Consider the following 65,203-nt stretch of genomic DNA (forward strand, 5'->3'; position numbering starts at 1 on the left):
AATAAATATAATAGTTTAAATTCTTATTAAAATTTAACCTTATTATTATTTATTATAAAAATAGTGAGAACGGTCGCGTTAACGTATTAAACCGACGACCGAATTATTAGGGAAAAGTTCCGCCCGAGATATAGACTATCTTAGCTTACGATTAAAACGGTAACCTTACGCCGTTATAATAATTAAATATTATAAATTCCGTATAATATAACGATAATTAAGTTTCTAAGTTTTAATAATTAAATTAGGCCTCGGATCTTACTAATTACGCTAAGGATCACCTCGAGAAACGAAATAACCTCGTTTTTTATTAAAATAAGATCTATATTTCTAAATAATACTGTAAAGATTTTATTAAAGAATTTTACGAGTATTTTATATACGGATATTAAAGAGTATTTAAGACTTAAAAACGAATTATTAAATAATTTAATTACGAGAATTTTAAGTTAATTATAATTAAGATTATTAACGAATATAACCTTTATAATAAGGCTAAAACTAATAAATACCGGCTATACGAAGAATTATAACTAATTTTACCACTAGATAAAGCGTAAAAAATAATCGTACTCGATTTTATAATTAAGCTACCCTTATCGAAAGAACCCTTAATTAAGGTTAGTTATAATAGTATCCTAATAATTACGGATAAATTCACGAAATATACCTATTTCCTATTATATAAGGAATCTAGCGATACTAGCGACCTAGCTTATACGTTCCTATAAATAATCGTTAATTAATATAAGCTGCCCGAAATAATCATCTTTAATCGAGACAAGCTATTTACCGCTAAGTTTTAAAAATCGCTTATAACGTAACTCGGCGTGAAATATAAGCTATTTACGGCTTATTACCTTTAAATAAATAAATAAACCGAACGAATAAATTAAACCTTAAAATAATATTTATATTATTATATTAATTATAAATAAAATAACTAAGTATAATTATTACTTATAATATAGTTCGTTTATAATAATATAAATAATAAAGTTATACGTATATTATTATTTTAAATAAATTATAAATATAACCTAAAGATTATTAAAACACCTTTAAAAAAATTAATATTTATCGCGACTATATAAACTAAAAAATTAAAAAAAACTTTAAATAATATTATAATAAAACCTCACCTTTTTTTAATAATAGATAAAAAAACGCGCCGATTAAACTAAGTTAAAAGAATTAATTTTAAAAGAGGGAAAAAAAGTTTACCTCTTATAACGAAATATTAAAACTAAACGACTAAATAAAAAAATAAACTTTAAAAAGACCGAATTATTTAAAATTATAAAAGTTATTTTAAAAATTAATTACTAATTATTATTATTTAAAATAATACGGATATACCTTATATTTTATATTTTATTATTCGAACTAGCTATTAAAAATATAAAAATCGAAATATAATTAAAAATTAAAACGGATTAATATAAATACGAAATTAAGGCGATTTTAAATAAAAAATAAATAAAAAAAGGATAAATATACTTCGTTAAATAAAAAGGTTACCTTATAAAAAATAATACTTAAAAACTTAAAAAACACTTAAAAAATACCGGTAAAGCTCTCTAGGTATTTAAGGCATAACCGTAAACGAATCGGGAAAATTCGGAAAGAAGGAGAAGTTTATAGTATTCTAGTCGACCACGCCGAAACCCCTACGCGATTATACGGCCATGATAGCCTCCGACTCCCGGCGCTCTTGCTCCTTTAACTCGTCTAAAGAGCGAAGGTTACGCTATATTAGCTTAATATTTTAAAAACGAGCTATCTCTTTTTATTTATATAAACGAATTAAGCGGGTAATAACCTCGTTTATTTTTTTTAATACCGTTTTTAAGGCTTAAAGAACCGCTCCTCGATTAAAACCTCTTTATAATTAAAACGACGGTACTTTCTTTAAATCCGTTTAAAAGAATAAAAAAGAACGCCTAGCCCGTTATAAACCGAGGCCGAACAAGTATACTCCTAATACTTCCCGACGCCTTTTATTATAATATATTTCTACCCCTTAAAAATATAACGAGAGTACGGCATAACTTGAAAACTAAACTCGTTAAAAGATAAAATAAAATAATAACGGCGAGCCGTAAAAGTTTTAAGCGAAAAACGACGTTTCTTAACACGATTAAATACTATAATAAATATATTATATAAAAAAGTAAAAAAAAAGTAAAAAAACTTATTAAACTTAATATAACGGTACGTATTAAATATTTATAATAACTATTTAAAAAATAAAATAAATAAAAGAAAAAAAATAGTATTATAAACGAGCCTAACTTATATAACTAGCCTTATTTTAAAAATAGCGTTAAAATAACCCGAGGCGCTTATTAATTTAACTAGTTATACTAATTATAAAAATTATTTTATAAGCTCTTTAGCTAATAAAGCTCGTTTATTAATAAAAGATTATTAAAACTATTAAAGTTTATTAATTATAATAATTAATATTATAATAATCGAAAGTAGTATAGTTATTTTAAACTAATATTTAAAGAATAATATAAAATAAATAATATTTAATTATATAAAAATACGAAATAAAAACGTTATATAATAGAGCCTTAACGATTTATTTAATAATACTTAATTAAATAATATTAAATAATATTAATTACGATTAAATAGCCGCGAAATAATATTTATATTAATAAAAAAAGGATTAAATATATAAATAATAAATATTCTTTATATATATTATATATATACTTTTTATTATAATAATTAATTTAAATATTAATTTAATTTATTAATAAAATAAATAACCTTAATAACCTTATTATAGATATTTTTAAATTTATATACTTTAATTACCTTTATATTTATAATTATTACACATTATATTAATAAAAGCGGACTTTTATTACACGTTTAAATACTCTTTCGTATTATTAAATATAAATCCTAGTACGTCTTACTAGGTTTTTTTTAAAACCTAGATAGCGTTCGTTATATTACGCTATCCTTCCGTATATTATCTTTACCGGGAAAACGCACCTCTCTTCCTAGTACGAAAATAACTTATTGCCGAAAGACTAGATGATCGTAGTTACTAAAAATAGCTGGACTACGAATAAAAGAGGCGAGGACTAGATTCGACACTTTAATTAATATACCAGGTCTCGTACAAAGGGTTATTATCGCCTCTTAGTCCTAGATAGCCACGAAAGCTACTACTCGATAACTTTCGAGCTCTATTATAAAAAGAACTCGATTATTATACTTTATATGCCTTCTTATTTATCGTATAAGCTTTAACCTCTTAATATCGGCTGTTTTTATATATTAAAAAGGGTATACGAGAAAGAAATTAAATATTTTATACGGGCGCATATTACTTATATTTTAAAGGAAGACTTTCTACTAACGTTTTTAAAAGCGTTCTAAGCGATTTTTACCGTTTCGAATATATAAGAAAGCTTTTAAAAAATAAGACTCGTTTCGTATAATCCGGAATATATTATTTTATAATTAGATATAAAGCTACGTACTTTAATACTTCCGGGGACGTTTTCCGGCCTATTATAACGAACGCTATCCGGGTTCTAAAAGAGACCTAGTAAGGCGTACTAAGGTTTATATTTAATAATACGAGAGAGTATTTAAACGTGCGATAAAAGTCCGCTTTTATCGATATAATGTGTAATAGTTATAAAAATAAGGTAATTAAAGTGCGTAGATTTAAAAGTATTTATAATAGAGTTATTAAGGTTATTTATTTTATTAATAAACTAAATTAATATTTAAATTAATTATTAAAATAAAGAGTATTTATATAAAATATATAAAGAACGTTTATTATTTATATATTTAATTTTTTTTATTAATATAAATACCGTTTCGTAATTATTTAATTGTAATTAATATTACTCGATATTATTTAATATTATTTAATTAAGTATTATTAAATAACTCGTTAAGACTTTATTACGCGACGTTTTTATCTCGTATTTTTACGTAACCGAGTATTATTTCGTTATAATTATCTTTTTTAAACTATTTATTTTATACTATTTTTTAAATACTAATTTAAAGTAGCTATACTACTTTTAATCGTCGTAATATTAATTATTATAGTTAATAAACTTTAATAGTTTTAATAGTTTTTTATTAATAAACGAGTTTTATTAGTCGAAGGGCTCGTAGGGTAGTTTTCGTAATTAATATAGCTAGTTAAGTTAATAAGCGCCTCGGGTTATCCTAGCGCCGTTTCTAGGGTAGGGCTAGTCGCATAAGTTAGGCCCGTTCGTAATACCTACTTATTCCTTAAAAATTAAAAACTTTAAACAACTCGATTAAGGCTTAATCTTAAACCGAATACGTTCGAAACGGTATTATATAATATTAAAATAGTTTTCCGACGTTTATTTTAATTAGCTTTAATTAAATCGTAAAGGCTATAACGTATATTATATACCGAGTTACTCTTTTAAAAGATAAGAATATAATACTTTAAAAAGTAAATAAAATACTTAGCCGGCCCCGCCGTACGAAAAAAAAAACGGCTATAAAATAAAGGATTATTTTATATATAAATTAGAGAAGACTAATAGTTTTAAAGAGATATTAATAGATAGTTATAAAACGAATTACGTTAAAAGAGTAATTATATAAAGATGTTTAAAACACGCTTATAACGCTATAAAATCTATAAAAAGCCCGGGTATAATACGTATACTTATTAAAATAATATAAAAGTATTTAGAGATAAAGATTTTAATTAATTTTAATATATTAAATGCGTTGTAGTAAAATTAACTTATATTTTATTAAAAGGGGTATAAAAGAATGAGACATTCGCTTATGTAAGACATTCGTTTATGAGATACGTTAGTAGCTATCAATAAGATAAGCTTATCTGAGCTACCCTTCTAGCCCACATTGATTATGGGCATATTATTGTCTCCCACCTAGAGCAAGATAAAAAGGAAGTGCTTGGGGGTAAAGAGAGGGGTAATCAATGGTAGCTGGGCAACACTCAGGATAACTCCATGTCCCGAGGTTTCCTTCAACTTGATACTGCATGTACTAGCTGCAAGTATGTGACCAGTGGCCATCATCATAGGTATGGTGGTTTCACGAACTGAATACGAATGATGGATGTCCTGGGAAGCTTCTTCTGCTTGTGGTATGATACGCTAGAACCCAAAGAACAGCTCGATACCACCCGAAAGCACTGGCCCTTTATACTGTTCCAAGCTTTGCAACAACTGGAATAGAAATTAGAGATCCTGATCAAGAATAATAATGGGAGATGCCCTTTATCTAGAGACCTGAGTGTCTCCTTGAAAGTGAAGCATAAGCATTGTCATGAAGTATGAGTGGTGGGAGACAGTTAGAATTGAAGAGGGTGGCGGGGCTTATTTGCAAATGTTTCTGCTCCAGTTAGAGTTCGTATGTGATGGTCCTCGGGTCTTCCACTTCATGCCCAATTCTTGGACTCTTTGAGTTTAGGTCTACCAATGTCTGCATACCTCTAGTGAGCTAGTCGAGGACTTATTCAAGCTGTCATCCATGCTTAGTTAGCTGCGAAGCTCCTCCTCTTAGCTTCTCGGACTTAAGAAAGAGTCACACCGGATGAGCAAGGCTGGCTGCTGCTTGGGGGAGGGGGAAATCGGTTAAAATTCACCCAGTAAATCGAGTGGCATCATTCCACATGTTCTCGTCAGACGAGTGGGTAAATCCGCCGTCAATATCAGACTTGAGACACCAGTCCAGGCCCCAACAGGCCGTGGCAGTACACTCCGTATTATTGCATTATTGCGGCGCACCAAATCAGCATTTGCTTAGAAATTCCACCGTGCGATAAGAGGTGATGAGTCTTCCCCGTCCAGTTTCAGGTCTCCCACAGATATTCTGTATGGGCACGTCAGTCATCCATAGAATAAGTTTGTATTCAGGACGATGACTCTAGTGGCGGCGTATGACAGCTATTATGACAGACAAGCCACTGGGATCACTCGGCCAGTGCCTTTTTCCAATGTATTCAATATAGGTAGGTAATTGAATAGAAGAGCGTGAGATAAGCAGTACGTAGACAATTCATGCCTAGCACCCAGTGGCAATTAGCAAATTAGGGCTTGGGTGAAGCTGTCCCATTAACAGAGCACCACCAACTTTCTCACACACCCGACCAGAGGTGGGGCCAGCTCCCCTCAGTTTTTTTTTCCTGCAGCCCCGCACTTTGACCAGTTTATTCGACTGCGACAGTTTCCTACCTCCCCCCTCCTCCTCTTCACATAACCACTGCAGGGAGCCTTCTGTTGGTGCTGCGTGCGACTTATAAACATCAACATCTTCTTTCGGTTTTCCTGTGTTCAATCTGTCTTGTCGATCGTCTTTGATCGACTTTTGCACAGAAGGGGTCTCTTTCTCGCCTCGCACAACCCCGCATCACCGGGTCCTTCAACACCACCACACATCGCAGGTTTTCTTCGGGTCTCGCCCGTAAAATACCGTCACGATGGTCAAGTAAGCTCACTGCCTATCCATCCTCGTCTTCAAAGACATTGGTCATCATTGCCATGGCGATTTTATGTCTTGCGTTGATCGCTCAATGTCCATCCGTGCCGCCCCAACGGGCCCGGCATCTTCAACACCAGACCCATTACGACAATGCTAACTATTATTTCTTCACAGCTTCACCGTAGATGAGGTGCGCAAGCTCATGTAAGCAAAGCCCTGATACCTTGTTTTCTGTTAATGCAGTTGCTAACATTACAATAGGGACAAGCCGTAAGTTTCCAGCACCACAACCGATATCGACGACTTGGGGACCAGAAAGCGGCTCCAACTCGCATGCCTGGGGATTGTTACTAACTGCATCAAAGGTCCAATGTGCGTAACATGTCCGTTATTGCTCATGTCGATCACGGCAAATCTACCCTGACCGATTCTCTCCTGGCCAAGTGCGGTATTATCTCGTCCGCCAAGGCTGGAGATGCCCGTGCCACCGACACACGTCAAGATGAACAGGACCGTGGTATCACTATCAAGTCGACAGCCATTTCCCTGTACGGCGAGCTTCCCCAAGAGGAAGACATTAAGGACATTCAGAACCAAAAGACGGACGGCAACGGCTTCTTGATCAACCTGATCGATTCGCCTGGTCACGTTGATTTCTCTTCCGAAGTCACTGCTGCCCTCCGAGTCACTGATGGTGCTCTGGTTGTCGTCGACACCGTTGAGGGTGTCTGTGTCCAGACCGAGACCGTTCTGCGGCAGGCTCTTTCTGAGCGCATCAAGCCCGTTGTCATCATCAACAAGGTCGATCGTGCTCTTCTCGAGCTCCAGGTCTCCAAGGAGGACTTGTACCAGTCTTTCTCCCGTACCATCGAGTCGGTGAACGTCGTCATCTCGACTTACCTCGACAAATCTCTCGGTGACCTCCAGGTCTACCCCTACAAGGGAACAGTCGCTTTCGGTTCCGGTCTGCACGGTTGGGCCTTCACTGTCCGTCAGTTCGCGACTCGTTACGCCAAGAAGTTCGGTGTCGACCGTAACAAGATGATGGAGCGTCTCTGGGGAGACAACTACTTCAACCCTCACACTAAGAAGTGGACCACCAAGAGCTCCCACGAGGGCAAGGAGTTGGAGCGTGCCTTCAACCAGTTCATCTTGGACCCCATCTTCAAGATCTTCTCTGCTGTCATGAACTTCAAGAAGGAGGAAGTTGCCACTCTTCTCAGCAAGCTTGACCTGAAGCTCGAGGCCGCCGACAAGGACAAGGAGGGCAAGCAGCTGCTCAAGGCTGTCATGCGTACTTTCCTGCCCGCCGCCGACTCCCTGATGGAGATGATGATTCTTCATCTGCCTTCCCCCGTCACGGCTCAGAAGTACCGTGTCGAGACTCTGTACGAGGGTCCTCAGGACGACGAGGCCGCCATTGCCATTCGTGACTGTGACCCCAAGGGTCCCCTCATGCTGTACGTCTCCAAGATGGTGCCGACCTCCGATAAGGGTCGATTCTACGCCTTCGGTCGTGTGTTCGCCGGTACCGTCCGATCCGGTCTGAAGGTCCGCATCCAGGGCCCCAACTACGTCCCTGGCAAGAAGGAGGATCTCTTCATCAAGGCTATCCAGCGTACTGTCCTCATGATGGGCGGCAAGGTCGACCCCATCGATGATATGCCCGCTGGTAACATTGTCGGTCTGGTCGGTATCGATCAGTTCTTGCTCAAGTCCGGTACCCTCACCACCAGCGACACTGCCCACAACATGAAGGTCATGAAGTTCTCCGTGTCCCCTGTCGTGCAGCGCTCCGTTCAAGTCAAGAACGCTCAGGATCTTCCCAAGCTTGTGGAAGGTCTCAAGCGTCTCTCCAAGTCCGACCCTTGTGTCCTGACCTCTTCCAACGAGTCTGGTGAGCATGTTGTCGCTGGTGCTGGTGAGCTTCATCTTGAGATTTGCTTGAACGACCTCGAGAACGACCACGCTGGTGTTCCTCTTATCATTTCCGACCCTGTCGTCGGATACCGTGAGTCGATTGCCGGCAAGTCCAGCATGACCGCTCTGTCCAAGTCACCGAACAAGCACAACCGTATTTACATGACGGCTGAGCCGATCGATGAGGAGCTTGCTTTGGCCATCGAGGCCGGCAAGATCTCCCCCCGCGAGGATTTCAAGACCCGTGCTCGCACCCTGGCTGACGACTTCGGCTGGGATGTCACCGATGCCCGAAAGATTTGGTGCTTCGGTCCCGATACCCAGGGCCCTAACCTGTTGGTCGACCAGACCAAGGCTGTGCAGTACCTGAACGAAATCAAGGACTCCGTCGTCTCTGGTTTCCAGTGGGCCACCCGTGGGGGTCCCGTTGCTGAGGAGCCCATGCGTGGTGTCCGATGGAACATCATGGATGTCACCCTCCACGCTGATGCCATTCACCGTGGTGCTGGTCAGATCATGCCCACCACTCGTCGTGTCCTGTACGCGTCTACTCTGCTTTCCGAGCCCGCTCTCCAGGAGCCCGTCTTCCTGGTCGAGATTCAAGTGCCCGAGCAGGCTATGGGTGGCGTCTACGGTGTCCTCACTCGCCGCAGAGGTCACGTCTTCGCTGAGGAGCAGCGTCCCGGTACGCCCCTCTTCACCATCAAGGCTTACCTGCCCGTCATGGAGTCTTTCGGCTTCAATGCCGATCTCCGACAGGGAACTGGTGGACAGGCCTTCCCCCAGATGGTGTTCGACCATTGGCAAGTCCTTCCCGGTGGTTCGCCCCTTGACAACACCTCCAAGGTCGGTGGCATCGTCCAGACGATCCGTAAGCGCAAGGGTCTTAAGATTGATGTGCCTGATGTCAGCAACGTAAGTCTACTTCCAACCCCCCAACTTGTTTTGAGACACTCACTAATGCCTTCGTCTAGTACTACGACAAGCTGTAAAAGGCTCATCAACAAATTGATACACTTGGGTCTCATGCCACACTTCACGACGATTATGAGACGAAATCTCGCATTTACGGGTTGGACCTGAAGGCGCCCGGGAGGAAATGCAACGCCTTGGGGGATAAGGAATGATGCGACCGTGGATACCGGAAAAGCTATACAAAGGCAAAAGGCGTGGATCCTATACTAGCTGTCGTCCATATGGTTTGCTCTGTAGTTATGAAGAATTGATTTTACGTTTAGACAACCTCGGGGTGTTTGTGCTTTTGTGACTGGTAGATCCAACTCCAGTAAATTGGTAGACCATTGAGCTGCACGCTTTATTGTTGCTAGGTAACCGTCGTGTCCAAATCTCGAGTCATTTTACACAATTAATCACTCAAAGTAGTTACCTACGCGGGTGTTTGCTATGCGGCAGTACGTTGAAGCGGGGTCTCCGGTTGAGGGAGTGAGCCGGGTAGGCAGGCTATGCCTGCGTCTTATTCCATATTCCCCATGAATCAGGTCTTTGGTATTCTGTTAATATACAACCTGTCAGTCACCCCACCCAATATTACAACCTCGTCACCATTACACGTGGTGCTGGCTTTAGGCGAATAGAATGGCACATCCGTTCCATATCCACCCTGGTACTAAACACTTCAAGTGGTCTCGAGATCTCCCGCCAGTGCTCACAGTGCTTTCCGGAGCCGAGATCTCATTCGATCTGCATGACGGGGGCAACAATCAGGTACTAGAATGATTAGTGTTTACTCTTGGTACTATAGCTTACCTAGTACGACCAGATCCGTTTGGACAATGCCGAAACGGCCCTCTCGAGCTTTGATTTCACCCAAGCAGATCCGGGCCATGGCACGGTCTTCATAGAAGGTGCAGACCCGGGCGACGTGCCGCGCGTCAAATTCCTCGAGCTGGAGACGGCCGACTACGGCTGGACCGCCATCTTTCCGGGCTTCGGCATCCTGGCCGACGAGTTCGCCGACCAGCTGCCGGCGCTCCGGATGTGGGACCTCCGCGGCGCCGCCGGGAGGGGCTACCTCGAGTTCCCGACCGAGAGCGAACACCTGCGGGGCCAGATCCGCGTCCCCTTCGCCCCCCTTCCTGGGCACGATCGGCATCGCGCCGGCCGAGGGGGGCGACCACCCCATGGTGCCGCCCATGCTGCTCACGGGCGGTAACCTCGACACGCGCCACATCACGCGCGGCAGCGCGCTCTACCTGCCCGTCCAGGTTGCCGGCGCCTTGCTGAGTGTCGGGGACGGGCACGCGGCGCAGGGCGACGGCGAGGTCTGCGGGACGGCCGTCGAGACGCCCATGCGCTGCCGGCTGCGCGTCACGGTCGAGAAGGGAGGGGGCGCCGGCGCGAAGAAGAGCTGGTGCACCCACGGGCCCGCTATCGTGATGGCGCCCCGGGAGACCCTCGGGGCTGTGGGGGGTGATGGGCGCGAGTTCATGGCCGTGGGTGTCGATGCGGATCTGCACGAGGCCACGCGGAAGGCGGTCCGCGGCGTGCTGGCCTGGCTCGGGGCCGAGAAGGGCATGGAGCGGGCGGAGGCGTATATGCTGGCCAGCATGGCGGGTAGCTTGAAGTTGACTGAGGTGGTGGATATGCCGAACTATGTGGTTGGGTTTGGCATACCGTTGGGGATCTTCGTGGATCAAGGAGACCATTCAGTTCGGGTTTGAGTGGTTTGTTCGTCGGAGTTGTCAATTGTTGTAGCAACCAACGTTGGCATAATGAGATCACATATATTTTCTTCTTACATTCACTGGCAGGTTTATGTATATTGTACTCGTTAGTCGATCCTGAGATCAACCAGCCCAGTACTTGTCCATGATCTCAGAAGAACGCGGTTTAGGCTGAATCTAGTGGGTCATACCACACATACAGGGGCTGACAGTTGCCAATCTCTTTCTTATACCTTTTCAGTGCGCATACTACCCGGGAAGTACGATTATATAGGCTATAATCAACTCGACGCCTTAGCCGTAGTATATTCAAGCTAAATTTATACCTCATGGTGTTTGGTTGATTACCCAAAGCAGAACCTCCAGGCCAGGATCCATCCAAAAAGGCTGGCTAAACTGTCCGAGGGAGTTAGTAGCGGTGCTGTTATCTTTGGCGAAATGAAAGCATGGATACGTGAATCACCGCCGGCACCTTTGGCGAAATGAAAGCATGGATACGTGAATCACCGCCGGCACCGTCATTCTTCTAAGTTGCTGGACTAGGGTGTGTTGGATCGGTGGCCCAATTCACCGGCTCTGACCCCAGGACATATTCCATGGACCCTCCGTTGGCAAATACATCGTCCCAGGTTACCCATGCCTTGACCCAGGTGTTCCCGCTGACCTTCAGGCTCTGTACATAGTACGCGTCCTCGCTGCCTCCAGCCGTAGTGATGTGCAGCTCCTTGCCACCGCCGAGGTGGATTGTCAAGTCGCTAAACCAGGGCGATCCGACCAAGAAGGTCGTCTGCCCGGTCATGGGATAGAGACCCAGCATAACCCAGAGCACCCAGGACTCCATCGCACCTGCATCCGAGTTGCCCGGCAGGCCACCAGGAGTGGGCTGGTAGTAGCTCTTGGCGTTGAAACGGCTATACTTGACCGTCAAATCCTGGCGGCCGACGTAGTTGAACAAGAACGGCGTCGTGAAGCTCGGCTCGTTGCCCGGGTTGAAGGGCATCTTGCTAAACTTGAATTCGCCGCTCGGGTTCAGACCCGGAGTGAACATGGCCTCGAGCCGTGCGACGAAGGCGTCGGTCCCGCCGCAGAGCTCGACCAGGTGCTCGATGTCGTGATGCGCGTTGAAGGAGTACTCGATCGGCAATCCTTGGTAATAGTCGTCGCCCCAGTAGCAACTGCCGCACGAAAGGGGGTCCTGCTTCTTGAACGTGCCGTCCGTGTTGCGAGGGCCTAAGAACCCGGTGAAATCCTGGAACTTCATGTCCGGGTTCCATTGGTTCCGCCAGTTGCGCGACCGGTTCAGGTACCGGCTCGCCTCGTCCGCCTTCTCCATGCCGGAAGCAACTTGGTACAGGCCGAAGTCGTTGGCGGAATACTCCACGGCCTGGCTGACGGAGCGCTTGTACTTGGTGGTGATGTAGCCGTGTTCGAGCCAGTCGGGTAGCGCGCCGCGCCCTTCCTTGGTCGACGCGGACCTGTCCCTCGGGTTGTTGTTGTTGGGCGGCCCCGTCTCGGCGTCCGTGACCATGGCCTTGAATGCGTCCTCCCAGTCGACGGCCCCGCGCACGCCCTTCACGTACGCATCGGCGAGGACGTTGTCCGCGTTCGACCCGCCTTGCGTGACGCCGTTGGAGAAGGAGGAGCGTCCGTCGGGCATGAAGCCGTCGTGTCTCCAGATGTCGACGAGGGAGCGAATGAACTCCTCATACGCTACCGGCTCGATGATGTGGAAGAGAGAGGTGGTGCAGCGGAACTGTATACAGTTAGCAGGGCTATTGGGGACCTTGCTATATATCAAGGCATTACTTACCAAGTCCCACAGGGTGAACGTGTCATCATAGTATGGCTCACTCGAAGACCAGATAGGGTTCTCCCCTGTTTTGTTGGTGGGGATGATGTTCATATGGTACAGTGACGTATACAGAAGCTGTAGGTTCGTGTTGTTCGTGGTGTCTGTGGTCGTGATTTTGGACAAAATACGCTCGTTCCAGGCCTTCTTCACGTTCTCTTCCAGTGTCGCCAATGATATGTCACGGGGCATCTCCTCATTAACATTCTTGCAGGCCTGGTTTGTGGAGAGGAAAGAGACTCCGACCCGGGAAGTGACCTGAGTAGAATTGAAGGTGAAGACAGCCCCGAGTCAAGCTGTGGACTCGACGCTGAGCGTGTCGTCGTACGAGGCAAGCTCGGTCTCCAGGGGTTTGGTCCCAACAAATGTCTTGTAAGTCGCCTCGTTGTCGAAGTGTCCGCAGAAGTAAACAGTCCATTTTGGCGCGCGGTTCCAGCCCTGTAATAGGGGTGGGTTAGCATAACCGGAATAACGGCCGCGGCCTTGCTTGAAAAGGCCCAAGGGGCTACTCACATTATCATACGAGCCAAAGCCCTCATAGTGAAGTGATCCGCTCTGGGGGTCTTCGATGACCGAGATATTTCCTCCTAGGTAGCTCTGACCAAGCCCCTGTCCCCGGAAGGAGGGCAGCACATGGGACACATCGACAACGACATTCGAGGAGGTGCTATCCTCGGGAAACGTGTAGCTGTACAGGCCTGCACGGTGCGTTGCGCTCATCTCCCGAGTCGTACCGCTTCCTAGGGATGACTTGTAGTAACCGACTCTTGCCTCATCCTTTGCCGAGCGGGTGTCGTTGTGGTCTTCTAGGGGATTCTCCATGGCGCCTACCACGGGCATCGGCGACACGACCATACTTGGGAGCGCCGCCCGTGCCGCTTTCGTGGAGAAGACTGAAGCCCGTGAAGCTTCCTGTCGCCTGGTACCCCGAGTAGCTGTCAGACCCAGTGTACAGGTCGGGACCAAGCTTGATGATCCCAAACGGCAGGCTCACTCCTGGAAAGGTGTTGCCGCCGTTGATGGTTCTGGCCTATGAGAAGATCAGACGAAGTTTCCTTCACGATTTTTGGCTTTGCCAATCAGCTGAAAAGCCAATGATGACACATCGGGAAACTCACGTCAGGTAAGACATAATTAGTCAAGTCTTGGGCGGCACTGGCGGCATTGTTCAAAACGAGCGCAGAGGCCGCAACCACTCCTGAAGTGCGCATTCTGAAGTTGCAAATGAGAGTACAGGCAGCAACAAGACAGCCAGACCCTTCAGAACATAACAGGAAAAGACAAGGTGCGTGTGTGCGAAGGGCAGCATGCACGACGCGACACCGCCAGACTTTTACTCTACATATTCATTTTCTAGAGTACCATAATTATAATTATAAATAAATAAGACACAGTAAACCTAGTCGCCCAGAAGTCGCTAATGATTAGAGGACCTACATATGTATTCAGCTTCCTTCGCGTCGTATTGACCCCTGCCGCTTTCCCATGGGCAACGTCATTGGATAGGCACGTCTTGCCCTGATAGGAAAGGTGTCTCAAGGGACAGCCTAAGGGCTGACGGGGCATTTCGTCGAACGACACGAGCGACAGCGGCAGTGACAGTCTCTTTATTATTAGTACTTCTTCAACGGAGGGGAAGAAGGAGTCAGGAACCGATAGCCTCCCCTCAGGCGAAGCGCTGGCTGTTCAAATTCCTAGGTGAGAATGGGATCGTATAATCCAAACAATGCCTTATCGTACGGTAAAAACTGACATGTCTGCGGCTGACAAAAAAGCGGAGAGGAGTCTGGGATTCCAATCCTAAAAGTCCCAATACCAAGTAAACGTGGGAACGTGCCGCGTAAGGTTACTGTAAGACAGCGTCGACCAGAAAAGGACTTGAAGAAAAGTACAGTACTCCGTAGGTGTATGCATACTTGCCGGCCACATGTCGGCTATCTCGGAGGGGTAATAATATTGCACTAATGCAATACATAAGGTATGTGTTCGTGCAACGAGAGCACCGATCAATCGCAGAGAGTGGATCGATCGCGTTGCCTCTACCACTCAGTGCTGACTGGTGGTTAGCCACATGCCCCAAAATACCCCCCGTGGCTAGTGTCGCGCTTGATTTGGGGTTCTCGACCTCAACCTATCTCCTGAAGCCAGCATGGTAAATTAAACATTCAGAAGACGGCCAGTTCCCAGACAAAGCGGCGGCCCGCTCCTGTTCTCATGTCAATCGTTGATTTCATTGGAGACCAAGACAACCGGCGAATCCCAATCCATTTCTGATTAGAAGCACGAAAAGATGGCTTCCAACGCCATGTGGGAGGTGGACCCTGAAACACGGTCGAAGGTGAGTAGACGAGATCGAGCCGAAGCAGCTTGTCGGGCTGCGAATACTTCCTCGTACTATGGCACGAGTGCGCATGGCTTTGATACTGTCTGGGCTGTCTGACGAGCATCTACTGACCAGGCTCCCCTTGATTTCGCATTAGCTCCTAGCCATACAAAAGACGAACAACAACAATAATTGCTGCGACTGCAATGCGCCCAACCCGCAGTGGGCGTCCCCGAAATTCGGCGTTTTCATTTGTCTATCATGCGCCGGAGTCCATCGCGGTTTGGGCGTACATATCTCCTTTGTCCGGTCCGTTACCATGGATGCCTTCAAGCAGGCCGAGATCGAGCGGATGCGCCTGGGTGGCAATGACGGCTGGCGCAACTTCTTCGAGAACCACGACGACACCAAAATGCTCGGGCTTACCTGGGGGGATGCTACCATCGCGGAACGCTACAGCGGTGAAGTCGGCGAGGAATGGAAGGAAAGGCTGAGCGCCAAGGTCGAGGGCCGGGAATACGTTCCGGGCGAGCGCAAGACCACACCGCAGCCTGCTGCTGCGAACAAAGGTCCACAGAAACCTCTCAGCCGGAGCGCGACTCCCCTTCAGGGCGTTGCGACCCGCGGGAGCCGCACCGCCAGCCCTAACCCACCGGGCGTCAAGGCCAAAGTCGACGACAAGTATTTCGCCAAACTGGGCGCAGACAATGCGACACGTCCGGAGCATGTTCCGCCCAGCCAGGGAGGCAAATACGCCGGCTTTGGCAATACCCCTATGCCGGCAAAGAACGACAGCCAGGGCGTGCCGAATTTCGAGGAGCTACAGAAGGATCCCGTGGCCGCTCTAACTAAAGGATTCGGTTGGTTCACAAGTACGGTCGGGAAAACCGCCAAGACTCTGAATGATGATTACATCCAGCCTACTGCTAAACAGGTGAGCTATTTCCCTTGCTGATCCTTTGGCATCTTTGATCACGTTTACTTGGCCATAGTATGCTAATCAACCGACAGATTGGAGAGTCCGAATTTGCGGCACAGGCAAGAATTGCAGCAGCAAATGCGGGCAAAGCAGCCCAGGCTGGGGTTAAGGGTGCCCATGATGGCTTCTCCCGCTTCGTAGAGGGGCCAGATGGGCAGCCCAGACGCGCCGGCGGCGCACAAGTTGACGAGAGCAAGAAGGCATTCTGGGACGATTTCTCGTCGGTGGCCGACCAGAGACACGGCACGGGCCCCAAGTATAGCTCGATTGGCACGTCTGCTATGGGCAAGGCGAACAAGGGTGGCGCTTCTGGTTCGGCGGCAACAGGGAAGAAAGACGATGAGTGGGATGACTGGTAAATACACGTAGAGATACCCCGGGGATTGGCGGATGGGATGGATAGAGTGAGACAAGGTGCTGCTGGTGAAGGATAGAGCTTAGAGCTTTTTTCGCAACCGTCCAGCCGCGTATAAATGTGCTTCTGGCGAGTAGATGGTCATTCCACTCTGAATGATCTGTACGAGTTGGGAGTATTGGGTAGCGTACACATGATTGAATGTCTGTATCTATATATCCGTCCTCGTAGGCATGTGATACGATATAACCAAGATGTTTGCAGGAATGGTTTGGCGGAACCTGGTTTGCTGCTCCCATGGTCGAATACAGTCTTTCTCCACGGCTGATTGACACCATACTGGATAGGGGAATGGACTCAATATTATCTATATACATATATGCACATAAGCACTTGATCACCCATCGGTAAATCCAACTGGAAAACTGAGAGTTCGTTCCTCGTATTGAAGTTCAGCAGTGCTGTGCTGAAGGGGGGTATCACGTGCCAGATACCGAGGTTGGGTCCGACACTAGCCGATGTTGTTTAGCGGCTTTTCCAAGCGCCAGCGTCATTGAGCAGCCGTGACCCGGGATAGGATACTGGACATATCGCTCGCTTCCCGCTGCTGATTCGACAGCATCACGGTTGCAGATTCGCCTCGAACAAGCCAATTTCTGTTACCATGTCAGCTTTACGGATCCTGGTTCCCGTAAAGCGGGTTATTGACTATGCAGTACGTTTTCTCCCCACCATGTCAATGCAAAACTAGTCGCCGGCACGACACTGGTGATTCAAGAGCAAGAGGGCACTTGTAACTAATACCGGCAATTTCTCATGGCAGGTCAAACCACGTGTCAACAAGGCCCAGACGGCGGTCGAGACGGCCGGCGTCAAGCACAGCATGAACCCCTTCGACGAGCTCTCGGTCGAGGAATCGGTGCGAATCCGCGAGAAGAAGCGCTACCCGCCCGGCGTCGAGGACATCTGCGTCGTCAGCGCGGGCCCGCCCAAGTCCCAGGACATCCTGCGCACCGCCATGGCCATGGGCGCGGACCGTGCCGTGCACGTCGAGGCCAAGGAGGGCGACGAGATGGAGCCGCTCGCCGTGGCCAAGATGCTGCGCGCGCTGGTCGACCAGGAGAAGAGCAACCTGGTGATCCTGGGCAAGCAGAGCATCGACGACGACGCCGCGCAGACGGGGCCCATGCTCGCGGGCCTGCTGGGCTGGCCCCAGGCCACCCAGGCGAGCGAGGTCGCGTTCGAGGGCGACAGCGTCCTCGTCACCAAGGAGGTCGACGGTGGCGTCGAGACGGTCAAGGCCAAGCTGCCCATGGTCATCACGACGGACCTGCGGCTCAACGAGCCCCGCTACGCGAGCCTGCCCAACATCATGAAGGCCAAGAAGAAGCCGCTGGTCAAGATTAGCCTGAGCGACCTGGGCGTGGCCAACGAGAGGCGGTTGAAGGTCGTCAAGGTTACAGGTGAGTTTATATTATTGCCTTACCTTCTTGCCTGGACAGAGACACACATGCACAATCACACAGAGGCTGACTACTATTGCGCAAAACAGAACCCGCGCCCAGACAAGGCGGTGGCAAGGTCGAGGATGTCGATGGCATGGTTTCGAAACTCAAAGAGCTTGGTGCCTTATAGACGGTGTGCGCATTGTACGAAAACTGTCAAGACTAGAAATGACCAATCATTCACAAACCAAAGTTTCTGGGCCTTGATAAATCCGTGACGTCTCCTCAATTTGGCACCTCGATATCATGTCGTCTACTCAGTTGTACTCGCCGTTTTACCTTTCAACGATCCGTAGAAAGGTGGAATGGCGAGCACGCAGTCCATGCCAGCCTATTCTGACTGCCACCCGAACCAAGCGTCCCATGCTATAACAAGCCGTATTTAGTGACATTGCCTTTACGCCCGCTGTCGTACATGTGATCAAACGGTGAAGCTTGCTGGTCTAGAACTTCAGTCGGTGCGTGACCGCGTTTCAGCGCGCATGCGCTACGGTTGGATAGCAAGATGATACGGTGAACGTGCTGACAGAAAGGATTGGACTTTGGACATTCCCATTCATGATCAGGAAGTTCCGCGAGTCGACGCAAATCCACTTGCCAATATGCTAATATAACGAAAAAGCAAATACTGATAAGCACGTAAAAGGAGACTATACGTAGTGATAACACACGTGTCGCATCCAGATTCCTATAATTTTGGCTACATATCGAGGGGTTGTGAATATCTCCTGTCATTTGGATATATAATAGCTTCAGATAATCTGATTGGGTGGCTGCTCCCTAGCTTTATCTATATTACCAACTACCAGCCGACTTCAACTCACAGACCAGCTGTGCGGGCTGGGTTCATGTTTGGCGTTTGGCGGGTCATCAAATTAATGGCCTTTTGGAGGGGGGTAACCTAGCTCGTAGGAATGACGTTATGGGGTTAAGGTTGTATTTCAGATGGATTGGTCCCTGACTGGACATGGCTTTTTCGCAGGCAGGAGAAGAGGCGCGCGCAAACCACGTTTTCTCTTGCAAAAGGTCAAGTAAGGTTAGATGCATCTTATCTTGGTGACACATTGGGTTCAGTGCTCAAAAAGGGCTGGCCCCGATTGGCATTCCTTTGGGGCAGAGGGCTCGAAAAAAAACGAAAGCCAAAAAAGATAACAGGAACCGGTGGACGGGGCTCCGGATTCGGCGGTGACTAGGCGGGCATTGGGTGAGCTCAGATCTTAATACCCTAACGATGATTGGCGCCGGTGGGGTTTGGCATGGTGGTGAGTGCACTGAACTGGGCAAGGAACGGCTGGCTGTAGACTGGATTTGGCGACGAATTGGAGTGCTGGCCCTAAGACCGGGGGGGGGAGGGGGGGGAGATGGACCAGAATCCTAATCATTCCAACCCCACCGAGGGACCCGACGACGCAGGCACTCATCAGTCACTGGCGCTCACTAAATCTAAAATCGATTTTTCCCTTTTCCCTGAGGCAATCCGCGAAAAACGAAAAAACCCTCTCTTCCTCTCTCTCTCCCCCTCTGACTCCTGCCACTCCCACTTATTAAGCTATACTCCCTCTTCTGCGTCAATTGGAACTAGAAATTCCTCACTCCTTCAAAGACACTCAGACTGTCCATGTTCTCTCTTCACCAGTAACTGTGCAACCGCGCCCCCCTAGCCCTTATGAACGGGCGATCTTCAGTCTTCACTTCGCAGGTAAGCAAACGCCCTCCCTCTCCCTCTCCAGTCTGCTGCTCGCTAATTCAATGGTCTCTAGGATTATATCTCAGGTGTGTGACATCGTCGCGGGACATCCCGTATGCTGGCACCATGACTAACAGTGCTTCTCCCTACAGACCACTTGTGGCGGGCCTTAACCGCTTAAGAACGGTCAATTGAATAATCTGATAGCTATACCTCCCTTCAAAAACCAAACCCTTAGAACCAAACATGTTCTCCCGAATTGCAACTCGTGCTTGCAAGCCTGCCGCCTTCGGCGCTGCAGCTGGGCTCAAGCCTCAACCCCGATGCTTCTCCGTCACAGCAGCATCGCTGGCCAACCGAGCCGCCGCTCTCGGAAGCAAGGGCAGACAGATGCCCTCCACCATTTCCCGAGCTACTGAGCCTGTGTCTGGTGTCGAAGCGACCCTTACCATTCGAGATGGCCCCGTCTTCCGAGGAACCGCCTTCGGTGCGAATGCCAACGTCTCTGGCGAGGCTGTCTTCACCACCTCGCTCGTGGGCTACCCCGAATCGATGACCGACCCCTCCTACCGTGGCCAGATTATCGTCTTCACTCAGCCCTTGATTGGCAACTACGGTGTCCCCTCCAACATGCGGGATCACTACAACCTCCTGAAATACTTCGAGTCGCCTCACATCCAGTGTGCCGGAGTCGTGGTTGCTGATGTTGCGGAGAAGTACAGCCACTGGACCGCTGTCGAGAGTCTTGGCGATTGGTGCGCCCGTGAGGGCATCCCGGCCATCTCGGGTGTCGACACTCGCGAGATCGTTACCTTCCTTCGTGAGCAGGGTTCGTCCCTGGCTAGAATCTCCATTGGCGACGAGTACGATGCCGATGAGGATGAGTCCTTCGTTGACCCTGGCCAGATCAACCTGGTCAAGCGCGTTAGCACCAAGGCCCCTTTTGTTGTTGAGGCGCCAACCCCAAGTACCACATTGCCCTGATCGACTGTGGTGTCAAGGAGAACATCCTCCGCAGTCTGGTCAGCCGAGGCGCCAGCGTGACTGTGTTCCCCTACAACTTCAAGATCCAGAAGGTGGCCGACAACTTCGATGGTGTCTTCATCTCCAACGGCCCTGGTGACCCTACCCACTGTCAGGAGACTGTGTACAACCTCCGCACCCTGATGGAGACGTCTCAGGTTCCCATCATGGGTATCTGCTTGGGCCACCAGCTTCTTGCTCTGGCTGTTGGTGCTCGCACCATCAAGCTCAAGTACGGCAACCGAGCCCACAACATCCCCGCCTTGGATGTCACCACTGGCCAGTGCCACATTACCAGCCAGAACCACGGATACGCTGTCGATGCCAGCAGTCTGCCCAAGGAGTGGAAGGAGTACTTCGTCAATCTGAACGACGGCAGTAATGAGGGCATGCGCCACACCTCACGGCCTATCTTCTCGACCCAGTTCCACCCCGAAGCCAAGGGTGGCCCGATGGACAGCTCCTATCTCTTTGATAAGTACATTGATGATGTGATGGCGTTCAAGGGCACTCAGCATGTCTACAAGGACAACCGACCTTCCCAGTTGATGCTCGACATTATGAGCAGGGAGCGTGTCGGTGTCCAGCCCGAGCCCCTGGCCAATGCTGCGTAAGTTTCCAATTAGGTTATGTTGTCTTGATAGCGAATTTGGAGGAAAATGGAGTTAGTGTATTTACCGTCAACAATTTGATCAGTAGCTGTTCTCAAATGGACTTATTTACGAGCAACATCTTTGTCCAAAATTTATGTGATTCGGTGATGTTCCCTGTGATATAAGAACGAGAGCACATGCGTCCCTTGCGTGCCAAATTTTGGGTGCTAATCCAAAGAATGGACGACTGTCCTCGCAAGATGCCCATATTTTACCCCTTATCTGGGTCAAGCTGGACAAATGCAGCGATGGGGACCTTAAGTGAAGCGAATCTGGAGTTGTCAAATGCAATGATCGCGACTGCAGTGAGTCGCTGATACGACAAACTCCCTGAACAGCACATATATGTTCCAGGTGTTTTCTCCGAAGGAATTTCAGAAGCAACTTTCAGATTGTAGACATATACAGGCCCCTCTTGCTTGACGAGTTTTAATTCCACATACCGGGGCAGGGGAAGATACTTATCGAACTATGTCGGCATTTCATCCCCGCCCATACTTCCCTCCATATCGCCCCCGTTCTCGTGGAGGTTTTTTTTTCTGTGTTTGCCGATGGCCCTGAGATATCGGTGATATCTGGGAAACCTGAATTAGAAGACTGACTGTAGAGGACCCAGGATACAAAGAGCAAATAAGGAAAAGGTGGCGGTGAGGTCTCTGGAGGCATAGGAGTATATAGATTCATGTGTCTATCGGCGGTCTGGCCCTCAACCTTGCAGTGGGATCTGGACGAGGGATCTGGACGAAGTTGTGGAACTCCGGATGGGTCGACCGCAATACAGGCCCGTATGACAAGATGGTGTGGCGAGAGGGGAGATCCAAGAGTTACTTACGCAGATTCTATCTATCGCCAGACAGTTGGCTCAAAGATACACTTGAACTGAGATTACAAGGGAAGAAAAGACCAGGTACACGTTGTCACAAATCATAATATTCACAAAAATCAGAAAAGATCAAAATAATGCACCATCCATTCGTGTTTGACACTGCACATTCGTGCCTGGGGTGCTTTCGGCGCGAGCCTGACACTAGATGTATGTCTTTGTCTAAGTAGCGTTGATCTATATTTCAGGGGGGCTGAAGATCGCCATTGTCCTAGAGCCCAACCAGTATGCTGGAGATTAGAAGATACACAGCTTGCTTCTTCATCCTCATATGCGCTGAGTATGGATGAGACTGAACCATTATGGCTCTTGGCTATCTTACTCTCGGCAAAATCGTTGCTAAACGTCTAAAGGCCATGCATTACGAGCAACTTCTTTTCTTCTTCATAGAAGGTCGATCGCACTTAGTAGCGGCCGTAGCCATTTCCTCGATACCGATCTCCGCCTCTGTCATCGAAAGCAGGACCCGACGAGGCAGCGCCACGGTACCGGTCTCCTCCTCTAGGAACACCGTGAGGCATAGGCATGGGGCCATCTCGATTATTGCGGCGTCCGCCTCCTCCACCTCTTCTGCGGCGTCCGCCATCCGGCCGACCTCCACCAAAATCTTGTCCAAAACCACCACCACCACCACCGCGTCGGCGCTCACGCTCTCGGTGAGGGGGGCGGATGCCTAAGAAGATCTCCGGGCCGCGATCCACTAACTGGTCGCCTCGCTCGAAGAAGTAGCGCTTGTATTCCTTGCCGAAGTCCCGATCGTAGTCTTTAGTCTTGGCATCTGCGATTGCCGCAAGACGTCTGTCGGCGACTTCCTCAGGTACCGGCATGTAGGTAATAGAGGGGAGAGCGCGTGTGGTGTTCTGGGACTCCATTCTGTCGAGTCTACCAGACTGCTGCATGGGCGGTCCTCGACCACCGGACTGGAAACCGCGGGGACCGAGAGGTGCACCTTCGATTCCAGACATTCCACGGGGGCCAGTGGGAATGGACATCTTGCGCTCGGATGTCTGAGAGGGAGGTGCGTTTGCTGTAGGGGGAGCCGCACCGCCTTCTTCGAGTCGGGCCATCATATTACCATCGCGATCTTCGTCGTATATGACTTCGAAGCGGTTGAAGGAGCCGCGGCCACCCCGGCCAGCCGACTCAGTATCGACCCATTCGTCAAACATTTCGGGAGGGAAATAATCAACCCAGAGAGGTTTGCGGGTAGACTCTTCGGGCCAGACAGTTCCGTGGAGTGCAGTGCGTACGCGCGAGGCAGCCGATGTCGTGTTGAATACAACAAGAGAGTGGGTGCGAATGTTGTCGAGATAGAAACCGACGATGGCTTGGTCGTCCAAGTCCGAACCGGCAGATGTCGCTAATTGAACGAGGTGATCCTGGACTTGCTGCGGTCGAAGAGGTCTCATAAAATTCTTGATGTATAAAGCGGCAGTAGCAGGGTGGATTGAAGGCTCGACGTCCCGTTCTACGTCGACGGCAGAAATTTTTGGTTGGTCGTCTTCCATGTGGGTGTCACTTTGCTGCTCAGACCTTGCGTAAGGCCGATCTTGGTCAAGATCCTGGTGATCAGGCATCAGTACGTCCCCTTGTTGTCCGTTTTGGGAGTCACCTTGATTGTTCTCAAGTTTGTCGTTGTGCAGTTGCCCCGCATCGGCTTTCGCGGTTGCAGCTTCTTCCACAACGTTCTGATTGTCATCGACCATATCGATCTCATTTTTCTCGGGTTGTGGAATGATCTCTTCTTTGGCTATAGGCAAGTCTTCTGCAACAGGCGCAGTTGAGACCTCCTCGCCCGACTCATTTTTCGCTCGTTTCCGGGCGACTTCATCTGGATCTGGAGCCGGGGTTGTGGATCGGCGCCTGCGCTGTTGCGAGTCTTGTAAAGCCTCGGTCGGGGAAGGAACTGCTGATGGCTCAGGCTGGATACTCGATGCGGCGGAATCGACTTGTGTGGCAAGAGGCTCTGTATCTTGGACCGTTGAATTCGAAGGCTTACTTGCCGCAACGGCGATGTCGCCATTGGCCACTGGCGCTTCAGACGCAGGAGGCGCATTATCTGGGGCATCTTCCACAACGGTATCGTCCACTCCCGCTTCGTCCTCCGGCTCTGACTGTACGGCCACTTCCTTCAGTTCATTGCTTCCATCTTGGGTGGTGGGTACTGCCTCTGGCTCGTTGGTGGTGGTAGGGACTTCTTCAGCGTCGTCATTGTCGGTGCAGCCAGATTCTGCGTCTTCCAGTCTTGCGACAAGTTCTGCTTTTAAGCCATTTGTAGGGAGACCTCTGCTTTTCAACTCGGCCTTAAGATCTACGACCTTCAGTTTATTGTAATCGGTTGCCATGATTGTGTGGTTGCGGTCATGTTCTGGTGGATGCGATCAGTCAAAACCAGGGTAGATTTCCAAGTGACGTCGACAAAACTAGGATTGGTAGGGCTGGCGGCAGAACAACAAACCAGACTTCATCCAAAAGAGGCAGCTATTTGAACTTAGTCGAGACCTGCGGTAGAGCAGACGTGGACCAATAAAATACGCGACTTTTTGGGCGAGGGAGGGATTCTCGGATGGGGAGAGTGCAGGCAAGAAATATTGTTGTAGGGGGTACGTCTGGTTGCGATGCGCAATCTTGACATTAAAACGTCGTCGCACTTTTAACACCGGGATTGGGACTGGACCTCTCTGAGCGCGTGTGTCGCGACAAGCGATAGGCCAAGGTCGGGAAGCTGTAGATCGTCACTAGGCCCGAAGCGGTATAACTCTCGATTGCTCTTGCAAGTTCTTAAAGTTCTTGACCGTTAAGTGGACCAGACGCATGCATTCAGGATGAGGTACATCCTGGAAGTACCGGCGTACATGCAGGCATGGAGTGAGATCACATCACGAGCCCGATTCGTCCTCGAAGCTAACCTCCTAATACCATACGTATATTCAGTCCTCACACTCTTGACAGAGGAGAGAGATTACTGTACAGCAGCAGCAGCAGCAGCACTTCTCCAAGGGTTCTTATTGATATAATAGACATGCAGCTAGCATCACTAGATCAGTTGGGCATGCAGGCCACGAGGCAATGACGAGACGGAATCATCAATTAACTGCCCTGCAGTCCAAACAAACTGCTTGTCCAAGTGGAGCAAGCTCCCAATTGCAATCAACCTTCAACCATCTATCATGAATTGATGAGGCAACAGTGAAGCTTTGTGCGGGGCTTGGTCAGCTGCAAGTCGTCAATCCAGCTTCATCTCAATTGTGTTTCTACAATCACATCGCATCTACAATCAGAAACAATCGGCCAAGTTCAGAGGGGAACTCCCTCGAGGGCTGCAGCTACATGCTATTTTCTAGTGAAGCAGCCCTTGATTGACAAGTCCATCTCACACCACCACCACCAACATTATCTTCTGCTACTCTGCTTGATTTGAGTTTGTACGAAAGCAACAACTTGCATCTCCTCGCCTCCCAATATTGTTGTCTACTCAGAGTACCCACTACCCCATTGCCGGATCTTCTCTGTCAAAAGTCTGCACTAGCCGGAGTTTTGTGCAAGGACAGTACATAGGTGAGGCTATGTGGCTCATCAGATCCCTCTATTTGTGAGAGCGATAAGATACCATGCAGATAACTCCGCCGAAGCAAGCTCGTTCCAACGGGCCTGCAAAGGTCAAGGAGGAGGAGCGGGAGGATGCCTTCGTTGGATTGATTCCAGACTTGAAACAAAGACAAACACCAAACCTCAGAGGTGGTACTTTTCGTGGTCTGTTGGCTACAACGCCTGAACCCAGTTCACCGAGCGCAACTGTTCAGCAAGGGGGCAACCATGCTGGATCTACTCAAAAGGGGCTTTTGCCATTGACACCCAAGTCCATCGATTCCAGACCGAGAAGCAATCCCTTGACGGAAACATCCCCAGCTACAGCATGCTCTCTAAAGGAAATCACCTCTGATGAAGACGTTCAACAAGATCTCCAAGGTACCGTACGTCCCTCTATCGAAAATAACGATGTCTGCGGGAGCGAGATATATTTTCCCGGCGAACATGGTGTGAAGGAGGAGGATGGTTCAACCGGCATTTACCGCGGCACGCCGATTGGAGAACATACCGGGGTGAATAAGCGAAAGCATGATGTCCTGGATGGCGAGACTCGAGATAGGAGTCAAAAACAACCACGCCACTCTTCTTGCCTCTATGGCAGGGGTCCCAGGGAAAACTTTCGGGAGGATTCCGTATCGGAAGCCCAGATGGACAACGAAGATGACACAGATGACAAAGCAGGCTCAGACCCCGGACTAAGCGATGGCGATTATGATGCACTCGACCATTGGCGTCGTGAGCAGATTGTACTCAATGCGGTGCTCAAGGGCCGGGATGAGTTCTCGATGCTCCCTTCCACTTGGAGGGTTCATTTCCTCGGAGCTCCAGTCTCTGACTGTATGTTTTACCATCAGACCAAGGGCATGGCTGCCAGGCCCAGGATCTACGCCCACGAGGACAAATGCGAAGTTCGAGGTAGGTTGAGGCAATTCCATGGTTGATGACCCCGCTCGAGATGCTCTTCCACTGACCAAGCATAGGCGCGCGCCAACTCCGCAACTTCATCGAAGTGGCTTCGCGCATCCGGGATCTTCGGACCAAGCAGGCTAAGGTCGCTAGGGACAAGCGCTGGACCGACGCAGAGAAGCACGCCAAAAACAAAATTATCAAGCAAGACATGTCTAGACGAGTCCACAAACTCCTTCATGATGCTATTCAGTGGTCATGGGCTGACGGGACTTGACTGCCTACAAAGGCGATCTTCTACCAAACATCAAGATCATGGAGGTTTCTGACAGCTCCGAGGCTTCATCAGCCCAGTGTGAAGAGCAACTAGCCAAGTTGGCTGAGCGCTGGCGCCAGCGGTTTGACGAACGCGATCTCGAATCTTTGCCGAGTCACCCCAAGGCACCAGTCATATATGGGTTCATAATCATGAGTTCGGCATTGATTATTGTCAGCCGAGATGCGGCCAATCCCGAAGCAAACACACATACGCCACTCAAGATGAACATGGCAGAGGACTGCCAGGAAGGATGGAACGCGCTTGGCATCATGGTCACAATCTGCTGGGCTCGAGACATGCTCATGAGGCTGCGCGAAGACTTGGGCTTGACAGTCAGAATTAGCGAGGCTGAGAGCGATCCTGATGCTTGATGTCCTGAGATGTGGCAGTACGGCATTCATTTGTTTTATCACCCACAGGCTGACAGGGTCATGTGTAGTCGGCATTGCGAGAGGTTCTAGGTTAGGGGTTGTTCATTGCTTTTACACACGATACCCATTTGAGCTTAGAAAACAGAATATTGCTTGTCACCAGTAGTCGTCTTTGGGCCCCATGCCGTACTAACCTTACATTGTGCTGTTCCGAGTATCTGGATGGGATTCTTGGCACTGTTGCTGAGTATGCTCCTTGTCTCGTCTAGGTAATATTTACCATTCAGGTGAAAGGAGACTTCTCCTTTCTGTCGATAGGAGATATGCTGAGGTTCAAGAGAGCACTGACCATTTTACCCCTCGTAAAGTAAGCCAGCAAAGTCCCCGTCTCCCGTCTCACTGTGGAGACCGCCAGCTACCTGACTGGGGACGTCCCGCCGGAAGTGCCTTTGACAAGACTCTGGACTAAGCAAAAGCCACCTACCTATGATATTCGAATGGCATATAATTTCAGGTAAGTTTGGGTGTAGACTTGAAGACTGTCTACTCGGAGGGAGGCTTAAAATGTGATGATTTCACCAACGACAGGCTTTATTAGTTGAAGGTTGGCTGTGTTGGTGGTGGGATTGGCTGATGCGGAACAGTGCAGTGAGTGTCATGCTACGACGTGCTGCTGATCAAGTTGATATGGCATGGATGGCCACTGCAGACTACCAACGCTACCTACCCAACCAGCTCCAGCTCCTGATCCAGCTGCCCAGTCGTCTCAAGTCAAGTACGAGCCAAACCGAGCAGCAAGCCGATTCTTTCTGAACCTGAACCACGTTGCATTCACTCTCAACACACACCACAACACGCACACACTGCTGCAAATTCGTTCCTCGTGTATCAATAAACTGCCCCCTTTTGATTCTCAAACTCGGTCGTTTGTAACAAATATACTCTGCAATTGAACGGAAACCCTTTAGTCGGCACCCAAGGCAGGGACAAGAGAAAGAAGCGAGAAAGGGATTTGTGCGTTGGTCGGTGGTTCCTTCCTCACCTCCGTTGACCTGTCGTGTCTCCAAATTTGGATTGGGGTCTGATCGGAGCGAGCGAAACCACACCTCCCTCTACCACGTCTTTACCTCACGCGCACGCACTCTACTCTCACGCACCCTTTCCCTCGTCAATCTCTTCTACACACCGACACACCCCGCACATACATAATCCAGCCTGCCTGCTTCAGTAGCTGCTGCCTTTTCCCTACCGACCAAAAACAACACACATCGACGAGAAAGCGCAAGCGAACACCTTTTAGCTCCATCCAAGCCTGGAAAAGACGCACCCGCCAACTGCCTGACGTTACATCACCTCCCTATTTACTCCTCCAGGCTGTCTTTGCAGCTGAGTCGGTCGCTTGGTCGACCGCACTTTCCTCCCATAATTCCTTCCTCTACCCATTCTACAATCAGCTCGCAACTGCCAGCTTATCAGATGCCATGGCAACGCGATATCCAATAGACATCCTGCTCCATTTGCGGCAGTCTCCGTTATGTGTAAAGCCGAGTACTTTGCCTCCTCCTGAGGATTGGATGGGCCCTCCTCCAGAGACCTTCCGTAACGCCCAAGGCACTGGAGGCGTCAAGACTGGCACCGAAAGAACCAGAAACGACACTTCGCTGCTGGATGGCACGAGTAGGCGACCAGGAGTGGATAGGCATGCGTCGCGCAACTCAGCGAGTCCGTCTTTTGACTCCCAAACCCAATACCTATCGCATGTGCTAACTTCGATTTGCAGACCCTGACGACATCGTACTTGGCCCGCCAAGGACCACGTTCACTTCCGCAACTCTACTACGGGGTAGCAAGCCATTTGACAACGACAAGACCGACCGCTTCGCCCAACTTCGCCGAAATGGCGAGGGAGATGCTCCCGAACGCAACAATAAGGACCGCGATGGCCGAAAGGACTTCCGCCGCCGCGAAAACGCCGACCAGGATAGTGATGGTTGGAGCACCGTAAAGCCGCGCAAGAGTTTTGGCCACGAGGGCGCCGAGCGGTTCCATGGCCGTATGGGTGAACGTCCCGAGAAACTCGCGCCTGAGCGACGTCTACGAGATGGTCATGGGGACGACAGTGAGGATAAAAAGCCTCGCCGGAATAACTTTGGAGAGTTTGGTCGAGACAGGGATGCCGACGAGAGCGAGAAGCCCCGCCGCAACGGTCTGCCCAGAAACAAGACAGATCAACCACCGTGGTCTAGAGGCAATAACGCTGATGCTGAACCGCCATCTGCCCGCGAGCGCTTCGACAGGGGCAAGAGTTGGAGAGATCGCGATGAGGGTGACAAGCCCAAGGATCGCAACTATGATCGAAGATGGGATCGCGATCACCGCCAGGAGCGTGAGCCTGAGTGGCTTGACGAGCCTGCCGAGGAAAGCGCCCAAGGCCATACAGAAGCGGACCTGAAGAAGTTCATGGAGAGCATGAAAGCAAGCAAGGGCGGTACTGCCAGAGCCGATGCGCCTACTGCTACTCTTTCTAATCTCGACACCAACCGTGGCAATGTGTTGGAAGCCGAAAAGTCCAAGATCAAATCGGCGCCAGCCATGGAAATGGGCCCGGACAAGTTCTTTGCCAACTTCTCAAGCCCTCCTCCCGGTACTGACAGAGTGAACCACCTCGAAGCTGCCCGCGACAACGGTGCGCCGGCCAAGCCAAAGACAGGTTCGAGATTCCAGAACTTCTTCTCGGCCCAGGGTGGGCAAGAACGGCAGACAGAGCCCCCGACACCATCTGCCGGGCCTCCAGCGTCTGGTCCTGCTCTGATGAATCCTCTTCTCGCTTTTGTGGGTGCAGCAGCCTCGAGTAGCTCCCATCCGCAGCCGCATCCCCAGCCGCAGCACGCAGGCTCTAGCGATATCGAAGAGAAGGCAGCCTTCGAGTCTTTGATCCAGAAGTTGCACAAACAGAAGCCATTCACCAATACTCCGCCATCTGGGGGTTTCCCAGCACCTCAACAGGCCCATGAAGCCAAGGGTTCCGTCTCTTCTCCTGGTCCCTTCCAGGATTCTTTAGGTTGCAGTCTACCGCCACAGCAACCGTATGAGATCCATGCTCCGAAACCTCAACAGGTACCTCAGCTTCCACCGCAGCTCCCCCCTATGCGACCTGATCAGCAGATGCTCCATGAACTTATTGGTCAACGCCATCCTTCGTTGTCGAACCAGGGTGGTCGTGACCAAATCCCAAGCCGCAACAGCAAAGAAGAGTTCCTTATGACTCTCATGCAGAGTGCGCGAAACCCGCCAGAAGTTACTCGGCCGGAACAGTATATCAGGATGCCACAGCCGTCGAGACCGGCCCAAATCCCGCAGACGCCTGATCGTGACGGTTATCCACGCGATCGCGGCTCAGCGCAGCACCAGGGACGTCCTCAGGGGCTACCCGCCTTTTTTGACGAAGCTCAGCTTATCCACGAGCATGAGCAGAGGAGGCATCAACAGCAACAGCAGCAGCAGCAGCAGCCCCCGCAGCCGACTCAAATTCTTCAGCGACAGGTACCCCCTGGCCTGGATCAAGTACACCCTAACTGGATGCAAGGAAACCAGCATCTCCCACATGTACCAGGTGGGCCAGGTGGGCGTCCAATGATACCGCCTCCCGGACTGGCCGGCAGCCGGAACGGACCGATGCCTGGCAACTTCCCTCCGAACTTCCCTCCCGGCATTGCTGGTGCTTTCCCTCCCGAAGGATTCCGCGGCCCGCCTGCACCGCCCGGCTTCTACGGAGGGCCGCCGCCTGGGCTATTCCCACCAGGATTCCAACCGACTCCCGAGCAGATCCCATATGGAGGCTTTGATGGCCGTGGTATGCCGCCTGGAGGCGCTTTCCGTAGATAGGCCCTTGCTGGCGCCGATGTATTTGGAGTATCAACACCCACACTCAATTGACAATTATCTGAAAACCCATAAGACGAAAGAGAAACCATGAATGATATGGGAATCTAGTGCATGCGCCTGGTTGGCCCCCTGCACAACCGTCGAGAGATCTCGCCAATGACACATTTTGACAGAGTCCCAGCGGACTGGAGGCCAGTTTCGGCCCATGGCACGACTAAGGGCAGAGCTGATGAGCTAATAGCAGGCTGGCTTAGGAGATGTCTCCTGAAATGACATGAAGCAGATGGCGGCAATGAGCTAGAGCGACATAAGGGGCAGGTATAGCCCAGGTACTTCATGAAACCTGGCAGAAGAAGTCGTTATGTTTGGCTCAGGTGTAGGTAGACTTGAAACACAAACTCCTAGTTTTTTGGTATTCAATGCATGTTGAGAATCGGGCATGATGCCAACGAGACATACGGGCCATAGCACAGTAGATAATGAGTGTCTACCTGATCCGCATATCTATCTGCTGTCTTCAATTATATGGGCTGCCGTTGACACCAAATAAATACTTCGTGCGTTTCCAATGTGTGAAAGTATCTTCAACCCATCAATCCGTGACGGTGCCTACTTGTATTCCTTGGGTACCCAGTGCCGGCGGCCAATATAGCATATTCCCTTGAGTGTGACGCAACAGTAGTGATGTATAGTATTGACTAAGGTCACCAAGTTGCTGGCGCTCCCTGCCTTGCATTGGCCCGAGGTTTTGACAGCAGCAAGGTACTGATTACGCTTGCACAGTTTCGCGGGTTTATATAAGCCGTAATCTAGCACCACGAAACTCGTGGGCATGGTTTCCTTCCGTGTTCTAATATGGTGTCTTCATTTATTTTTCTTCTTCTTTCTCTGGGCTGTCACGGGTCTTGCAAGCTACCCGGGGTAGCTACATCGCCAGTTTTTGCGGCCGCCAGTTGTCACCACTGCCGCAGACTGCTGAACCAGTCATGCCCGACAGCTCTTCAAATGAGCTTTATATACGGATTGGGCTGCCGCAAGACCCCAAATCCTGCTCATTCTTGTTTGCCTGCCATTGCAGGCATATATTCCTGAGCGGACTTCCCACTCATTACGCTCTGCGGCAAGGAACCATCGAGCCGCTATCGTAACCACCCCTCCCTCCACAGCAGCCCATATTGTGTCGTAAATCTTCTCGACCAGGATCGGTCCTTGACACCACGATCCACGGGAAAAGCTCGAGCGAGACCCAGCAAGATCTCGACAACTTGAAATAAACCACAAAACAAGAAAAGACCGCCAAACCCCGAAACCAGTCTCAGAACGCCGCAAAACACTTCAATCGCAAGGTCATTCCAAACCATGTGTGGTAGCTGGCTCGATTCCCCAGCTTCCTGTCTACTGACCGTTGAATTGCTCGGGGTCGACGGCTGGCGTGTTTGATTCCACGTTGTGGTAATCAAGAATTTCCGAGTACCTGTTGCCTTGTATAAGTAAGTTGACCAACGTTTCCAATATTTGGGTGGGCGATCTGAGTACTCACATCATGATCTTCCATGTGTCCACGGGCAGGTCTGCATCGTTGAAACTCCAATCAAACTTCTCCTCAGCAACGGGCTCGTCACTGGGGTCATGGTAGGGAGCAAGGTACTCGTGTGCCAGAGCTTCAGTAGCCGTGATTCGCTTCTTAGGATCGAACACTAGCATGCGCTCGAGGAGATCGATCGCCGCAGGGTCGGCGTTCTTGAATTTGTTCTTCAGAGGTTGCCTCTCACGCTTCGGCAAAGACTTCACGAATCTCAAGGTGTTCTCGCTGGCAATGGTGTTGATGACATCATCCGGGGGAGTGCCCAGAAGTTCTGTGATGATGGAGAATTGGTTGACGTGGTCCTTGCCGGGGAAAAGCGGCTTGCCCTCCAACATCTCGGCGAAGATGCATCCAGCGCTCCAGATGTCCACCTCGATGTCATATTTTTGCCAGGTGAGCATGATTTCGGGAGCTCGGTAGTATCGTGTGGAGACATAGCCTGTCATCTGAGGGTCCTGGATACGGGCCAGGCCGAAATCGCAGATCTTCAAATCGCAGTTTTCGTTGACGAGGATATTGCTGGGCTTCAGGTCACGGTGGACGACGCCAGCAGAGTGAACGTATTTGAGACCACGCTGCAAGAGGAAAACCCCTCAGTCAGCAGAAGTAGTGAGTAAAGATGTCAGGCAGCTCCACGAACCATGATCTGGTATAGAAAGTATTGGATGAATTGCTTTTCCAGCGGTCTCGAGGTAAGCAGGCGGTGAAGATCGGTACCAAGCAGCTCGGTAACGAAGTAGCTATGGGGTTATCAGTTCTTGTCCTGCGGCGGCGGTGCCAAGCGTTGAAGATGGGAGACGCACATGTCCTCGAGGGGAGAGATAAAGATGTCACTAAGCGAGATGACGTTCTCGTGCCTCAGGTGCTTGAGCAGTTTCAACTCTCGGTATGTTCGCTTGGCCAGGACAGGGGTGCTGAAAGGCTTCATGATCTTCTTGACGGCGACATTTTGTCCAGTGAGTTGATCTTTGGCTGAGCTATACGGCAGGAAAACCACAGCAAATTAACGTTTCTGCCCTCAACATAGTCCAGAGACTGCAAATTTGCAAGGAGACAAACAGGCCAAGGGGATGCCCCAGGATATCAGCAGGATAACCGAGACTTACCAGACAAGACCAAAGGCACCCATGCCTACAGGCTGCAAGTCCGAATACCTATCGACGTGTTAGCCTGGCGCGCATGCTGAGGGTGAGGCGAGTTTGATTTGCATACCTCGAGGTGATCTCGAAGGTGGTACCAAAGATCTGGGCGCGTATGAATTCCGCCATTGTGAAGGATGTGCAGGATGGCGATGCTAATGCAAAGCGAGAAAAAGAGCAATTCGCGTTCAAGAGTCAAGGATGGGTATTGTAGAGGCTATTCACGATATTAAGGCAGCGGATAGCCGTATGCTGGAAATGAGAGGAAGTGATTTGGGTGGCTGGCGGGGTAGAAGAGGGGAGAAGAGGCGTTGGGAGAAGTCGGCGGTGCGGATGGAGGAAATGCGATATGGTAATGTTAGTTGAAGGTAAAGTCGATGGCGAAATAACAGGGAAAACCACAGAACAGGATTTTCCCCTTAGCCGACGTGGACGAGTTTCTTTCCACTCAAAAAAATAATTGAGATAAAAACAGGGTACAAGTGAACTGGTGGTAGCGGTAATAGTAGCCAAAAGTAGTAGGCAAGTAGTAGCAGTAGTATGTAGCAACAGGCAGTAGTAGCAGCAAGCAGCAGCAGCAGCAGAGGCAAAAGAATGGGACTGGCAGACACTGAGCTGGACTGGACTGGGACCGACCGAACTGGATGGACTTGGGCCGAAACTGGAAACTGGATGGACAGGACAGCGAAACAGACACGCCAAAGAGTGTCAGAGTGTGCGTGTCTGCGTTGGTTTGGTGCGTGGGTTGCGTGGGTGCGCGTACAGGAACAGCGGTGCGGTTGGGTTTCCCTGTCGGGGGTTTTTTTGGTCGTGGGGGGGGGCTCTTGGGGCTCCAGTTGCAAATGGGATCGCGATCGCAAGGGAGAGCAGGCGGGCTAGTTCGCTTGGGAAAGCTGTCCGAGCCACGAACCACAGGGGCGGCAGGCAAAGAAACGGTACCTTGGGCTAGGTCGGCTGCTTCAAAAGGGCACCGTAACAAGCCAGAGATTTGATGCAGGGCAGCAGCGATAACAAGTGGATACGCGCGCTCGCAGGCTAGAAGTTTCAATACGGAACCGACTCAGAGTAGTAGAGGTACCTAATAACGTCGAGGGAGGTAATAATATAAGTAACAGTCCTGTAACAGGGTGAATAGCACTGAAGAAGAACTCCACCAACACTATTATGTACGTAGGTAGCGTCGGTTTCGCAAGATCACCTACTTTGGCAGTCGATAATAAAACGAAGGCAGTCCGGCACGATACTATTCGATTGTGTAGATTGGCAATTGCTTCGAATCTCGCTTCTTCTTCTTTCGTGGCTGGGCCGTAATGCGACGGAGGATGGGTCGGGATGGACTGGGACTGTGACCTGCAGAACAAAGCACCAACCAACTGTTTAGCATCGAGGTACACGGGTAGAGAGGATGGTAGGTGTGTGGGATGGGCTTCATGCGACGGGGGCCTCGTTGTGTCTGTCTCTCTTGTTTTTTCCATTCTGTCATCGGGACTCCAGCCACAGTTGCCTGCGAGAGGGCTGCCGCCGCCTCAGTCACGATGGCTGGCTGACCAGTTCCAGAGTTCCAGTTCTCAATCGCGGGGTATTTGTTGTCATGTCATGCTGGAGGGCCCAGAGGGGGGCGGCGGAGCTGAACTGTTGACTGCGAGCAGCGCCGCAAAGCAAGACAAGAACCGTCGGCGGCAACAGCCTTTTTTCTCAGTCCCACCACCATCCCGTGCGATTTGAAGCATGATTATGTCTGGGAGGAGAATAGTAATTAAAAAGGGCACACTTACAGCGGGGGAGATGCTAGGTTGATGTCGTAGCCGATCTGCGCTGCGGCCACACCTTTCAAAATGTCGATCGTTCTGTCGTTGCCCGTCTTTCAAAGTCGCATAGAAGCAGATATGGGAGATCTAGAAGGCGGAAAGGCTTGTCGGAAGGTCGTGCAAGGTAAGGCTTGTATTAGGCGATGATCCCACCAATTGAGGGCTTTCGTAGGCGAGTGGGCGCGTTGTCGTCGTCGTTGGCTGGGGACTCTGAAGCGGAAGTCGTCTCCCTGAAAGGAGCTAGCTGTATAGATGCGCTTCGGAGGATTGGGATCACGGAACACGATGTGAGGAAGTAGTAACTTTTCGGGTTTGCAGAGGGACACCGTTGGCTGTATAAAAGTATGGGAATCGTCAAAATTTTATTTTATCTAAGAAACAGGTTTCCGCCCATGGCATGGATATGTTGTGACAGGAATCCCTCATGACCCAGCCCAGCCAGCCCACGATATCGGATACTCGTATGCTACAGTATAGGCTACGGTACAGTACGGTTCAGACGTGCGCATGACTATCGGTCCACGTTTGATGACCAAGGGGCCGACGACCCTGCGCATTCACAACTCGCAACTCAGACAGAGAGAGACCGGGACACCGATCCTAGCGACGCCCATGTACAGTATCTATCTATTTGCTGCTACGGCATGGGATGGGGTGAGAGAAAGCCCATGGCAGAAACGCATATACGACTGCTAAGCTGCACCCGAGGCTTGTTCGGGACGGAGTGCGGTCCTGGTCTGGGGTGCGCCGCGGCGCAATGCGACTGGACTCGTACGGTCCCAAATCCTCGCAAACAGTAATACAGTATTGGTGAGAAATACTGTAGACGCTCTAGCTAAACCGCAATGGGAGATGCGACATGATTAGAGACTCTGGCGCATGGCACTCTTTCTGACTGGTCGACAAACATGCTATGCTGTAGCCAGAAGATGCCCCAATCAGAAAGGTACCAAACAGAGTGACGTCATTGTGTTTTGCGTGGTCCTTGCTACTACTAGTTTTGGTTTGGAGATGCGAAAGAAAGGAAAAAAACCCGGGGGTGGCCAAGAGTGCCTGCCCACCCCAAATGGGGATCTATCTGGCTCAGAAAGGATAAGCCGGCTCGCCGACGACTTTGTACCAGCCCATGGCCGGAAAAGCTACAATCAATCAATCCCAGCAGTGCCTAGCAGTGCCTAGCAGCGCAGCGACCCTCTGCAATCCTATCCGATCATCGAGCAAACGGCTGTTCATCGACCGATTGGCACTACCCAAAATCCCATTCTAGTAGTAGCCATCACTTTCAACTTGTGACAGAAATTTCCCGCGTAGCTCTGGCCTGGACGATTTCCCCTAATCTCCCCCCTTCCTAGGCGGTCTACAAATTACATGGGACCGTTACTGTACAACGTGGTTGGTTTCCTTATCGGCCGTCTGGAATATCGATGCGACAAGCCTACCAGTGATCGTGGGATTGCCGTAAACCCCATGACCCTTGATTCAAAGTCCTTGAGGCTTGACCCCTCCCTCTGACCACGTTGCGCACTGTCTCACTGTTCTCTGCCTGAGCACTGCTGCACGCAGGCGCTTCCAATGGTATGTCGTAGGTATTGATTGGTATGTTCGGCGATGGCCGACACACACAGAATGCGCATATTGCATTGCGCATTGCACACACGTGCAGTTCGCAGGCCGCTTGCTGTGTGCCTACCGTCGCATCAAATTGAATATCAGCCCAACGCGGAGGTAAAGCTCCTGGAAGGAGGGGGGAATGATAGCATGATAGCCGTGCTGCTTAACAAATCCTGCTAAACCTGGGCCAATGGCCGAGTTGGTGACCAGGATACTTGATCTTGCATTTTCCAGGACCCCTCAGTCATCAGTGGTCCAGAATCAGAATTGATGGCGTCAGGCACAATGACAAGTGCAGGGGGGGCTATGCACGGGTCGTTGTGGGCTCACTGCTCTACTGGGCTGGGCCACCCTGGCTCGGCGACCAGGTTCGGAACTTGGGCCACAGCTACCATCTGCCAACGACACTTCACGACGGAGATTCCCACTCCCAAAATCTTGTTACTCTGGCTTCCGTGACGTCATTCTTCCAAAGGCTTGCGTATGGGGGATCCCCACGCCCCCGCCAATCTTTGTCAGGACCACCGCAACAAGTCATGATTTTGTTTTACTTCGGCTTCTCGCGACCGTTCAATGACAAGGCAAGTGGGAACATAGTATGCAATCAGGGTCCGGAATGTCACCTTATACCTTTTTCTTGGTCTTTCTCTGTCTGCGAGTTTAAGCGAGCATTGGTTTGGCCGTGGTGTTCCATGCCAGCGAATCGACGAACCAAACTAGAAGAAGCCCGGAGAGATCCATGCTCCTGGCCCATGGGCGGGAGCAATTAAGCTCTCCGTTGATCTCGAGATCTGGTTGGCGACCGTTGGTCCCTGACGATCTTTGCATGCCGCATGGGGAAACTGCAAGGTTGTATCCAGGGCTTCAGGCCTTTTTATTTTTATCGTCTTCAGGGGTGTGGGACAAACAAATACATACAGTATCCTCAGCCACCAAGTACATAGTAGTCGCTGTCTGGGGGTTTGCTTCCAGTTACCCCTGAGCAACGGCGGAATACATATCTGGTGTAGTAGCGTAGCCATTCATTGCAGAGCCCTGGCCTCGATACGGTTCCTCCCCTTACGATTCGTCGCGGCGGGGCCGTAGTTGTTGGCGCTGGCAGGCTAAAGCACGACGTAACGAAACGTTTGCCTCTGCCAGTGTAAGTTGCTTAGTTACTGCCTTGGTTAGCCAACGCATGGGTGTGAGGACCAGCCTCTGTGCATGGTAGTAGTTCTAAGATAGGTCTAACTAATACCTAGTATTCGGACCAGACTAGGTGTACCTCGTTATTCCTATGGACTATACTATGTATGTATAAAACTTGTTCTTCATATAGATAACAAGAGTCTGTGGAGCGAAGCGATCCGCCTTCCTTCCAACGTTTTCAATATCCACACATACGTTCATATCAGTCAGCGGTCCCCCAGAATTTCCTTTATCGATTGTTTGTTCTCGCGACCTAGAGGATCAAGAGCTTCTTCTTCTCTTATCTCTCCCTGTCCTTAGAGGATGCAGATCCCACCCGTGTACGACTCATTGCAACGACCACTTAGGAGAGACGTGGGCTGCTCTTGCCACTCTTTATATACCGTAACTCTGTGCATATACAAGTCAAGAGTGTAAGTCACATGGGGAAGACGATGTCTGCAGAAACCGGATATATCTCGCTCGGCCTGTCCGGCGCCACCCCCGAATCGTGGGGAAAAGCACGACCTCGCTCGCACACATCCCTTCCCAGGTTATAGTCGTGCGACGGCGTTCCTTATTCACCTAGTAGACTACACACATGATACTACCCTACTGGACAATGTTTAACTCCCCCTACTACGTAGCCCATCCGGGGTAGTAGAACAAAACGCCGTATTACTGGCGAAACCTAGAGGTTTAGACAAGAGCGGAATCGACTTTTCTACTCCTTCCCTTCTTTTCTTGATGTTCCGTGGACGAAGACGATGAAAAAAGAAGGGGGTTCCTGGAATCGTCACCGCCTATCTACCTAGCAGACTAAACCCCTTTATTTTATTACCTACTATCAAGGACAACTAGGCATCGACCACAAGGACTTGACTACTCGAAGGCTAGGTCCGAGGTACCAAGAGAGTATCAAGCTATAGTCTCCCTGCCTGCCTTACTTGTTTGACTCGAACCCCCGAAGCAACTCCTAGATGGGAGCAACGACTTACACTACGAGTCGCATGTTGTCAACATCAAACAGGCCGGCCTAGCTCCTATGACCGTATCACAAATCGTTGTCACGAGGGTGATCGATTGCAACCATGTTACCATGAAAAGTAGTGATGCTAACTAAGACAACAAACATACAGAGACCCAGGGCCCCAACTGCTAGATAGCACTGATCCGCCCCCGGGTTTGCCTCATTACTCATAATAGGAACACTATTCGCCATACCAAACTGTTGGCGCCCCATCGTCTCAGACATGCCAGTTCTACTCTATGATAGGTGGTCATGCCATCACCCATCAGCCTCTACCTGTTGCTGGAACCGATCTTACTCTACTGCTTGACGACGAGTGGCTCGACATTCCAGATACCTTCGGCGTACTCATTGATGCACCGGTCCGAGCTGAAGAATCCCATTCGGGCTACGCTGCGGATGCACTTGCGGATCCACTCCTCCTGGTTACGGTACTCGTTATCCACCATTTTCTGCGTGTCAATGTAGCTCTGGAAGTCATCCGAGACCAAGTAGTAGTCACCGTGATCGCGGACCGCGGAAACCATGGCGCCGAAGTCGTTGGAATCGCCGAAGGTGCCGTTCTGGATGGCCTCAAACACCTTGTTGAGACCGGCATCGACGGTGTGAGGTCCGTAGGTGTGCGCATGGCGCAGGTCTTCGACATCCTCGGAAAGAGTGCCGAAGAGGAAGATGTTCTCCTGGCCAATCTCGCGGGTAATCTCGATCTTATGATTGTGTAAGCAAGGGGCTACAGCGGAGGGGGTATGTACAAGAATCACTCACGTTGGCTCCATCACAGGTGCCGATGATCAGACCACCATTCAGGACGAACTTCATGTTACTCGTACCGGAGGCCCTAGTCACGATTAGTAAGAAAATCATCGATGCACTTTAGGGGCACTTACTCGGTACCAGCAGTGGAAATGTGCTCACTGAGATCCGATGCGGGAACGATCATCTCGGCCTTGCTGACATTGTAGTCTTCCAGGTAGATAACCTTGAGCAGGTCACCGATATCGGGATCCTTGTTCACAACAGCGCCGACATTGTTGATGAGATGAATGATCTGCTTAGCCATCCAGTAGCCGGGAGCCGCCTTTCCACCGAAGATGGACACACGAGGCAGCTGCTTCTTTCTCTCCTCGGGACTCATGGCCTTGAGCGTCAGGTAACGGTGGATAACGCCGAAGATGTTGAGCTGCTGTCGCTTGTACTCGTGGATTCTCTTGACTTGAACGTCGAACAGCGCGGTCGGGTTGACGGTGGTATCCAGGGTCTTCTTGATGTATTTAGTCAAACGCACTTTGTTGGCGTACTTGATCTCGGCCCACTCCTTGCGGAACGCCGCGTCATCTATCGACAGCTCAAGCTTGTTGAGCTGTGTCAGATCTTTGAGGAACTCGTGGCCACCAGTCTTGGACGCGATCAGCTCCGAAAGGCGCGGGTTTGCCTGGTGCAGCCATCTACGGGGCGTGATGCCGTTGGTGACGTTGGTGAACTTGTCAGCACCAAAGATCTTGACGAAGTCCTTGAAGATAGTAGTCTGGATCAGATCGGAATGGAGCTCGGCGACACCGTTGACCTTGTGAGAACCAACAATGGCGAGGTAAGCCATGCGAACCATCTTGGGCTGAGACTCCTCGATGATCGAGACACTCGTAAGCATATCGCGATCATTGGGGAATTTCTTTTCCACAGTCTGAAGGAAGAATAAGTTGATATCATAGATGATCTGCAAGTGTCGTGGTAAGAGATGTTGCATCAAACCGACGGGCCACTTCTCCAGAGCCTCGGGAAGAACTGTGTGGTTTGTGTAACCAAACTATATCATCATTAGCAAAAGAATAATAGCAGGAGTCGTGGCAATGGAGCGCATGGCTTACAGTCGACGTGACGATGTTCCACGCCTCGTCCCACTCGAGTCCTTCGATATCCACCAGAATACGCTGAAGCTCAACCACAGCCAGCGTAGGGTGGGTATCATTGAGCTGGATAGCAACCTGCTCAGGGAACTCCCGCCAAGCGCGCTTGGTCTTCTTGAATCGGCGGACGATGTCATATAAGGAGGCAGCCACCCAGAAGTATTGCTGCTTCAAGCGCAGCTCCTTTCCACGGTCGAGGTTGTCATTAGGGTATAGCACAGCACTGATGGTCTCAGCCCGCTGCTGGTCTGCGACGGAGCTTTCGTAATCGCCATTGTTGAATTTCTGGAAGTCAAACTCGCCACTGGAAGCCTTGCTGGACCAGAGTCTGAGGTTGTTGGTCGAAGGGGTAGCATAGCCTGGGATCGGCATATCGTAGGCGACAGCAGTGACGATTTCGCCGCCTTCCCAATGGGCAACGGTCTTTCCATTATCGTCCTGTGTCTTGCGGACATTGCCGTAGAATTGGATCTGCGAAGTAGTTAGAGACGGTCTGTTTTGGAACCTCCAGCAAGAGTGGTCTCGAACTTACATCGACAGTAACGTCATGGCGGGGGAACTCCAGGGGTTGAAGTCGAGCCAATAGTCAGGAACTTCAACCTGGTAGCCGTTGATGATCTCCTGCTTGAAGATACCGTATCTGTAACGCAGACCGTATCCCAAGCAGGGTAGTTCAGAGATGCAAGGCTGTCAAGGAAACAGGCAGCAAGCCGCCCAAGCCCACCGTTGCCCAGAGCAGCATCATGCTCCTGTTCAATGATGTCCTCGATCCGGAAACCGAGTTCGTCCATTCCACCTAAAATGCCCCGTCAGCTCATATGATAACAACTAGTCCGGCCTTGTTTGGGTAAACACACTCTTTGCAACATCCTTCAAGCCGACATTCAGCATAGCGTTATCCAGAGCCCGGCCCATGAGGAACTCGAGACTCAGGTAGTAGACACGCTTGGTATCGGCCGTAGTCTGGCGCTGCTGTGTTCTGTTCCATTCGGTAATGAGGCGATCACGGAACGCCAGACCAGTGGCCGAGTAGGCAGCCCCTTCGTCGCAGTTGAACAGACTACGGGCAAGCGTCGTCTCGACATGGCGAACCACCTCCTTTTCGAACCCATCTTTGTCGGTGAAGCCTTGGACTTGGTGCTTCTTCCAAGCTTCGCGCTGAGGTTCGGGGATAGAGGCTGTCAAAAGTAACCCGTCAGTCAGTAAGTTGTGATTGGTTAGGGGTGTGTAAGCAAGCAGCTGTTGCGTGCTTGGCGTGACGGGGTAACGAATCTTGTGTCTTGTGTCCAAGGGGGGTTGTACCGCACCGAGGTGGAGCGCCCGTATACTTCAAGTATATGCAGTGCGTGCCGAGTAGGGATATAAGCGAGCTAATAACTTACCTTCGACACTTTTCACCTCACCAGCTCCGAATCCAGTGTAGGTGCGTTTGTGCTTGGGCGAGAGATCCCGGCAGGCCCAACGGACCCGACGATGTCGACGATGGGAGCTCCTATTCTCGTTTGTAAGTCCACATACTATTGACTAAGATGTTACTAGCAGTAGTAGCCGTAGACCACTAACCCATTGAAGGACGACGCTCTCGCGTGGGCAGACGCTGTTCGGTGGCCATGCTGGGCGTGAAGCTTTGGAAACTTCAGCTGAAGAGCGCGTGGTCAAGAGGGCGAATAACGGTATGGTAGTGACGTTGCGAGGCTATGATGAGAAGCTGTCAGTGGTGCTATTCCATCAGGACCAGCGTGCTGTTTGTCGATCTGATCTAACCCTAATCGCCGCAGCACCCAGGCCTAACCTAGGTGACAATATTTTGGGGCGGGGCACACAGGAAGCAGGGTGAGTCGACTGTCTCCCATAAAACGGAGGCGTCGTCGCTCGAAGGAAGTACTTACGGCAACGTAGATAGGTGGTCAGGAGTGAGGCGGGGTAAACCAAAGGAGTTGTTGATAGGTAGGTAGTCGTCCAAGAGCGAGGATCGCCGCGGGGTACTCGAAAGCAGGTATGTCGCGACAAAGCCTCAACCTCAACCTTCTTCAAGATGTAACAAGGGTGGAGGAGATGGAGGACGGGTCACGAAACATTGAAAGTAAGAAAGGGAAACTTCGAGAGAGAACGGAGCGGGCTACTTATGCGAGGGAGGAAAGTGAGTACTGTCGGTAGGTAGGTAAGTTTGGAGATAGTTCCCCTGCTCTCATGTCTGCCCACCGACTGTTACCGACTGGTCTCGACAATTGGTGGAGGAGGGCATGTGGATGGCTACAGTCCGAGTACAGTCTGCGAGTTACTGGGGAAACATAGAGGTCGTTAGGCCGGCCAGAAGTACAATGACAACGACTCGACAAACAGAATCAGATGCAACGGAAGATCTACCAGGGCCGGTCACGCCATCCTGCAATACCGTGGTTACTCGTTCGAGCTGTTGTATTGTAGCGGCGTAGCCAGTCATCCCTGCTGTACTGGGTAGTGCTCTACGGTATGTAGTTGTGTGTGAAGCAAGCCTGGCCTCCCAACATGGTAAGCCGCAACCCACTATGCAGTGCCAGTATCGAACGATGCTAGAATTCGAAGGTGACGAAGCGAAAAAGCCGGAAAGCCCACACGACACTAACCATCAGAGGAGGAGAGCACGAGCTACCTCCTGCCTGCCTACCTCCCTTCTCAACGGGCTAATCATATACCGTGCTGTAGGGTATCTACATATCATACATGTAAGTAGGTAGGCATTGAGGTAATCAATCGTTGGCGTTTGCAAGGCATCGGGCCATGCCGCTTGAGCTTCTGGCAGCTCTCGTGGGGCGTTTGGAGGGGTGGAGACTCTGGAGGAAGTGGAGGAGTAGCGTGCATGGCATGGTGGGAGGTGGGCAGGTTGGCGTGAACATGGCGCTCGGATAGCGGGTTGATAGGTTCGACTGGAGGCGTGCGGGGTAGCTGCTGGTTGAGGTTGTAGCGGTTCCACCCTGCTCGACTGGCTGGGCCTTTTTTAGTGACAAGCCCACCATTTCTACGGGGAAAGGAGTCTTCGTTTAAGCTGGTATATATTCATTGCCTGATCTGACCAAACATTCAATCCATAAATCATCAGGGGTGGAGGATGCTCAAAGTATATACATACAGGTCTTGGCTGTACGATATCTGTCGTTCGAGTTGGCGATCACGATTCGCATATGTGTGATAATATCACAGTGGCCGACCCAAGTCAATTCTTGCCATCTAAGCCCGTGGCTAGCCATGAGAGCATGAGAAAACTGCTGTGCCATCATCTCCGCCCGCCGGACAACACATGATCTGCTGGGCTGGTAGATTTGCTTTCGTCATATCGCCTCTTGATATCACCAAGTCTGGAGCTTCACATAAAAGTAGCGCAGGCCTATTGCATGCTAGACCAGAAAACCCTCGCATGCCCAATTTCAGGCCGAATAAGGCGAATTTATAGTTGCGGCTGTATAGATACGCTCTTGGGTTGTCATGTAGTCCGGCGCGAAGGGAAAGACGATATAAACGAGCATAACGCATTTATTTTTTGATCATAGGGACTAGGTAGTATCGACTCTCATTGCCGATGTATCTGCTAGGCTGTACCGATCTCGATTATCATAGCTGGGTGTCCATATATTCATTAGACAATTGCTCCGCAGTCACGAGGGCAACGATGAATCCTGGTCGGTACACGTATACGGGAGTGTGTGTGGTGTGGTATTCAAGTAGCACACGGCCAATTAGTATTTGAGTGGTATTCTGATATACTGATGCTGATATAGTATGGGGACAAGAATAGCATTATCAGAACATCGTGACTTTTCCTTTCGGACTCCTCGCTTCCACCCTGTTCTTCTTTTATTGTCCGATACTGGTCCCTCGAGTGAAGGACCACACACCAAAGCAGCACCCGCCGGTTACCGCAAACACTTTGAGCTGCTTCGTCGCATTATTGCAAGGACAAACTAGCAGTGAGCTGTAAGCACCAAGCAACCAAACAACCAAACAGCCGGTGTCTTGGTTGCCAAACATGTTATCATCGCCATCCCTGCTCCGGTCCAATCCGTTACCCATCCTCTATGCCGCGAGAAAGTGTAATGAAGATCGTTCATTCAATAGCGCTGGACCCGGAACGCCTCGCCAAGGAAAAACCTCGCACATAGAAAAAACCAACAAAACAAAGCATATTACCATCTGAGAAAAACGCCGGCCCAATGCTTCGTGGTCATAGCTATTCAGTAAAGTAACGTGAGACTGGCAGCAATCAAGGAACTTTTAGGAGTCAACGAGTGTATCACAGAATTCCAGAGTCTTTGAGCGCGTTATTAAGGATCGTCTCCTTCACGGCTGCAAACACGAGTCGAATGTTCGACGTATCCGTCGCCTGGGTCAGGCTACCCACCAAAGTCAGTATAATTCGCTGCTTCACAACACATAAGAAGACACCTACTGGGGATAGAGGTTTAAATGGGCCCTATTGACCTGGTTGAACCTCCACAACAGGTATTTGGCAGCCTTGTTGACATCATTGCCTCCTGAGTAGTCGGGAAAATAGTTGCCCAGGGGCGATCTGGGCAGTTTGACTTTGAATATGTCGACTTTGTTGAGGAATAGGATGATGCTTGTCCGCATGAACCACCTTGAGTTCACGACCGAATCGAACAATAGTAAGCTCTCCATCATTCGGTTCTGTCATTATGTCAGCCTACTGAAGTAACGGGTTTGCTGGCTATGGAACATACTTGGCTGCTCTCCTCGAGGAGGACTTGGTCATATTCGCTGAGTGCCACGCAGAATATTATGGACGTGACATTTTCGAAACAGTGTATCCATTTCTTCCTTTCGCTCCTTTGGCCGCCAACATCAAACATACTACATTATTCTCGGTTAGCCTGTGTCGCAAGCTTGTGGATAGGTGGGAGACGGTTTCCTACTGGATGCTGAGAGCTCCCATCTGAAAGCGGGTTTCGTAGATACCTGTCGTCTTGGTACGAGCTCGAAGGACATCCATCTCGTTAGGAAGGTAGTCGGGGGCGCATATTCTGGACACTTCGTCGAAGAAACTGCGTCACGATTTGTTAGCTACAATAAAATAGGCCAGCACCCAACAACCAGTTACTCACTATCCAGCCGAATCCATCAAGTAGAATTCTGTTTGGTGTTCCATTAAGCCCTCGATACAAGGGTCACTCCAGATGGCTTGCACCGCGGCGCCAACCTTGGGTTCGATATGTGCAGAGGGCCCTGATTCGACTGTATACTTCAAAAGGTATTCACAGTTTTCCTTGTTCCCTTCGTTGCTGGGTTCGATGTTGAACTGTTCCATGGCGTTGATTACGGCCTTGGCGCATTCGAGCAGATTCTTGAACACAGTAGCTCGGTAGTTGTAGAGTTCATCTTCGGAATAGCCTTTTAGGTGAATAATCTTCATTTGCTTGACAATTGTCGATTTCCCGCTCTCGCCAGAGCCTGTATTTGGTCAGCAGTGCCATCGTTCGGAAGCACCGGGAGGTCTCTTACCCAGCAAAAGAATCTTGCATTCTCGCCGTAACCTCTTGGAATCCTCGTCGAGGACTCTGTCGATTGCCTGGCTTCTCTTTTTTTGTTCCTCCTCCTCATTATTAGTGCTCATACAAGCTCCCATGACTGCGGCGTGTCGAATCGAAATGCCAATCTTTGGCGTCATCCACAAATCACCCGCAAAGCGTGCCGAAGCTTGCGCTGTCAACCGAGACGAGCAGGCGACCTTCTAGAAGCTCATTGCACGGCGCAAAAAAAACAAAAAAAAAACAGAAGGCGTCTTCACGTATTGCACTCTATCGCAGGAGCTGTCGAGAAGTGCGGTTGTCGAGAGATGCGCTGTGACAATATCGGCCAAGCTTGCGACGAAGCAAGGAATTGACTGAGTCGTTAGGAAGCAGCGGCGCGAAGCTTAAAAAAGACTTGGGCTGATGCCCTTTTGGCAAACGTCACGGCGGCAGGCGGGAGTAATGGCTGGTAACGTAGCAGGTTCGAACTAGCGAAAGCGGTGCCGGGGTTAAGGCGATGATGGGATGGAGTGTTGGCGGTGGTTTCTCGAGCTTCTATTACAGTCAATTAATCGCCCAGCGAAGAAAGCCTATGAACCCCGAAGGATCTTGTCTCCAGGCCTTTGCATGTGTTGAACGAATTCGAGAAAGGGTTTGGATGAGCAAGTAAAGTGGGCGATGGAAGAAGAGGAGGAAGCGGAACCCGTGTTCAAAGGCAAGGTAGTGCGAGTGCGAGTGTAGCCGCCGCCGTCATTCACCCGCCTAGCTAAGAGAGGCCTCAGGTCGGGCTTTTTTTTTATTTTTTAAAGCATTGCCGATCGACTCGGGTGGACTGGAACTGTGTTGGAAGGTGAAGACAGGACATGAAAAGTTGGGGGAGAGCAGTACAGACAGGCCCGGCCAGTAGTGGCAGAAACAGTAGGTTAAACTGCTGAACGAGGTCCACCTTGGCACGGTAGATAGTACCTATGCAGCTTACTGTAGATGCCAATTGATCCATTTTCTGGCCTGACATTTACATTCGATGCATTGTATCCGTACACTGACCCCAGTCCGGCCTGGCTGAGAGAGTGCCAAACACGGAGGTTGAAAGGAATGTTTGAATGAAATAAAGAGAGCGCACGCAGGAGGAGAAAGCCAATATCCCTCGAACAATCGAAGCAAACTTGAGTGGACTTACAGGATGGTTTCTTCTGCGTGATGGACTGAAGTGTCGGGTACTATCAATTGGTTGGACCCTGCTGACTAGATCTGGTAGGTAGGCGAAAAGACTCGAGAGGCGGCCCGGCCGTGTTTTGCCGTCTTGTGCAACCTCGCAAGAGGGAGATAGGTATGGACAGATCAGACCAGACCAGAGATCGGGCTTGCAACACAGAGCACCTTGGGGAGCAATTGATAGCGATCTCTTCCAGCTCCGGCTCGGTTGGCGATGCTGGAAACGAAGAAAGAAAGAAGGATGGTGATGTCTGTCCGTCTCTTAGGTCGACTTAAACCGAGAATCAGATGGGGCCGGCAGGAAATGGGGATTGTTCGGGCAGGCAGGTCAACTTTGGTACATCTAATTGGGCAGCTTCTGAATCGGTCGGCCTCCGTTCATCAATTTGACTGGCAGAACCTGTTCGCCTGCCTTGCTTGGTAAAGCTCGATGGGAGATCAAGCCTAGCATAAGACCACGGACAATGGGAGACGAAGATCAAGCAGAATAGTAGTATGTAGATAGAGAAATCGATTTATTGGATGACTAACAGTCAACTAACTGCAAGAAATGAGGTGTGCGAAGGATTACTCTTATATTCCTTGTTGTACCCAGGGTGTAAGCTTTTACCGCGCCTCCAAGGTTAGAGTTGAGCAAGCACATTGGCTCCCAACTAGGCAAGAGTATCACGGCATCTTCGCTACCTGGCACCTGGGCCCAGTCCTTCTTCGTATTGAATGGCAAGTTTGGTCAGGCACATGATATCCCATTGCACCCGGACCATGTTAGGCTGGGCATCGAAAGAACCGCCAACCAAAATACTGCTTGGTATATGCCCACTATTCCACGAGTTACAGAATGCCTCATCAAAAACTTTGCAGCTATGATGACTGGTAGGGCTGGTTCGTTATCGACCTACTTATTATTCTATTTATGGTATTGATAGGCGCTGCCAAATCCCCCAATACTCAGCGCCGGGTCAGACCGCCACTAATCCATGAACATAATAGGTTATGTAATAATATCATTGGCACATTGGACTGTCCTGAACAGGTCTTAAAAGAGTCTGGCATCTTTATCCCCTTCTCTTGACCAACCACCTTCGAAAGAAAGCAATATTGACTGCCGAGCACTCCGTATGAAAGAGCACATTGTTAGAGGCCACGGGATTTATGGCGCGCGACCCGCATTGGCTTCCCTAAAACCTGGACCCCCATAATTATCTCTGCTGTGTTTCAGCCGCTAGGCTTTGCATGCCGTTGTCACCCACGGGCCCCGGTAGTTGATCCTCTTGTTCTTTGGTTCTAGAAGGACTAGAAGAAAGGGCGGCATTGATAGGGAGATTATCAATGTCTGAAGTAGCTAAGGCGTAGACGAGAGAGCATTAGTAGAACATGACATGACGCTCGCGGTGGTGGGTCACACACTAGGTATGTAGGAGGTAGGTCGGTGTAAGCTGCTCTGCTGAGCATGATGTGTTCTTTGTTTGCCTGCCGGGTTACTGCGAAGAAAACGCAGTTGATCCTACCGTCACCGACCTCTCTACATGTCGTTTCGGAGGATCATCTAAGTCTAAGTAAGGCATGCCATGTGAAGGCAAACCAGATCCCTACTCTACTTTCTATATCACAATTTAGTATTGGTACATCGGAAACGTGAAAGATACCTTAGGTATGGCGAACACGTCTATCCAATCAAGGATAGAAGCAAGATCAGAGCTCAGGGTGAGCAGAATACCAAGCCTGAATACATCTCATTCAGGTCTCTCCAAGTCCAGTGCTGTAAGGAAGTGTTGATACAACCGTAAAGATAAAAAATTCTGGCCCTACGAACCCCTACAACATAGCATGCGTCACAACTGACATAATACTGATCGACCCTAGTCACGATCTCCACGTGGCTTGCCCACCAGCCGCACGGTCCTTGCATGGCTACTTTGAGAAATTAAGATGCCGTTGCCTCACGCCGATCCCAAAAGCTGCCACGCCTGACGAGACCGACGCTGAGCACAAATATCTTAGACATCTGGCCTGCTGGGCTGTTGTACTCGATAACATATAAAACACCTAAGCAACGACCTTGTAGCAAATCTCTAATCAGAAGTATATACCACTATACGTTGCAACTATTCTGTTAACCCTGGGAATACGCAAACAATCATGGTAGAGCAGGGGTTGGCGGCGTGCCCCAGGCGTGCCCAAGTGCCAGGGCCATGAGCCTAAATTCCGCAAAAAGCGAACTCCCATGGGGAGACTCGGAGTCTCACTCGGGAGAGGAAAAAAGGAACGATTTGACCGTTCGCATATATCATCCTGATCCTCCGGCGGGCCCAAGTATATTGTGGGGAAGTTGATGACTCGATCATCTCATTAAAGCACGTGGAATAGATGACTTGCCAGACTTGGGCCCAGTAACCTAGGTGCATTCCAACGTATCGTCCCAAGATGAGAGTCCATGGATGAAAATTCGATGAGCATTTACCAATTAAAGATCTTAACGATTGGATTGCTGCCCGATAACATCTCTGTCTGGAGAGTCCAGGGTCTCTTGAGAAAGATGTTAAAGTTTGTTGACCCAACAGAAAAAGGAAATTTCGGGCATCTCGTATGGCAGAGGCAGGGGTTTGGTTAGGAAGTAAGACGTCGTATATTGCATTCAGCTACATGTAGGAAAAGGCACCGGATTCGAATATTTATTCCTTTTCCACCGTTATACATATGTACTTATCCACGAATGTGTCAGATGGCTGGATGGCTATGAGGTAGATAAGCCCTACGGGACGAGAAGGGTACATGTACGTAGCTATAGGTCCTTTCTATATGTACCTATGGCTTCCGTTTCTATTTCCATGTCAGGTGCATGTAGCTCAGCTGTCGGTAAAACGCCAATCTTCGGAGTACGCTGCACCAGTCGTGGCACGCCGTTGAGAACTGAGTTGTCTCCTTGGCACCGTTGTCCACGTATTGATTCCAGTGTCCTTCCGGACCTTACACAATGGATTCTTCGCCGCCGAACATGCTCTAGAAGCATTGATGCGAGCAAGGTTCCCCAGGCCACTTCTGTGGCAGTCCCCAGCCAAGTGGAAATGAAGCGGTTGGTTCTGACTCGCAGCATGGCAATATTGTCTTTGTGGGTGTGAGATTACCCAACACCCTGGGCGCTTTATGATTGCTCAACCATACTGGGCATAAACGTTAGGTTATTGCGCGTACGTGTTTCGAACAAGCAATAACGTGATCAGAAGGCGAAGCAACGAGTGCCAATACGGATACAGACGAATACAAATGCATGAGTTTATGGCAGGCTGTGTACCAATGCAATGGTCGTCTCAGAGGCCAGCTGCCATGACGGGAGCGGCCGAGCTTATGTGACCACTACACAGAAACAGAACTCGCAGTTTACCTTCGCGGCCTGTTGCTCGCCGGCTGGTTTTAGCTTTTGAAAGGGAGGCTGCCGACTCTGCACCTACATGCTCAAAGATGCCTTACGAGCCATTTTCCAAGGCCAGACAAGGCTGTGTAGCCGACCGTTCGGTGACCAAGCCGGACCTCATAGCTTCTCTCGGAACCAGTGGGCTGAAGCCGGTGCAGGTGGTCGTATTTGGGTGGCCCACGGCAGCTTTGCGCCTTGTTAAATTGATCCGGGGTCATTCGGTTAACTAAAGTAGTTGGATCAGGGGTTCCAACCACATCTTTGGTCCGGCTCCAGTCTTATCAATCGCAGTTTGCTGTATGTACTCCGTATGCCCAGATATATTTACCCCCGTCGATCTAAGTGAGTATGTATATGAGGTAGCCAGTATGTAGCTAAGGTAAGATGCAGCTATCTTGCTTGCATACAGGATATCTTGGAAGAAAATGCTTGTCTTAAAAAAGCTGACCGACCTCCTTGGCATGGAAGCGGCAGCGATTACTGATGTCTATCGGCGCTAGGTTAGCTCTAGATACCGACTTATTAACAGGACAAGCGTCAGTTAGTAATGTCGTTGAAATCGTTAGAATGGAGCGATGTATGTCTGCCTATCTTTAAGTGATCAAAGTGCCCACTTCACAGGACGCAGTTGAATTGACACTGGCCTTGAATTGCTGGCCTTCTCTCTGCCATCTGCTATCTGCGGATCCCCGGACCCCCGGATCATCAAAGCACAAAAAGCGCGCCGATCGTCAGCATATTTGATGATGGCATTGATGCGTCCTCCAATCAACACATTGACAAGTCCTACGGTCCTACCCTTGAGTCGGTTGTGGAACGAGAACACGACGATCCAAGGCTAACAGGCAGATGGGATGGGATGAGTTGGAATCATCACAGCACTTGCAGCTATCTAACCCTCCCCGGGAGGCAGTATCCTGGGGCTGAGAGGGACTAGCACCCGCCCTCTGGCCAATCGCTGTATTTGGGGATCCCTTGCCGCCCCAGCGCTCTGTGGGATGCTAGTTGATCGACCCCTGCTCCTTGGATTCCAGAGCTGCGGGAATAGAGGGGCCTCATCTGTCAATAGTCTATCAGGAGGGGCTCACCTTATCCTCCTCCCTCAGCGACATGCATCTGACTGGCCGATGGCCTACCGCTCACCGGCCTTCAGCCTCTTTTTGCTCTGCGAAGTCCTGACCGAATGCTTGACCTGCAATTCTGCATGTTCTTGGAACCTTCAACCCTTCTGCATCACTTACTTCATCCTTTGCTTTCAAGCATTCCACTCGATTCAGGACCCCCTATGATTGCTTTCGGCCGACGAACCAACTAACAGGCACCGTCAGCCAGGTAAACTTTCAGCTACGAGAACCACCTGTTCCGCAACTCTGCCTTGCGCCCAAAGCTCCGTAAGCAAAGGGCTTCCGCAACAAGCTCTCTTCTACCATGGCCGACGAGGTCGAACGGCTCATCCTTGCGCCCTTCAATGAGATAGTGGAAAAGGCCAATGTTGCGATAGCCAATGCAGAAGGCGCAGATGAGGATGTTGCAGCGTCAATGCTCAAGGCAGCTCAGAGTCTTGCTAAGGAAGGCGAGCGCGCGCTCAAGAGAATCGAGCCGCTCTGCGACAATAATTATGAACAATATGGGACAAACTTTGTCGATGCCGTTAAAGAGCACGGTAAGTAATAAGCTATGCCAAACAGAAAAAGGCTGTGCATACTGAACACTGGATGTCTCCAGACGAGATTGCGCAGTACCGCGCAGAACTAGAAGACCTGTTATGGGACTTTGATGACTACGTAGAAGCGGATGAGTTTGATGCGGACAAGTTCGACGAGCTACAAAAAACGTCAAGAAAGGCTGCGCCAAGACTTATGGACATCTTAAAGCGCATGAAGCTCGTGGAGCCAGCAACACCAGCGTTGCGATCTCCGACCAGTCCTTCGTTCGAAGACCCCTTCTCGCTTAACGGAAGCTCCTTAGCCCCTGGAGAGGAACCGCAGCTTATTGTCCAGCCATCACCCATATCACCAAATGACAGATCGATGGACGAGGTAGAGCAGCAGCTCAGTCTTATGATGAGGCCACAAACGGTGCCTGCTGGGAATACACGAACACTTGGCTCTGCTAGTGACCTCGACCGAAGCAGTTCGCACCGTTCTGATATTTCCACGACCACTTCTGAGCCACCTCCTCCACCGCCCTCGGCTAACCCCTGGCAAGTGGGCCAACCACCACCAACGTTTGCATCTGATGGCCAGATGGAGGATGACAGTATCCTTGAGAGACGGCCGGAAGTATCAGCAGTTGATTCGCCCACTTTGCCAGTCGCGGTCCCGGCTATACCACCTCGGGCTCAACGACAAAGTCACCATCGCCATCAATCCCATTGTTCAAATGAAAATCATGATGGTGTGCAGCGGGATGAAGTGACAGCTCAAAGATTGTTGGCTTCGGCGGCTCAACCCCTATCCAGCCCAGTTGATACGGAGTCGGGCTATGGTCAGATCATGCCTATGAGAAGTGCGTCTATTGCTGGACACCGCGTAAGAGCCAACTCAGCAGGCCAAGGCGGTCCGGGCCGCAATGAAACCAACAGAGCGTCAACACAGTCATCAAGCTCGTCGACGTGGAGCAGTCGGCCGCCATCTGCCAATTCATTGCATTATTCTAACCTACCTTCGAAAAACGAGCATTCCCGAGTCGCATATGCAGCGACAGGCTACCCCCCAAGGATTACGTCTTTAGCCGAGCCGAAGAGCCACACTATGCGCCAACCATCTGCAGATTCTATAAGCAGCTCTATATTCGACTGTGTTCCATATGATGACCTTCCAAGCCCAGGAAATGATATGCTGAAAATACCAATGAGCCAGCAAAGTCACTACGAGTACCATGGCAATAGGCCACCATCCTACGCCACAGTTTCACCCAGATACCGACACCATGTAGCGCCCAAAGAGCGTCCAATAACAGTCCTGTCTGACGCGTCTACACTGACTGCCTTGGTCCCACCCCCTCTCGGTCCTCTGCCACCGCAGCCAAGGTCAAGGTCAAGGTCCTTTCAAGAACAAACTCGGCATTCTCGAGTGTCCGAACAGCAGCAACCTCAGCAGCAGCAGCAAATAGAACCAGGGCTGGAAAGGGCCAGTACACCAGGTCAACGTCAGGACGACCCAGGGATCATACCAGTGGAGACCGAGACGCATGAAGAGACAGGACCAATGCCGTCCAGAAAGCCCGATTGCAACATCGGCCCCCATAGCTCGTTTTATCAGCTGAAGGGATTTTGTAAAGGCGCTGAAGAGGCAGTCGCGGGAGGGCTGGGTTTCAGAAAGATAAAGAGACCGGTAGGAGTAAGTCAAAACCCATTCCTTAGGATGTCTACATCTCCAAACACCAATCTCTTGCTAACGGACCATTAAGGGGTTCTCTACAATGGTAGTGGCAAAATGCACACACTGCTTCTACGAACTTGATTATAAATCTATCGAACAGGATTTGAAGAATGATTGTAAGTCTAAGTCCCCCCCCCCCCCCCCTTTTTGGAATGGACGGTATCATGATACTAACGAAATTCGCAGCGACCGGTAATTACACGTCAAATAGTGTTGGGTTTCGGCTACGAGTGCTGCAGAAAAGCCATTTGTCAAACAGGCATATTGATGATCAGTTCTATGCCTGCATTTTCTGCATCCGCCTCGGCCGTACCCTCGAAGAGAGTGACTCGACGGTTTCTTCAACCAGAAGCAACTGTTTGCCCACATGGCACGCCACCCCCGTCCCCTCCCCGTGGTTTCTGGCTTCACCGTGGTTGAAGGGGATGAGATCCCCCCTCATCTGAAGGACAATTTCGACCTGTGCTTCCCAAACCCACCCACCGCGTCTGTCATGCCACCGCTTGCTCCCGAAGTCGGCCGCCTTCCTACCGCCGTCGCTACGGAAACCAGAAAACTGACCCATGGCATCCTGCGAACCCCGCCGGATCGCGCACCGGTGCTGGAGTACGCTGTCGGTGCGAGGATAGTAGGGGTCGAGTTTCCGCCCAGGTACGAGGGTAAGTGGGCAATCGGCTGGCACGATGGGGTTCGGGGCGCCTTCGAGTCCGATACCGTGAAGCTGGAACCGCCGCCCAGGAGCGAGGTCCGGATGCAAGGAACCAGTAACATGCAAGCCGTGGCTCGGTGGAAGTTCCGCCAGACAGGTGGCGAGGGCAACTGGCTTAAATTTAACAAGGGCGATGTAATTGAGAACATCAGCTGTAAGCTCCAGCTTTCCTCCGCTCGTTATATCCCCTTCATATATTAGCATATGCTTTTTAGACGACGCTAAGCCAGACGACCTCTTTTCCTCCGAATATAGGGGCTTACACTGATCATTGGTGCTGGTCCGGGACGTCGTCGAAGCACTGGGGCATCTTCCCGCAGTCGCACATCGACCCCAACAGCGTCCAGGAGCTGCCGTCCGGCGGCGGCGGCGCGCGGGACAGCAACAGCGTCGCGAGTGCCGAGAAGAAGAGCACCATGTCGTCCCTCTTCTCCATCCGGAGGACCCCTGCCGAGAATCGTAAGTTCTTCAGCCGCGCCGGCAACGATCCTTCTGGACCCAGACTGGTTATTGACTAAGGCGCCTCTTTGTCCTTGTTCCTTGTTGGCATTCTAGACTCGACACTTGCTCCTCCTTCTCGACCTGCTACTTCTTACGCGGCGGCGTCTTCTGGTGATAGAGCGTCGTTTACCGACCGGATGCCTCTTCGGCGCGAGGGAACGGCAGCAAAGATTCAGTGGTTGTTGGGTAGTTCTTAAATCGGCGATGGGGTTTTTTCTTCCTCTTTTTTAAGCAGTTCTCTCGAGACGGAAGCCGTTGGCGCAGGGTTCGGTGTGGCGCATGCACTATACGAGGCAGACTATGTGATATGATTCTACGACGGACTGACTTGTGGTGTTGGATTTTCGATACACACACATATATATACCCCCTTTTGTACTACGGCTATACTCACGCGAGAAAAAAATACAAATCTGGATTTCAGGATGATTTATTAGACCAGGCCATTGCCTAACAAATCCCATTTGACTTCTCAAGAAGTAAAACAACTGTATAGAAGACGAATGGGTCCCAGTACGACCCTAGAGATCAGAATTCATGAAGCAGATGAATGTATGAGATGCCCAACAGTGTCACTAGTGACGATGATACTCTCATATTTCTCTCCCTACAATATTATATTGTGAAAAAGTCACGGACACCAACGCCCATGCGGACAATAATTTGGAGAATGAAGCATCCTTTGTTTATTGTCTCTCTATTAATAAGTCGCCCATAGATGAAGTAGGCAGATGCCCTTCCAGCACACCAAAACAAATATACCTCAACGCCACCACGCAATTCCATGCTAGTATAACACCGACCCATAATCAAGGTGATCGATCATACACACTCCTACAAATTCCGGCCCGCCAACCGCCTACCTCCTCGTTCTCTGCCCGGCCCCTTTCTGTTTTAGTTCCAGTATTAGCAGCCAGCCACACATATACACACAGCCCCCTCTAAACCATAATCCTCCGCAACCCCTCCGTACCACCCAAGATCCTCCGACCAGTGACGGCGCACCGGCCCTCGCCGCTCTCCCAGCGGCCGCAGCGGTCGACCCCGCCGGCCCCGCCTGCGGCTCCGGACATGAAGTCCTCCTGGCGCGGGTGCGTACCCTCGACCCAGCGGTGGATGCACGTGTAGCAGTAGACGACGCCCGTCTGGCACGCCGTGGGCGTGACGATCTCGCCCTCGCAGATGGGGCAGTCCTGCGAGTCCGCCGGGGCCGGGACCACATGGATCGGCAGCATCGACGGCGTGGCGATGGGCGCGTTCGCGGCGCGCTCGACGTCCTCTTCTTGAGGTGTCTTGGGCTTTTGCTGCTGCTTCTCATCGCCGTCACCGGTTTGCTGTGCCCCTCCCTGTTTGTTTTTGTTGTTGATGCCCTTATTATTATTATTATTATTGTGGTTGTGCTGCTTGTTCTTATCGTTGTTGTTGTTGAGCAGCCCGGTCGCGACCGGAGGCGGCAGCTCCAGGTTCTCGGCGGCCTTGCGGCTGAGCTGCTTGGCGAAGTCGGAGGCGTACCACCACTCCAGGAACTTGAGGGCGAAGATGCTGGTCGGCAGCAGGACCGAGAGTCTGCCGAGGATCTTGGGCCCCAGGGTGCGCGGCGAGAGGAAGCTCGAGCTCGTCCCCGCCGCCGCCACCGCCGCACTATTACTGTTTTGCCCCAACCGGCCGCCGCCGCCCAGCGTCGGCTGGTTCTCCAGCTCCTCGAGCGCCTTGTAGTCGGCCATGTTCATGCGGCGCACGCGCGTGCCGATAAGCCAGAGCAGCGGGTGGTGGTACTTGGAGCCGTCGAAGAGGTAGGCGAGGTTGAAGGCGAGCACGGCGAAGCCGCAGGCGGCGTGGACGGACGGGTAGACCCGCCGCAGGAACCAGCGGTAGCACCACACGAGCCGCTGGGCCGGCGTCGGGTTGCGCGGCAGGCGCGTGTAGTTCGCGCCGAGCAGGGCGCGCGGCGCCTCGATCTCGTGGGCCTCGTCGAGGCGGCGCTTGAGGTAGGGCGCGCCCACGGACACGAGCAGGTTGCGCCAGACATCCGCGCGGCCGAGCTTGAGGGTCTCGCGCACGAGTGCCGCGGCGCCGTGCGAGGCGCGCGGGAGCTCGCCGCCGGACCCGACGGCGGCCTCGCGCTTGAGGCCGTAGAAGTGTTCGGTGAAGCCGCCGCCGCGGGTGCGCAGGTAGTGGCGCTCGACGCAGAGCATGAGCAGGGCGTAGAGCTCGTCGAAGGAGTTGAGGGCCCGCAGCAGGTAGCGCGGGTACCGCTGGGTCGCGACGGTCAGGAGGTAGCGCAGGGTTGGCGGCAGGAGGGCGTTGAGTTGCTGCTCCGAGAGCAGCTCGAACAGCGACGGCTTCTGGTCGTCGAAGGTGCCCCGGAGGGCCGTGACGAACTCCATGCTGGGATGGAAAGTTGCATATGGAGTCGAGTTGAAGGAAAGACCTGCGTGTTGGCAGATATTTTTCAGTTCATCTTTGTTGTCGAACGATCGACGTGGAGCGTCGTGGTCGCGGTGCTGTTGGTTACGGTGCGTCGGTCGGGAATCTGGAAAATGATGCCGAGGTTCATTCCAGGTAAAGTAGGCACGGTGTGGTACACGGGAGCTAAGGCCAACCACGCCCGCACCAGCATTACCTAACATCAGTGAAAAAGTATCAGGGGCAGCATCACAACATGAATAGTTCTTCATTCACGGATGTAAGTAAGTACTTAGTGACATTTGCAGTCATAACCTGAGGCGTATTATGATTATCACTTTTATTTTATTTTGCTTTCCAACATGAGGTGAGTGGCCTCTCTGAACTACATACCCGTAATCAGAGTCCAAGTAGATATGGTACAATTCGCCTTCAAGCCATCGTCCTCCCCTGAGCAACCAAGAACATCATCATAAATCTTGATCGCATGTTCTCCCTGGCCTGGGGCGGTTGCACGCCATTTTCCAGCTCTTAGGCTCCGATGGCCCAGACAAAACCGGGGAAGTCTATATCTCTATGTAATGTACAATTGGAAGACGTCCAGGCTAACTACATCGAATAAGTCCTGATGCGTACACCTCGGTGCTGGTATTTGTACAAATAATTCGTCATTTGTTCCCGCTACCATCCGACATAACACGTTCAAGGGGCCAGAATCAACCTGAACCCGATCCTGACTCTTTCTTGGGTGGCTCATCCGACTTCTTTCCGGAAGTGCTGCCCGTGCCAGCATCGCCCTCATTTGATGTAGGCTTTTGGTGTGCTGGGTGGCTGGTGAGGTTATGCCAGATAGATTTCAGGAATCCTTCGTTTCTATGCGTGTCTGGATCGTCGTCTTTGCCCGCAGGCCCCGACGATTCAGAACTGAAGGCTATCGTTAGTAGCCGCTCTAGTCAACCGACAGGACCTGTACCTACCCGGACCTCTTGACATTCATGATGCGCCTCGCGGTTGTGTCGCCCATCTCGTCCGCCAGCATCTCCAATATCGTCCTCTGGTTGGCCGAAAGGTACTTGGGCATCTGGACTCGGAATTCAACCTTCAGGTCACCAGTCCCACCCCTTCGGCCTCCGAGCTTTTTCATGCCCATCCCCCCAAGTGTGGTCTTGTCTCCTGTGTTGGTTCCAGTAGCCACCTTGACCTTGACCTCCCCATCGAGCGTAGGAACCGTGGTCTCGCCACCCAGCATCGCCGTGGTCAGAGGGATGTTGGCCGTGTAAAGGATGTCGGAGCCGGCGCGCTTGAATTTCGTATCCTCCTCGACGCGGACATGTATGAAGAGATCTCCTCGGGCGGTTCGGGTATTGGGGTCCACACCACCGCCAGTGATAGGAGCATCTCCTTCGCCGTCCATCCTCAACTTCATGCCATCCTCGATACCACCGGGGATATCCACCGTGATGTTCTTGCGCTCCCGAACCACGCCATTTCCGGCGCATGTTCGGCAGTCAGATCCTCGCGGCGCCGTTTGGCCCGAGCCCTTGCAGCTCGGACACGTAGATGCCATTTGAAAGCCCCCCGTCATGAAGTGTACCGCGGTACCTGTGCCACCACATGTTTTACACTGGGACCGTTTAGTTCCCGGCTTCAGGCCACTTCCAGTGCAGGTGTTGCATTCGACAGTCGGGTGTATCGTGATCGTCTTCTTGGTGCCTCTGGCTGCTTCCATGAAGGAGATGGTGGCACCAACTTCTATATTTTCCCCACAAGGAGACCACCAGACCCGAAAGGACTTCCACGTCCGCCTCCACCGCCGCCGAAAGGATTTCCGCCCGCACCACCGGTGAATGCCGAAAAGATGTCATCAAAGTTGATGTTGGTACCGAATCCGCCCTGGCCGCCCCCAAAGCCTCCGAAGCCGGAGAATGGGTGACCGCCGCCAAAGGGATGGCCGCCAGCACCGGGCTGTGGTTCCCCGCTGGGATCGAAGCCAGCTGCGCCGAATTGGTCGAATTGCTCCTTCTTCTTGGGGTCGGATAGGATTTCGTATGCAGCTTGGATTTCGCCAAACTTGTCCTTGGCCGAAGGGTCCTTGTTGGTATCGGGGTGGTATTTCTTGGCTAACCCATAGTAGGCTTTTTTGATCTCTCCTGCCGAGGCCGACTTGGTAACTCCCAGGGCCCTATAGGGGTCTTTGACGGCGAGAGTCCTCGATGTTGCGTGGAAAGTCTATGAGTGCCCAATGCATATTAGTGCTGAGCAAAGGGTACAATGGCGGGGATCCGGCTGGGCCGCATAAAGCATTACTTACCCGTCGTTGAGTTGAATTGTCATGAGAAGATTTTGCTTCGTAGATGGCTAATCTCTTGGCGGCAGTGGTAATCTGTCGGGTGGGTGCGTTTTTGCGAAGACACTCTCGTAATCGTTGCCGGCCGTAGATGTGAGTCGGGGACAGCAGCCGCGCTGGAATGGCGGCCTTGGCTACAACGCTTGCATTCATGATGAATAACAAACAGCAGGTGGTAAATTATAATAGAGAGAAGGAAAATATCATGGCAGGCCTGAACCGGATACCGGAGTCACCTGGGGCGTATAGCAGGACGTGGGTGGGTGAATTGAACGAGAATGCGATCGCATCCAGCATAAAAAAGTTCACGAAGCTCTTTGAAGGCACTGGAATCATCTAAACTTTTTTCTGGAAAAGACCCGCGAGCTGCCGCGCTCCAAGCTTCCGCCCGAGCCAGGATTGTGATAGGTACAGTACATGACGATGGTGCCGCAATCGCTGCGAGGTGCCTCAGGCATCCAAATTTTTTGGGAAGCGGCTGTACGTACTGGTATTGGTATCAGGCAATCAATTGCTGACCTAACCATCAATCCAGCCTGGTCTGCATGGCGCAAGGCGGAGGGCGCTCGTCAGTCTTGTACCCGCATCGGTGGGTCAGAAACCGGTCCCGTTAAACCGAATCCCTCAAATATGTAATTCAAACCTTGATGGATTGACGCTAGCTAGCGATAACGATTGCAAGATTGTTGTCATGCTCATCAAAAGCTTCAGGCATTGGCCGTTGTTGTATGGGGGGATAAATTCGTAAAAAAGGAGCACTGCTGTGGTCATAAAGAAGCAGACTATATATTTCAAATGTGTAAATACTCGCCAAATGCACAAAAGCAAGATTGGACGAGCCAAAGCTGACGTTTTCCACCGCGTCAAACCAATAATTTCCTATCGTGGTGGATGCAAATGACCATTATGCCAGACAGGTATTCAACACCCAAAACGCCTTGTAAACCCCCCGATGATCAAAAAACAAACCCCAAGGCACAATCCCTGGGCCTCGATAAACACCGCGTAGTATGCTGCCCGACGTCATGTAAATGTCCAATGCTTCATTAATGGGTGGGTACATTAGGGCATCGGAGACGCATGTGGTGCGAGTTTGTTTCTCTTCGGCCTCGTGATGGCAGGATTCCGCACCCGGTGGAGGAAACCGACCACGATTTCGTTCTCCTGGATGCCCTGTCCGTTGAAGTGTTTCCTGACCACTTTCGCAAGATCTTCTTTGGTCTGTCGTCTGTATTCTGATTTTCGCGCCATCGTAGGGGAGTGAAGACCGATTCCGGGCCTGCCAAGGACAAGTCGGCGGTAGCTGTCGGTAAAGGCGGTAGGGGTGTCGAGATGGTGTTCACGGCGGTACTCGTGGAGGACTTCGCGGTCGAACGCAGGCCAGTGTAGCTACAACAAGAACAATCATTAGCCATCTTGAGCCACCCAGAGATAGTATAGCCTTCATGCTTGCCGCAGGGGTGGCAGTTGGTTGTGCAGCAGGAGCTTCCACCGTCACGGGTGGGTGGCCGTTGGTGGCCGTCTTGGTTGCGTCTCGCAACGTTGACCCCGTGAAACTAGCGACACGACGAAGTTTGCCGTTCGTTTGGTGGCCGTGATCTTTGTTTGCGCCATGGCCGTTACGCTCCTTGACGCTCGGCGTCTCCGACTTGGAGTCGTCGTGGTTAGCCGTCTTGGACTTTGCGGGCGGCATTGGTGATGTCAGACAGATCGGTCGTTTAACAAACTGCGGTCTCTGGGGGGTTGCAGGAACAGAAGAGGTCCAAGTCAAGCATTGATCTTTGCGTTTAGCCAGCTGCTTGAAAATGAAGGCGAAATCAACTCCTCGAAAAGTAATGATGCAAAAATTGGGCGCCGGAAAAGTGCATTATTAGGAGTGTGCCTGCTTGCCATAGAGTGGGAAGAGGAAGAACAGAAGGAGGGCAGACAGGGAAAGTCGCGGATGATCAGCATGGCATGGCACAATCGGAGGTGAGCGGTTAGGTAAAAGTAAAGTACCACCAGACCCAGAGTCCCGACCCTTCAATCTGTGTGTCAGTGAGGGTCCCTGTCTGTTGACTGCTTGCAAAGTAAAAAAAAATTGGGGGGCTCTCTGCACCGGGTGCGCCAGCTTACTGCCATTTGCAGCCCTGAGCAGGAGGGAAATTCTCGGAAGGGTCCATCCTTGTCGCATCGGATTTGGCGCAGGAGATAGAGAGCAGAGCAGAGATGTAGGGGAGGGGGAGAATACAGCCACAGGTGACCAATGACCTCATGCAGTCTCTTGTCCCACTGCTGCACGTACTCCTCTTCCATTTTCTCGTGGCCCATGTGCCTGCCTTAGCCCCATTCGTCATTAGTTCGCTTCTCTGGAATAGGTAATCCAGGGTCCTGATAGCTCCACTATGCCGAATATAGCCCCTTGACGTGCTGGACATAAAGAAGCTTAAAGTCGTTGCGGGCATTAAAAGCTTAAATAGAATACCTGGACAAGGAAATACACATGGTTATATCCAAGTCTTAAGTCTTCCGTAGAAACACTCTAGTATATTCACCGAAGAGTACTGCAAACAGTTACGAGGAGCCGCTCCGGTCCTGGTAACTTCATTTTCAAGAACCGACAGTGATATTACCTTGGCCATCAAGAAACCTGTAGTATATCAACTCCCGTGTCCAAGTGATACCTGCCTCAAAATTGGGATAATATAATACGCTGGGTAGAAGCCACGACAGTACCATCTCACCAATTCCCGTGTGGCCGAAGGCCGGTAGTCTGTGGTTGATCCGAAACAACCACGAACGTAAATGAGACCCGTTGGCTTGGCATATTTTTCAACGGCCGTTTGAACTTCGGTAGAACGCACCATACATGAATTAGAATACGCAGACTTAGACTAGATGCTAATTTAGTTATGCATGGTGTAAAGAAGCTGCTAACGTAGTGTGATGTAGAGTCACTAAACAGCAAGCCCTTAGATATATTATAGCTTATTCGACACTTAATCCTCGGGCGATGTATTTATCGAGAACTACTCCAGTAGGGTATATTGGGGCTGGGATCGTGCTTAGACAGCAGTATATATTTCTCTTCAATGCGATAGATATGTATATATGTTACACATATATAACATCGTGAGCGGCTCTTGCTAGAACAAAACAAACTGCACCAGACATTCCAAACCCCGAAAACAGTATAAAATTAGCGGAAAGCTGTATTTGAAAATCAGGTTAAAGTGAAGAAGAAAAAGTCATCACCCTGTCTAGCCTCGGGTCGTTATATATATATTTAACGAATAAGGAGAGAAAGGGTGGGGAGGTACTGCAGGGGAGCACACCGGCGGCGGGGCATAAGGGATGGTTAATGGACTTAGATAGTGCCAAGAGCTGCGGACTGTCATATCATGTCGAGGGCCCTGATACTTTTCCTGGACTCAAGATGGGGGTAACCGAGAACTACCAATAACAAAGTGATGGCTTTCTAGAGATCCCAAGATGCGCATCACTTCGTCCTGGAAGCTGGCTTGGCACAATTGCTGATATCAGTCCCCCGATTGACAAACTAGTATGGGTTATCCGTCCCATTCACACTAGAAGCTAAGCGAATGCAGCTTCGATCTGGCATAACAGATGTAGTGGACGCGGAGACGCGCAAGAGGACGGCTCCGGGTCGGAGCAGTTACACCCTCACCTCGCTTTCGGCGGGGCAAGACCTAGGAGCCGGACAGTACCGACCGTGGAGACACCACTGACCGGTTGACTAAACCCTGTGACTGTGGGAATGACGGGTGCATTGGGCCAAACCGATGATTGCTTCTTGGTTGGCTCCGAAATGTAGACACTCTGACACTTTCACTAGGCGAAGGAGCTGTGGGAAGATAGCCTAGCTGGTCGACAAGGGTGGACGGTCCTCGATGTGCCACCACGGATTCTGTAACCAAAATATCAGCATTGCTGCAGCTAATAAGCCGAATAGGTAGTTGCTAACTACAAGACGGCCAAGATACGACCAAAAGCCAGCAGCCCGGCACCCCCTCTCAAGCCACCAGGTGTGTTCTCTTCCTCAATGGGAACGCCCTGCAGAAGCGTTTCT

At 50.5% G+C, this 65,203-nt stretch overlaps 18 protein-coding genes across 18 annotated transcripts; 10 read left to right on the forward strand and 8 right to left on the reverse strand.

Annotated features, from left to right (window-relative positions):
• Positions 1-6,481: 6,481 nt before the first annotated feature.
• Positions 6,482-9,395, forward strand: PG994_000458 (elongation factor 2; the record flags this gene model as incomplete). The annotated part of the gene is made up of 5 exons (XM_066851867.1): positions 6,482-6,489; positions 6,658-6,687; positions 6,745-6,753; positions 6,849-9,318; positions 9,378-9,395. The coding sequence occupies 5 exons, from the start codon at positions 6,482-6,484 to the stop codon at positions 9,393-9,395; spliced, it is 2,535 nt and encodes an 844-aa protein (XP_066722499.1).
• A 604-nt stretch (positions 9,396-9,999) lies between these two features.
• PG994_000459 (Formamidase) lies at positions 10,000-11,084 on the forward strand (the record flags this gene model as incomplete). The annotated part of the gene is made up of 3 exons (XM_066851868.1): positions 10,000-10,128; positions 10,184-10,440; positions 10,475-11,084. 3 exons carry the CDS (start codon positions 10,000-10,002, stop codon positions 11,082-11,084), a joined length of 996 nt encoding a protein of 331 aa, XP_066722500.1.
• Positions 11,085-11,613: 529 nt separating this feature from the next.
• PG994_000460 (uncharacterized protein) lies at positions 11,614-14,147 on the reverse strand (the record flags this gene model as incomplete). Its single annotated transcript, XM_066851869.1, has 5 exons — positions 11,614-12,840; positions 12,898-13,194; positions 13,246-13,676; positions 13,768-13,966; positions 14,055-14,147. 5 exons carry the CDS (start codon positions 14,145-14,147, stop codon positions 11,614-11,616), a joined length of 2,247 nt encoding a protein of 748 aa, XP_066722501.1.
• A 1,079-nt stretch (positions 14,148-15,226) lies between these two features.
• PG994_000461 (uncharacterized protein) lies at positions 15,227-16,597 on the forward strand (the record flags this gene model as incomplete). The annotated part of the gene is made up of 3 exons (XM_066851870.1): positions 15,227-15,274; positions 15,417-16,193; positions 16,271-16,597. 3 exons carry the CDS (start codon positions 15,227-15,229, stop codon positions 16,595-16,597), a joined length of 1,152 nt encoding a protein of 383 aa, XP_066722502.1.
• Positions 16,598-17,257: 660 nt separating this feature from the next.
• Positions 17,258-18,228, forward strand: PG994_000462 (electron transfer flavoprotein beta-subunit; the record flags this gene model as incomplete). The annotated part of the gene is made up of 3 exons (XM_066851871.1): positions 17,258-17,308; positions 17,372-18,056; positions 18,146-18,228. The coding sequence occupies 3 exons, from the start codon at positions 17,258-17,260 to the stop codon at positions 18,226-18,228; spliced, it is 819 nt and encodes a 272-aa protein (XP_066722503.1).
• Positions 18,229-20,031: 1,803 nt separating this feature from the next.
• PG994_000463 (carbamoyl-phosphate small subunit) lies at positions 20,032-21,422 on the forward strand (the record flags this gene model as incomplete). The annotated part of the gene is made up of 2 exons (XM_066851872.1): positions 20,032-20,709; positions 20,754-21,422. The coding sequence occupies 2 exons, from the start codon at positions 20,032-20,034 to the stop codon at positions 21,420-21,422; spliced, it is 1,347 nt and encodes a 448-aa protein (XP_066722504.1).
• Positions 21,423-22,748: 1,326 nt separating this feature from the next.
• On the reverse strand, positions 22,749-24,689 carry PG994_000464 (uncharacterized protein; the record flags this gene model as incomplete). The annotated part of the gene is made up of 1 exon (XM_066851873.1): positions 22,749-24,689. One exon carries the CDS (start codon positions 24,687-24,689, stop codon positions 22,749-22,751), a length of 1,941 nt encoding a protein of 646 aa, XP_066722505.1.
• A 1,266-nt stretch (positions 24,690-25,955) lies between these two features.
• PG994_000465 (uncharacterized protein) lies at positions 25,956-27,118 on the forward strand (the record flags this gene model as incomplete). Its single annotated transcript, XM_066851874.1, has 2 exons — positions 25,956-26,850; positions 26,916-27,118. The coding sequence occupies 2 exons, from the start codon at positions 25,956-25,958 to the stop codon at positions 27,116-27,118; spliced, it is 1,098 nt and encodes a 365-aa protein (XP_066722506.1).
• A 38-nt stretch (positions 27,119-27,156) lies between these two features.
• PG994_000466 (uncharacterized protein) lies at positions 27,157-27,531 on the forward strand (the record flags this gene model as incomplete). The annotated part of the gene is made up of 1 exon (XM_066851875.1): positions 27,157-27,531. One exon carries the CDS (start codon positions 27,157-27,159, stop codon positions 27,529-27,531), a length of 375 nt encoding a protein of 124 aa, XP_066722507.1.
• A 1,481-nt stretch (positions 27,532-29,012) lies between these two features.
• Positions 29,013-31,416, forward strand: PG994_000467 (uncharacterized protein; the record flags this gene model as incomplete). The annotated part of the gene is made up of 2 exons (XM_066851876.1): positions 29,013-29,253; positions 29,312-31,416. The coding sequence occupies 2 exons, from the start codon at positions 29,013-29,015 to the stop codon at positions 31,414-31,416; spliced, it is 2,346 nt and encodes a 781-aa protein (XP_066722508.1).
• Positions 31,417-32,811: 1,395 nt separating this feature from the next.
• Positions 32,812-34,275, reverse strand: PG994_000468 (Pkinase-domain-containing protein; the record flags this gene model as incomplete). The annotated part of the gene is made up of 6 exons (XM_066851877.1): positions 34,214-34,275; positions 34,108-34,155; positions 33,805-33,978; positions 33,642-33,741; positions 32,957-33,576; positions 32,812-32,890 (listed from the first exon to the last, which is right to left on the reverse strand). Exons 1-6 carry the CDS (start codon positions 34,267-34,269, stop codon positions 32,812-32,814), a joined length of 1,077 nt encoding a protein of 358 aa, XP_066722509.1. The 5' UTR covers positions 34,270-34,275.
• A 5,780-nt stretch (positions 34,276-40,055) lies between these two features.
• Positions 40,056-43,272, reverse strand: PG994_000469 (glycogen phosphorylase; the record flags this gene model as incomplete). The annotated part of the gene is made up of 8 exons (XM_066851878.1): positions 40,056-40,463; positions 40,522-40,594; positions 40,644-41,560; positions 41,622-42,131; positions 42,314-42,456; positions 42,518-42,838; positions 43,043-43,177; positions 43,224-43,272. 8 exons carry the CDS (start codon positions 43,270-43,272, stop codon positions 40,056-40,058), a joined length of 2,556 nt encoding a protein of 851 aa, XP_066722510.1.
• A 2,655-nt stretch (positions 43,273-45,927) lies between these two features.
• On the reverse strand, positions 45,928-47,319 carry PG994_000470 (guanine nucleotide-binding protein alpha-3 subunit; the record flags this gene model as incomplete). The annotated part of the gene is made up of 6 exons (XM_066851879.1): positions 45,928-46,027; positions 46,084-46,322; positions 46,376-46,505; positions 46,568-46,696; positions 46,757-47,102; positions 47,154-47,319. The coding sequence occupies 6 exons, from the start codon at positions 47,317-47,319 to the stop codon at positions 45,928-45,930; spliced, it is 1,110 nt and encodes a 369-aa protein (XP_066722511.1).
• A 5,897-nt stretch (positions 47,320-53,216) lies between these two features.
• PG994_000471 (uncharacterized protein) lies at positions 53,217-54,447 on the forward strand (the record flags this gene model as incomplete). Its single annotated transcript, XM_066851880.1, has 3 exons — positions 53,217-53,451; positions 53,514-54,319; positions 54,373-54,447. The coding sequence occupies 3 exons, from the start codon at positions 53,217-53,219 to the stop codon at positions 54,445-54,447; spliced, it is 1,116 nt and encodes a 371-aa protein (XP_066722512.1).
• Positions 54,448-55,538: 1,091 nt separating this feature from the next.
• PG994_000472 (uncharacterized protein) lies at positions 55,539-56,398 on the forward strand (the record flags this gene model as incomplete). Its single annotated transcript, XM_066851881.1, has 2 exons — positions 55,539-56,034; positions 56,136-56,398. The coding sequence occupies 2 exons, from the start codon at positions 55,539-55,541 to the stop codon at positions 56,396-56,398; spliced, it is 759 nt and encodes a 252-aa protein (XP_066722513.1).
• Positions 56,399-57,322: 924 nt separating this feature from the next.
• Positions 57,323-58,768, reverse strand: PG994_000473 (Peroxisome assembly protein 12; the record flags this gene model as incomplete). The annotated part of the gene is made up of 1 exon (XM_066851882.1): positions 57,323-58,768. One exon carries the CDS (start codon positions 58,766-58,768, stop codon positions 57,323-57,325), a length of 1,446 nt encoding a protein of 481 aa, XP_066722514.1.
• A 735-nt stretch (positions 58,769-59,503) lies between these two features.
• PG994_000474 (uncharacterized protein) lies at positions 59,504-61,287 on the reverse strand (the record flags this gene model as incomplete). Its single annotated transcript, XM_066851883.1, has 4 exons — positions 59,504-59,711; positions 59,765-60,539; positions 60,599-61,016; positions 61,099-61,287. The coding sequence occupies 4 exons, from the start codon at positions 61,285-61,287 to the stop codon at positions 59,504-59,506; spliced, it is 1,590 nt and encodes a 529-aa protein (XP_066722515.1).
• A 909-nt stretch (positions 61,288-62,196) lies between these two features.
• PG994_000475 (uncharacterized protein) lies at positions 62,197-62,827 on the reverse strand (the record flags this gene model as incomplete). The annotated part of the gene is made up of 2 exons (XM_066851884.1): positions 62,197-62,523; positions 62,627-62,827. 2 exons carry the CDS (start codon positions 62,825-62,827, stop codon positions 62,197-62,199), a joined length of 528 nt encoding a protein of 175 aa, XP_066722516.1.
• Between the last annotated feature and the right edge of the window lie 2,376 nt (positions 62,828-65,203).

This window comes from Apiospora phragmitis (genome assembly GCF_038363925.1).
Source record: "Apiospora phragmitis strain CBS 135458 chromosome Unknown utg000001l:1.0-2902119.0:1.0-2906034.0, whole genome shotgun sequence".
NCBI classification, from domain to species: domain Eukaryota; kingdom Fungi; phylum Ascomycota; class Sordariomycetes; order Amphisphaeriales; family Apiosporaceae; genus Apiospora; species Apiospora phragmitis.